The 54,640-nt window shown below is 35.4% G+C and overlaps 2 protein-coding genes and 1 pseudogene across 2 annotated transcripts; all 3 read left to right on the top strand.

Moving 5' to 3' along the window:
* The first annotated feature begins 1,986 nt into the window (after window positions 1–1,986).
* Window positions 1,987–7,649, top strand: LOC138336978 (uncharacterized; annotated as a pseudogene).
* Window positions 7,650–11,031: 3,382 nt separating this feature from the next.
* On the top strand, window positions 11,032–17,534 carry LOC138305054 (ficolin-3-like). The gene is made up of 5 exons (XM_069245459.1): window positions 11,032–11,326; window positions 12,096–12,232; window positions 14,377–14,473; window positions 14,908–15,072; window positions 15,600–17,534. Exons 1-5 carry the CDS (start codon window positions 11,032–11,034, stop codon window positions 15,857–15,859), a joined length of 954 nt encoding a protein of 317 aa, XP_069101560.1. The 3' UTR covers window positions 15,860–17,534.
* Window positions 17,535–20,904: 3,370 nt separating this feature from the next.
* On the top strand, window positions 20,905–45,412 carry LOC138336886 (uncharacterized). The gene is made up of 5 exons (XM_069286502.1): window positions 20,905–21,108; window positions 41,258–41,309; window positions 43,248–43,450; window positions 43,701–44,058; window positions 44,997–45,412. The coding sequence occupies exons 1-5, from the start codon at window positions 21,066–21,068 to the stop codon at window positions 45,004–45,006; spliced, it is 666 nt and encodes a 221-aa protein (XP_069142603.1). The 5' UTR covers window positions 20,905–21,065; the 3' UTR covers window positions 45,007–45,412.
* The last annotated feature ends 9,228 nt before the right edge of the window (window positions 45,413–54,640 follow it).

Here is a 54,640-nt window from a genome sequence, read left to right as displayed (position 1 = left end):
AATGAAATTGGGAAAGAGTCCGGGGATGGACGGTTTAACTGTAGGATTTTACAGAAAATTTTGGAGCGATGTAGGCGATTAAGTTGTAAACTCTTTAAATGAAGGCTACGCCGAGGGCGAATTTTCAAATATGCAAAAAGGGTGACGAGGATCTTTTAAAAAATTGGAGGCCAGTGACACTGCTCAATGTAGATTACAAAATAGCTGCTCAAGCTCTATCGTTCAGGTTAAAACAAGTTATCGGAAAAAAATATTAATACAGACCAAAACGGGTATATAAAAAATAGGTTGATTGGTTTCAATATTAGACAAATTCAGGATGTTATAGACTTTTCGGAACATTTTAACATTGATGCATCTGTTTTATTTTTAGACTTTACTAAGGCCTTTGACACGATTGAATGGGAGTTTATGTTCGCTTCAGTAGAAGCATTTGGCTTGGGGGAATCCTTTATAAAATTGGTAAAGTTTATGTATAATAATGTCTACGGGTATGTTTCTAATAATAACTGGATTTCAGACAGATTTAATATACATCGTGGTATTCGACAAGGTTGTCCGTTATCTTGTCTACTTTTTATCATAGCGGCCGAAATTATGGCAATTAGGATACGCTCCAACAAGAACATATGTGGTGTAACGGTAAGAAACAAACATTTAAAAATAAGTCAATAAGCAGATGACACAACTTTGTTTTTAAAATATGCTGATATAGTAACGGCCTTAGAGGAAATTGGAATGTTTGGGGAACTTTCTGGGTTAAAGATTAACAAAGACAAATCAGAGGATATTTGGCAAGGGAGAAATTTAGAAATGATGTATATGAGAATATAACCTGGAGTAAAGGGAAAGTAAAATCGTTAGGACATTTTTTTGGACAAGATAAATTTGCCTGTCAGAATCGAAACTGGGAGTTAAAATTAGAGGCTATAGAACGTGACATTAAGAATTGGAAGAAAAGAAAATCAACAATGCTAGGTAGAATTACTGTCGTAAAAGCCCTACTTTTATCTAAAATTACACATATAGCGTCGATTCAAAACATAAGTAAAGTACAGATTAGTGTATTGGAAAAGATACTTTTCACCTACATCTGGGGTGGAAAAATGGAAAAAGTTAAGAGAAAGACACTTATCGGTAGCACGAAGACGGCGGGCTACAAATGATCGATGTGGAATCTCATATATATATATATGTTAAAAGTGACATGAGTTAAAAGATTTTTTAATAATGTTGGTGGACCTCTATTCTATCTGTCTATTTTTATCAATACATTTTGTGTACGGTATAGATGGCCTTAATTTCTTATGCAATAAGAGTTAAAGTTGACCATGTATTTCAACTTTAAATCAGATTTTTATTTAGATATAATTAATGCGTGGAATTTTTTTATTTATTTATTTTTTTTTGGGGGGGGGGTGGATACAAATAAGAAAAGAAATCATTTGGGGCAGCAGACATATTAAAATCGTGAAATATTCCTTATTATTTCCAAATTGGATTAAAGATAAACTATCAACAATTGACAATGTAATCGATTATTCTGGAAAAATCTGTGAGAAGTATATTTTGAACAAGCTGACCTCGTAACAGAACTGGATGTCACAGCTTATTATGTTGAAGAAATCAATTCCAAAGTGGTGGTTACAGGAACTCCAATCTAATTCTTCTATTAATACAACAATCACGCATGACGCTTTGAAATTGCAAATAATGACTAAGAGTAGACAGTGTATTCCTCTTGAAAAACTTACCAAAAAAGTAATTTATGACTTATTCGTAAAGAATAAGAAAATTAAAGCACATACATTTAATTTTTGGAAAAATAAATTTGAATTGTCAATCGATATGCAATTAAAAACAAGTGTCAGTTTTAGTTTATCTCTTTGGATGAGAATAAATTAAAAATCTTTAGGTGGAAACTTTTCATGTGTATACTACCATGTAAAACATTAATGTACAGATGGAAAATAGAATTCAATCCTTTGTGTACTACATGCCAGGTAACGGAGGATTACGATCATTTCTTTGTTTTATGTGAACATGTAAAAAGATTCTGGAAAAAAGTCAATGAAACGTTTAAGAAAATTAAAATTGGAAGGAACTTAGCAAATATCAAATATATTATTATAAAACGGAATCGCCAGTATATGAAGATTTAAATGTCCTAGTATCGATTATAAATTTTTCTGTTGATATAACGTACTACATTAGTGAAAAAAGAACGAAGGAAATTGACATTTTTAGGGTATTAAAAACTGCATCGTACAGCGATGTAAGGAAAATTAGACATTTGCCAACCAACACATGCATAAATAACTTTTAACATGCGTGTAATGATACCTTGTAAATTAATTTCTTTGAATTATCTAATTTGCATGTACATGTTTGTAATAATATCATGCAAAGTATGGCAATTAATATTCATACTTGAAAAAGGTTTTTTTTTATTTTTATTTTTTTTTTACTTTCTATGTGTAAGTTTTGAGTGTCGTACTTTTCCCTTTTTATATGGACTGTTTGGTGGAATATTATAGGGCAATGGCACTTGATGTATACATCTACAACAAATTTAGATTGTGTGTGCATGAAATCAATTTTGTTAATTATAATTGTATGTAATGTTTTTTGTTCATGACTCGCTCAGAAATTAAATACAGTGTATTTGAAACAATGGTGAAAATAGATAATGATAAAAAAAAAACACTATTAAAAAAACTGTAACAACTTTTAACACTGCAGTCTATGTAAACTTAGTAAGTTGGTTGGTCTCTATAACGACTGTCCATAATTTATTCATAGCAATTGATGACATTGTCGTACCAACGTCGACATCGGTACCATGCGACTACATGTACCACAATCAGAGAAACGAAATGTCGAATTCTAAATGTAATCGAAATATAGAAAATTGTAATCAAATGGACCCGAATATACCTGCAATAAGAACCTAGGCCTATTCAAATCACAACACGTTTCGGTCAGTCGTTCATTTGGTTGAATTAGTTTAATGGCATATTGAAACCCATATTTACTTCCCATATTTCCCGTATTTGCGATGTTGGTCACGTGATACGACTCGGGAGGTTCCGATCTATATTGATAATGTCAATGTTGGTCACGTCATGCAACTCGGTTTTCTGATATCCTAAAGTGTGAAATATGGCGTTGACTGTGGCGGTTCTTTTAAAACGTGTGATATTTCATGCGACATTTACCACTATGTCAATAGTATATTGATGGTTTTATGGATCTGAACCATCAAACAGTATAGAAGCATTCATATTCACACATTGTATGTTTTTTGACAGTTTGTGATAGTGAAAATTACAAGGAATACAGTTTTAGGGGAAATAAGGACATGTATACAATGTACCATTCTCGAGGTGTTGTTTGTCGTTGTTGCATATTTAATAGTTTCTTTGTTAATTTAATTTAACTTATTACATCAATTAATTATGTGATTTGAAGAGAGTTTTAGTGAGTATATAGGGTTACAGATATATATCAGACTTGAGCAGTTGCAACTCTCGGCCCCATGTTAAAACATATACTTACACCATATATGTTGCCAATTTCAGTTGAACTGATTCTGATATCTCAAAACCATCAATATAACGTTGTTTATGATAAGATAAGTAATTATTAACGGTTCTGTGATGACAGATTTTTTTCATCAATTATTTTTTTACCCATATATACAATTCAAAATATGCCTTTATCAAATGTTTCCAAGAGATACACAATAATAATAACACCAACACTCACACAGACAATCATACAAGTCAAGCTTTTATTTTAAATCTAGATTCTCAAAGCCATTCAAAGTCATTTTTACCCATTTTAAGGATAAATTGAGAGGATACGGTGAGTAAGGGGTTCGGGGTGTAATAACTTGCTATATAAGTATATATGCCATGTGGTGTTCTAAATAAATGTCAGTAGAGTTTAATGTATTGTTATATTTACGAACTACAATTTATTATGTTACATCGGGATACCAGTACGCTGCACATGTAATAGTACTACATAACTATTTTCAATAATAGATAGTGCAGTACCAGACACACCTAACGGTATGTACTTTTGTATTAAACGCATCGCTACACGTATATATTTTTCTCATCCTCCGCATTGTCACAAAAACTACTTAAAGAACTTATTGATACGAAGGTGGCGACTTTTGATATAAATTTATGTAATAAATAATACGGCATAAAATCATACTTGTCTAACAAAAAACACTTTGTGCATTAAAGTAAACCATGGTGGTGTTTACCAGAAATCTGCCACAAAACCAAGGTATTAAAAAATATTGATAAGTATCCAACACAATGTAGATTTGTATTTCAGCATCAGCAATATAACGTCGACAGCTACTTTACGAGGAAGTTGTATTCAAAAGTAGAATGTCCAGGCTGGGTGTTAATTTAACGTCCTATCAATTCATTACACTTACTCACAGTGTTTTTTAGGCCGAATCTACCGCCGAACTTCGGCTGTTTCCCCTAGCTCAAAAGTAGCATATTTTCCCAAAATAAAATCGTATTTTCCCAAAATAAAATCGTATTTTCCCAATTGAGTTGTCTGTCGTTTATTGATAGCAGTTGTCTTGTCCCAGTGTTTTTTGTCTCAAAAGATGCCGTAATAAATTCAGAAAACATCGTAGAACTTCCGTGTTTACTGTTATCTGACTGCAAAGCGCGCTGATGATTGATCGTTATCGCCAATGCGTTTTACTTCCGGTATTTCGTTCAGGGTCACTCTTGAGTTTGAATCGCATTATCTGTAAACGTATTTGTCAAGCGTCTATAGGATTGTGAACGCAGGTACGAGTCAAGGGTGAAAATGTCGCATAATTCAAAATATTACAACAAACGGCTCAACAAAAAAGATGCCAGGGGTCTGACAAGGATAAATGACCTTTGGAATTTGAAAAATTCGACACAACAAACTGAATTACTAGTAGAAGAATCTCCATCTCCTGTTCAACAGGCTGACCAGTCCAGTGTTTGGAATGAGCTCAATAACGATCATGACGTGGATCCTCAGCCGATCCAATCACCCAGTAAAAAGATCAAAATAAGTCCAGTGGTCACTGTCAGTACTACAGTGTCTCTAATTGAGTACGAAATTGAAAAAATTAAAACTGATACTAGGAAAGCTGGCGTGCGACTGAAATATGAGGTGGTATATCCATGGTTGTATTTTTCGGCGGGGAGAGGTGGCTATTTTTGCAAGTTCTGTGAACTTTTTGGAGCTACAAAAACCCCTTTCATGGAGGGTGGAGTGAAAAACTTTGGAACACATCCTACACGCCTTTTGAAGGGACATGAGCAATCCAAAGGTCACAAGGAAACCATGGACCGGTATACGATGTCGCGTATCAAAAACACCAACGTGTTCAAGCAAGTGTGTGAACATGCTGCTGCGACCAATGAAGATGAGAGGATGACGACAAGGGGGGCTTTGAAGAAAATATTTGAGTGTGTGAACTTTATGTTGTTACAAAAATGGGCTGTTTCTGCCAACGCAGAAAAATTTGTCAGATTTGTGTCGAAATTGGGTGTCGCCGAACTCCAGAAATATCTCCATGATGACCAGGACTCGACCCTGAAACGCGAAGTTACTTACCTCTCCCCCACCAGCATCACCCAAATGGTGATGTGCATCAGTGATTTAGTAGAGAGGAACATTCTGTCAGAAATGAGAGGGAAGCCATATGCCCTCCTCGCGGATGAGAGCACGGACAATGCAAACCGCAGCCAATTGAGTGTGATGGTGAAATATGCTATTGGTACTGGCACTGTTACACGGTTTTTGGGTTTTATACATTTATCCAAGGGCGACGCAGCACATATATCCAGCTCTCTCGAACAGTTCCTCATGGCCAAAAATCTGGATCTGTCCCTTATGCGGTTCCTGGCTCTAGACGGATGTAACACCATGAGTGGTGTAAATACAGGTAAGAGCTTTTACTGAATTTAATCATATACATATGAAAGTAATCTAATGTATTGTAATGTCTAATTTGTTCCAATAATATATACTTGAAGAAAAATAAAGATTTGTGCTTGATGTATTGTTTAAATATTTTATTATGGTCAAATTACAATCAGATGAAATTTTAAAAATACATTGGGAAGAATTACATGATAATTGACTCGGAAAATGGTACCGTGGCCATTGCTACAAATAATTTTATTCTATCATGCATTAATTTACAATGAAATATAAATTTATTTTTGATAATTTGATTAATAAAAATTATTAAAAATTTAAATTAAAAAATAAAACAAGCCACAGTAATCAATTGATTGATCTGTTAACTTATCAATATCATCCAAGTCTTATAATATTATCTCATTTTTTTAAATGAATTTATTATTACAGGCGTCCAACGGAGAATGAGACATCTCAGCCCGTTCACTGTCTTTGTCAGTTGCCGCAACCATCGATTGGCCCTGTGTTTAGCCCATCTCATAAAACGATTCACGATCCTGCAAGATGTCGATGCAACTCTGCTCTCTCTCTGGAAACTGTTCGAGTTCTCCCCACAAAAGATGGCGGTCTTCAAGCACGTTCAGACTGTATATGGGAAGACTCCTCTTATTATTACCCGGGCGGCAACCACAAGATGGCTGTCACATCTTCAGGCATGCTCGAGATTTGTGAACAGGTAGGCTAGTTAGACTTTTCCTTTAACAATCAACACAGAGCTCAGTCAGTATTTCTGTTTGTTAATTTAACAGACATTGTCAACCACTGTGAGTGTCACTGAGTGACTAATGAGTCAAGCAATGAAAATAATCATTATCTATTTTAATTTTGAATTAGTTTTTGTTTAGATTATCATCTTGGAATCAGGATTCTAATTTATTTTTCATTTAATTTTGTACGTCGATGGTGAACTGATTGAAATCTTGAACCAAAATAACTTCCTCTCGTAAAGTAATAAACAAAACATTAGTGACGTCAGCGTTCTATATAAACAATTAATTTATTATGAATCGATGATCAATTTAATTTACATATTATAATGATAATGATCATATGTAATTTAAAATCCATTAATTTATAATTTGTTTAAATGATATATATTTGTAATATTAACTTTTATTTTAGGTACGAGTGCATACTAGACACACTGGACGGTATTTACGAGGAAAAACGAGACCCTGAAGTGATGGGAATTCGCGGCAACACGACAAACAAAATGATCGTGGCAACCATTCTGTTGCTTTGCGACATTTTGAAACCTGTGAACATGCTGTCTCTATATCTGCAAGAGTCCAACATCAGATTCACCTCACTCCCAAACCATGTAAAACTTACCACAGATCTACTGCATGGTCTTATCGAAACTTACCAAGAACATATCGACAGTGACACTCTCAACACTACTGACACAGTTTTCTAAGTGCCAAAATATCTTCGACGAGATTGATGACAGAACAGACCTGGCAAGGAGGCTACGAGTGAATCAACATGTCGACCAGACTGCATCACCGAAATCGTTTCTTCGAGAAACTGGTATGTCATACACATCAGGTTTTATAGAATCAAATAGAAAGCCTAATATTAATCAAGTTGATGATTCCATTATATCCCAGTGATTGTCTGATTTGTCAACAGTGTAGGGTCCCAGGGAATGATAATATATTAATAAATTAATTTAGAATAATATTAATGGGCTGACAGAAACTCAGCCTTGTCATGATGAACTGAGCGAAAACAATTTATAATTTAAGATCAGAATTACTCGTAAAAAATTATGTATATAATATAACTACACATAATAATAAATTTTAACTCTTAGATATTTTCATGATTTTTAGGAATACCACTCATCTACGACTTGATAGCAGAGATTGAGAATGCCTTCAGTACCGGTGCACCTGTTTTGCCTCATTTCCGCGTACTCGACCCTCTGAACCTACCAGACTTACTACACGACCTAGCAGAATATGGACATGTAAGTATGAACAAGTGCCTATAAATCTGAATCCCTCGTACAATTACCATAAGATGTGTACAAAATCATAAAAACAGATTTCAAGCAATGTGTACAACTAAATGTATGATATCATCATATTAAATGTTTTAAATATGAGAATTTTTAATTTTATATGAATTAATTTATAATAATGCAAAAGTTTAAACAAATGTTTTCAATTAATTTGTTTTAATAATTTTCAATATAACTGTTTATGATTATAGGCTTCTATCCAGGGATTGGTTAACTTCTATGGGACAGCAAAGACAGATATTTTCCAAGGCCATACCGTGCAGGAGCCAGCCATGCTTGATCAAACCCAACTTGAAACAGAGTTAAAAACGTTCAAGGTTCACCTGTTCATGTTGATGTAAGACATGATATTTCAATTTTGCCTCTTGTTAAGTTGTTGGAAGTTTAGAGACTGAGCAGTTTATTCCAGGAAAAGTATTTTTTCTTGCAAATTTACAGATTAGAGATTGTTATCAATTTGAATGGAAAAAAATCTTATCCCTGTATCTGTAATTTATTATTTCAACTTTGTTACAATTTTTAAATTATTAAAAAAATGCTGTTTTGAAGTTAAAACCGTATTATTTTGATTGTGTACAGGAATAAGAAAGGAATATAACCATAGAATATGCTGCTCAACTTGTTTTTTTTTATAAATTTTATTTAGTACAATATTCAGATATACTTGACAAGCCAGCACTTTGCATAACAAAATATCAAATTATCACTAGTAACAATTGAGAGCTGGGCTTTAGCCTAGGCTTATCACAGGTCAATACCATGGTAGTTGATAGATTCTGCAAATCACAAGATGAAGGTATATCAAAATTCTTTTAACCTGTCAAGTATATTTGATAATAAGGTTTATTGGACTGGTTAACTAACACTGTTTTCTGTTTTTCTCTTTTACAAATTAATACATGTTCAACTGTTTTTGTTTTGTTTTACTTTCCAGTTTATAATGTCATTATGGTGCCAGTTACAAGTCAAGTGTCTGTAAGTCTAAATTGTAACAATGAATCCCTAGGATTTTTACAAAATAACAACAAACTATGTGTACACCGACAGTCACACAGCCAGGATGAGGTTAGTAGAGTAGTCCATATCTGATACCTTTTGTTTTCAATTTTCCTGTTGGTAATCTACTGCCAATTGCACTAATAGACTAGTAATTTATTCAGTTATTTTATTTAAAAATAATCCTTAAGTTAAGTGTTCTAAATAAATTACAACTTAAAAAATGAATCTTTGTGTTTACCTACTAGTTTATTTCAGATTGAGATAAACTTTAGCTAGATAACTATGATATCAAACTATTAGTTAGGAAAAATAGATCACTTGGCAGTTGAGTAGTGATAAATTCAATCATTCTAATTCTCTGATTTTCTTAATAGTTATTAACACACTGACAGATTGTGCTGATGTCCATTTTTATTTTTGTCTTTGCAGGAAGAATGAGAAGTTGAAACTTCAAGACATACAACACCGCTTCATGACGGACCAAGTTTTACAACAATGTTTCCCCTCTGTCAAGCAACTATATGAGCTAGCAATGCTCATCCCACCATCCACTGCTGTTGTGGAAAGAGGTTTCTCTCTGATGAACAATATTCTGACACCAAAGAGAAACCGACTTTCACAACGGCAGCTGGAGGGTGTGATGAGGATCTGCCACACTGAAGTAAAACTTCAATCTACAGATCTGGAGAAGTTGGTTGATGACTTCAAAGGACTGAAAAAAAGAAAACGGGACATGTGAATTCTATACAAATTTACTGTCTAAAAGACGATTGAATATGTATTGTTGATAAATAACACCGATTTGATGTAAACAATAGTCTCAAACCTGAGATTTAGAGACATTTCAGACTGTGATTTTTCACAAATCTTTACGAAAACAAAATTGTCTGTAATTTTCATTTCGCAGCCATACAGTACTGTATTGTACCTTTGTAAAGTCAAAGCAAAGGCTGGTACATCATAATAAAACTGAATTGTGTGTTTTTTCTGTGATTTTGTAATGTTTCATATTTTCCCAATTTCCCCCATATGCCGATCATATTTTCCCAATCAAAAAGGCACTGGCTGTTGTTGAAAAAGAGTTAAAAAAAACACTGTACTCTTCATCACTTACATTTCGCGAGATACAAATTTCGGACGAATTTTCGAACGCAAATTAAGATGTTTCACGAGTAAATGTAAACACGTATTATATGAATGCTCATTTCTCAGCTAGGACCATTGATCACGCATCTTTGTGCTCGCTAATATATTGAAAAATACGATGACATGAAACATTATATACACAAACGTACAGTGATTATACCCGCCCTTCTATAATAAGATGTTACTATAGACGGACCCATTAATTATGATGACATCATTGGATGATCATACATTTACACATGTTTAATGGTTGTGATCGTGAAGGATTTGCTATAAAGATAATTGAATTAATGATCAAACAACATTGCAATGTTTTATACAGAGATGTGTTAAAAACACAACTTCCGAGTGTTAACGAAATGCTTCAGTTCACTGTATGCCATCTTGCTAAGCGATTGTTTCCAATGTAGTCCGCGAAATCTGCCTATATTATCATTATTAATAATATAGGCATTCACAAGTTTTGCGAACCATTATTACCGGTACTTCAAAAATTCCGACAACGTGTGTTACTTGTATTAGCACTATCTTGAAATATTTTTGTGAGAAATACACTAAAAATCAATATCGATAAATTTATTAATATTATGATATTGAATTTGCAAGGGTATTGAAATGTTTGCTCACTAGGAAAGTCAATGGGGCAATAATTTCGACGTCTACGTAGACGTATTGAAATAGAGGCATTCCATGATCAATAAAATAAACCATTAAAGGAACGAACCTTTTGTATTTCAAGGATTTTAACTATCCCATACAGTACACTAAATCATAACCAGATGTTGTGTTCACAAATTGCTGGTATATAATTTTCTAGTGATTGATACAATCTTAGTTTTAACTTAACATACGCTATCATGACGAACCTGTTCTTTTTCGTCTTCATCCTTATTCTAAAATCACCATATATAAGGATGTGCCGGGATTATTACAAACAGGACCTGGATTTACGAGGAGCACTGTTTACAGATGCAACCATACAGGAATACAGCAATGTGGTAAACTTTCCTGAGTGTTTGAATCATTGTAAGAAACATTACTGTTTGTCTTTGTCTGTGAACACGGCCACTGGACTGTGTAGGCTGTATTCTAACATATTTGATAACACAGCTGAAGTTATCTTCCAGGATGGTGCGGCTTACTACTATCAATGTAAGTTAATCTTAACTGTGATTTAATAATTTAGAAAGTCTACAGAGATTTGTCTACTATATTCTATTGTCTGATATTATGATGACAGGAGTTAGGCAACGGGTCTAGCCTATAAAAGTATATTAAAGTCACATCAATTAAATGTAAAAGATTAACATTTAATTTACTGAATATAATCACATGTACAATTAATTTGTTTAAGTAACTTCCATGGTATCGATATTTCTACCAAACCCTTATGGAAATATTTATTAGATACTAGTAAAAACAGAAACGTTTGCTACATGATTTATAACATAATATTTCAAGTTCAGATGTTAATAAAGGTCCATCCATACTCGTGTTCTGAAAATAATACCCTAAATCTTCTAATGCTTAATTTGGTGGCTCATAAGAAGTATCACCATTTCACCAACATCGATGTCTATCTTCCCATGCAAAGTCAGGATAAGATCACCCTTCCATTAGACAGGTGTTACAGTACTGTACATCATTTGCTAACAATAATGAATTATCCTGTCTTTGTCCTATATAAAAGACACCTTCAGATCAAAGAACACAATAGTCAAGCGACATATTAAGGGCATTTTTACACAGGTGCAATTATGTCGACCATTCGGAATCTGACGTAAATTTCCGTGAAACAAGATCAAGATAAAATTGAACGTCAAAATATTTGGCTGCTCTATTTCTTGAGCATGCATACCGTGTGTAGAAATGGAAATAATTTTTCTACGATAAAGTATCTTTTTCAATAAATATCCCCTAGGGTCAGACACATGCTTGGGATGGCGACAGTCATGTAGTCTACGACCAACAGACGTCTACGACATCCGAAGGGTTTCGAAACAATATGAAGTCTACAACGTCCTCTGTGATATGGACACAAATGGCGGGGGATGGACGGTGAGTTGGTCAATAATATGAATACATCGTTATAGATTTAATGTCAATGTTAATATTCAGCCTAGTTTTCATCGAGTTGAAATTATCAATGTATTCCAAAATTATAAATTGCAGGTAGATATTTAGAATTGTATCTGCTACCCTATTGCATGATTGTAAAAGACGCACTGAATGTAGGGTCTTATCTTTTCTTTCTTCCTACTAACCTTCTTATTAACGTATCCATTGACGCCATCTTATCTTTGATCTGAAGTTTAGCGTCTGGCCCATTGAGGAAATCTCTGGTTTCCTTGTCTAGATATACCATATTCTGTAAGAATGATCGTTTCTGCTCCTGCTGCCTTAGTGCTTTGTAAAAAGGGAGTGGGACGACTGGTTAACCCGTTGGCTGTATAATGTGATAGGGTGTACTTAATCGATGTTTTCAGTCGCATGCGTCAGTGAGATATCTCTTTAAAAGGCAAGAGTTCCGCCATTACAATGAGACACATCAGATACCACAACTTTAAAAACTAAACATGCATTCACAACACATTCCAAACATTGGAGGTCGTCCTTTAATGACCCCAGCTGTAAATAGGACGTAAAACAAAACACACACTTTACCAAAACACTAACTAAACCAAAACACTCACCGTCCTTAAATGACTATTGATGATTATAGGGTGATAGACCTAATAAACCTAAAAACATTCTACGATTTCAGTTGCTACAGTGAATGTCTTTCAAACGTCTACAGATAGCGTATTGAGACATACGACAAATCATGGCACGAACGACAAAGACATTTTTGATCAAGGAACTAAATTTGAGTTAGTTTATGATTTGTTTATTTCCAAAGAACTGAACATTATGGTTAGATTTCAAAAAGTTGTTTTATTCTTGATACCAACCCCTCGGGAAACCTTTTTGGCTTATAAGGCTTAAAACAACTGTAACTTGTCAACCGCCGATGATTCAAACTTAAACTATGCACAGACATTAGACGAAATTCAAAACATACCAATCTTCAGCTTGAGATAACAATATTAGAATCAGAAGATTGGATCAAAATAAATTCAAATAGTATTAAATACAGGCTAAATGATAATTTCACGATTTTTCTGGACGTTTCTGGATATTTGCAAACAAAGCTGAAATCTAATTTTGCAGCTGATATTTTTCCGGAAAACTGTGACCGCCTTCAATAACTAGCTACACGGTATATTATTTGCTGTAGATAATATCAACATAACTCATAAGTAACGGGTTTTATCAGGCTACAGCTTAGGTCAACTTGGATGGTATGAAATGATGAAAAATAAACAATGTGTCAACAAAAAATTGATGGAACATTCCATTTCTTTACACGTAATAATTAATACGGCCAAATACAATATACGCTGCTGACACCCTTCTTTGTAACCCCAAGAACGTAAGATTTGAGAATGCCGTCTCCCTTCCGTACCTCACCTCACTCTATATGTTACTCTCGTCGAGTACGAGATAAGGTGCGATAAGCGAATTTTATGTTTGTTGGGGCTACGAAGATGTGTGTAGAATACTTGATGGTGTTTCTGTAATGTTACCAATACATCATTAACATTTCAGTATTGAGGAACTCTTCTCACAAACAGAAGTATTCAAATGCATGAACCAACCACGCAATATTTCTTGAAAACGAAATAATTGCCTGCAATTAAAAGACATGTTTCATCCCTTTATTCTTAGTATCATCTAGCGATGACATGTGATATGTTAAATACTTCCATTGTATGCATATACTAATGTAAGTAAATTAAAAATAGAGTATGGTCGGATGTTGAAATATATGTTACATGACGATTATTCGTGCTAGTCAAAATTAGTGAACCCTACCCAAGTGGTCAACTCTGCATAAACACCCCCAGCTCAATGAGGACCCTTCTTGAGGATCCCATATGTTGATGTCTACACGCTTTGATGTGTGTATAAGACTACTTGGCTAAAACAAACTGCTTTATTTGTCCTTTCACTGGTCGTTATGGACAGGTTTGACTGTAAATTATTTCATCATATCTCCAGATGACAATGCTTTAATGTTAAAGAGGATCACACGGATACAAGATACAAAAATATTAGTTATAAGATTGTAAAATAATAAATTAATTGCTTATTTCCCCCAGGTTATGCAGAACCGTTTCGATGGCTCTTTATCCTTTGACAGGACAAGCAAACAATATGAAAACAACTTTGGTAATTTCAGCGGAGAATTTTGGTTGGGTGAGTCGACTTGATCTAAACAGGATTGTTTGATTGTTAAGTAATTATCAATGACGTTGTTCTATGTATAGTAATACACCAGGAATTTCAAATGTACAAATGTAACTAAAGAGATGAATCTAACAAAACATGTGGAAATGATGCAGGGTAGTAATTTTTTACTATTCAGGGTAAATTTGATAAAGCGGTTTTTAACTTAATTGATATTCGATTTATGTTCGAATTAGTTAATGTTAAAAGAACCCCCTTTTTCAAAGATATTGCCAAAATTGCCAAATAACTAAAAGTTACACGTTATGTGAAATAGATATTATTGATTGAAAATGATGACTAAAATCAAGTATACATTAGTCACAGGCAAAGCTTGATGTCAGAAAGATAGAACATCTATAATTAGTTGGAAGTGTACTTATTGATACCTATGAAATTTCCAGGACTAAATGCGGTGAAGACAATGTGCTACGATCAACCATGTGAATTACGAGTTGAGCTGGAAGACTGGCAAGGCGTCCGTAAGTTCGCGGCGTACAGCAATTTCCGTATTGGTTGGTGGGGTGAACGATTCAAACTCACAATATCGGGCTACTCTGGTACTGCAGGTGGGTTATGAACAAGTGTGAGTGATTGATACAGTATTGTATTTATATTTAGTTGTTTATGCGGAGACAATTGCCCAGTAAATGAAAGAATTGAAAACTGTATCATTACCAGACGTAAAAGATATGTTTCCGCATAATAAAGCTCAGTTTTCATTCTTTGATTTTTTGTCTTTTGCTTTGGTTGAAAATATATGTGTATAAAGTTTGCTTTATGATAGATGTATTTATATCAAAACAATATTTCAAATCTTTTAAAACTTTTAATTTAACTTTTTTTGAAAAGCTTGATATTAATACAAAATTCACTACTTTTACAAATAAAGATATAACATAAAAAATAAGTGCAAATATGCGTGAACACATCTTTAAGAAATAGAAGTGATCGTATCGTTTTGCGATGTTTTTGACATTCTTATTACCTACATTTGTACTTAAAAATATTTTTTTTTGTATCCTTTAGACCTAGTGCGATATGTGCACAAATAATAACTATTTCCAAATCTTAATTATATTATACTTTGTCGAAGGTGACGCTATGGGAGACCTGAATGGAATTAAATTCAGTACATTTGATTCAGACGAAGACATGAGTAATACTACTAACTGTGCAGAATTAGGACAGTCAGGCTGGTGGTACAGCGACTGCGGCCTGTCCAACCTCAACGGACCCTTCACCATGGACAATGGAACAGAAATGGTCAACGCGATGACCTGGTGGACGTTTCATGGGAGTAATCGTCCCCTGAAAAAGTCACGAATGTTGTTTCGTGCTAAATATACCAATTGATTATCGATAGAGTTTGATCTTTGCTAACATTCCGAGTACTTCATTTTGTTAATTTTGTATTCATTGTGAGTTATAGTGTGTATGGTATTGCTACCCATGCCCGTAAAAGTTATCTTAATTTGTACTTTAAGCTGGGGTTTGTTATAATATAAAGTATTAAACATACATGTATGCTATGAATTTAAGTATACCTTGTTAATATTGTGGGACCAATATCATATAACACAAATATCGTTAATAACATCTTTTACCCTAATAGGATCAGCCGACAAATTCTGATCAAGTAAGCCCAAACATATTAACCAAACATTGAAAATACCTTGTGTTTTGTAACACATGTATTATATTCGAACACTCAATATATATGGCATTCCCATTGAAGTTCTTAATCTTGACCTATTTCAGAAAACATATACATAAGGTTAAAAAATCATGAACATCTTCATCATCAGGTTACATGCATCACACAACATTCTTTTTCGTATGTTTTATTTTTTTTTGTAGTAAACATTTCGGACAGGATTCTTTTTACTTTTCCCCCTCAAGTTTTCTAGAATGTTCTAGACTTCTAGTAAGAGAAAAAGGAAATCGAGCCATGTGCACATCAAAACAGCATGCCTTTAGCTTAAATATCGACGACATCCTCAGAATAGATGGATTTACACCTCTTCATTAAAAGTCGCAATTAAAAATTAACGATTTTTCTTAAATCATCATCAACCAGGTGTACCCAAAAGCCTTCTGATCTATTACACTTCCTCCTCTTCGTTTACAGTCAGTCCTGACGGTGTGTTACTCAAGGGAAATAACTCGAGTAGATCAGATCGATTCCCATGTATCCAATATGATTTTAAAGCATTTCTTCCATGTCTACATAACTTTCAATTTCCAAGCAAAGAAAATCCACGACGTTATCTTTTAATTGTTTGTTTGATTTATCAACGTCCTATTACCATCCAGGGTCATGTAAAGGTCGGCCTCCCATGTATGTGGTGTGTAATGTGACATGTAAGGACGGCCTCCCGTATATGTGGTGTTAGTGTGTCGTGTAAGGACGGCCTCCCATGTATGTGGTGTGTAGTGTGTCATGTAAGGACGGCCTCCCATGTATGTGGTGTGTAGTGTGGCATGTAAGTAAGAACGGCCTCCCGTGTATGTGGTGTATAGTGTGTCATGTAAGGACGGCCTCCCATTCATGCGGTGTTAGTTTGTCATTAAGGACGGCCTCCCGTATATGTGGTGTGTAGTGTGTCATGTAAGGTCGACATTCTCTGATGTATGTGGTGTGTAGTGTGTCATGTTAGGCCGTCCTGCCATAATTGCGGTGTGTAGTGTGTCATGTAAGGACGGCCTCCCATGTATGTGGCGTGAAGTGTGTCATGTTATGATGGCCTCCCGTATAGGACGGCCTTCTATGTATATGTGGTGTAACACGCACCTCGCACAACATAAACGCAACACACCGCATACATGGGATGCCGTCCTTACATGACCATAGCTGTTAATAGGACGTTAATTAATCAAACAAACAAACAAAAAGTGTCATATAAGGACGGCCCCCATGTAGCGGTGTGTTGTGTGTATCTTATAAATGTTTGTAAAATGCATGCTGAGATGTATAAACACCAGTTAATTTGTATTTTTATACATAAATAGGCTTTATTTTATTCAACATTCCACCTATGAATTGCTTTCTGATTAAGTCATTGCAAAATAATTTAGATTTCGTACATACATTAAGTCATTGCAAAATAATTTAGATTTCGTACATACACAACAACAAGATAAGAGTTATGTCCTTTACACTGACAGAAGGTTCTATTTTGTTTGATAGGTATTTACTGATAGTCATCTGACAAGGAGATGGGAGGCTTTTCTCGTTAGTCAGCAATCTTTAACATTCGTGAAAACAACAAAAACAAATAATTTTCTTTGATTCAAATTTTTTATGTTTAAGCTGAACGTAGTTTTTCATTGGATTTTTGTTTGTATTGGAGTACCTTTTCGATACGAACTGAATAAAATCGTAAAAGTCCATTTAGACTGGGCTAACTCTTTTTAAAGTAGTTTTTGCGTCAGTATATAGATCAAAGCTGTGCAGTAATATGTGGTTAATTGATTTTAATGCGACTCAGTATGCAATATGTTCTGCCTGAAACTATTGTACATATGTATGTGAGGATCCGTTTAACAGAAATCTTCGTATAAGTTATAAGTAGTGAAATAGGACAGAGTCCTAATGGCCTAAATGATCTTTATAAACATTCATATATCTGTTTAATTATGTCTACACCATTCGCAGTGCAGAGAAGTGTGTATGGTACCCGCAAATGCAATATTCATATTCAATGAAACGATCTCTTTCAAATATACTAGTGTGTAGTAACGTACAAGTGAATACCGACAAACATTATATTTACTTTAATTATTTTTAAAGTATAATGAAGAGTATAGTATTAACGGTAGGTTAAGAACTTATGCTTCTCTACAAAATCATTGATCTCGTTTTATATTCCCCTTTCAAAAATTAGAAGTCGTTCCAGAGATTTGAATGCATGATCTCCCGAAAAAATGATCGACCCACATTCAGTGTTTTTTCTGCTTTATGTGGGTCTCCATCTCGCAACTAAAGAGTAGTGGGAGACTGTAAAAGTCGGAAAAACTCTGCAACCAAGTGTCCACTTCATAAAATGAAGATAACTTCAACAAATACTGTCATATACTACAGTAAATTATCCAAAAACGATTTTATTTAGCGCTAAATTATACTGATCAAAATTTGAAATTGAAGTGTACATATTATCAAAGGTCTGCTTCCTTAAAATAACTACTGCTTCATCTAAGTTTGTAATACCCATATTTAATATAATAAGTATAATAAGTAAAGGATATCATAGATAATCCTTAATTGAAAATATAAGTGGACTAAAAAGGAAAGAAATGCATATGTTTATAAATAGGTTTGAAAAGTGTATTATCACCATTATTTTGAATGCTATCGGCACCATATAAACAATATATTAACAGTTGCGTCTACACACGCAAATTTTATTACATGTTCACGATACACTGATATTGTTTGATGTCATTATAAAGAAAAGAAAACGCAAATCTTAGACACACGTTTAGCACATTTGTAAGCCTTCAAATATAGTACATTTTATTTGGTTTTAGTTGATTTCATTTTGCGAGTTTTTTATTGAAAAATTCTTGTAAATGCAAAACCGATCTTGTGTTAATGTACACATATTTCATGCCTTTTATAAATACATGGTGGGTAGGTAAGTGAGGTCTTAATAACGGCATTGTGTCGTTTAAGCCATAGACCACGTCATAGGATTTCAAATCTGCTTTCAGTATTAATATGAATGCCACGAATAATGAGGTTGGATACACAACCGGTAGTAGGCTGGGTCCAAAATTTAAGTTTCTCGACAACGTATACGTATTCATCACTTTTATTTCTTGTTATAAACAAAAATATGGCAATTCATGTTACATAATGAAGAACGTTGGTAAAAAAGCTTTTTAAAATGTCTTCTTTTGACTCGGCGTCTTATCAAAATGGAAAATAATTCAATAAGTTTTACCTCTTTGCGGAAGGAATACAATAACAAAGGCCAATGGGCCTTCCTGGTCACTTAATATTGATACAAATTAGTTATGTTATTTAATAGCCATCTGATGTCTTTTTTGCGAAATATGAACATACGTTTAATAGGTGTACATACAAAGTTTCATTAAGCTTGTTACTTACATTACCGTATTCACAAGGTTCAATAATTTTTGTTGCAAAGGGCAATAACTTCGTAAATGATCGTCGAATCAAGCTGATCCCAGATCCTTCCAATGTTAGTCGACACACAAAGTTTCATTAAGCTCGGTGCATATTTACTCAAATTATCATGTTCAAAAGATTCAATAATTATAATTGCAAAGGGTAATAACTCTATAAGTTACGATACACTCGGGTCAATTTTTTAAGTTGTCCGATATCTGTCCAATTTTAGTCTGAATACAAGGTTTCATGAAGATGCGGGCATATTTACTCAAGTTATCGTATTCGCAATGTTCAATAATAATTATTAGTGCAAAGGGCAATAAATCGTAAAGGATCATCGAATCAAGCTGATTTTCAATCTCGTGCGAAATCTTTCCGATGTTAGGCTACACACAAAGTTTCATTAAGCCGTTTTATATTTACTCAAGTTTTATATTTACTCAAGTTATCGCATTCGTCCGGGCAATGTTTGTCATAACTCCGGTTTAAACTTCACCAAGGAAAATGTTTAACTGTTGAGTCCATCCTATACCTGATTTTAGTAGTATTTTGATAACGAATTCGTCAAAACCTTAATGAGATTGATTCTAAATGGACTTTTCAATGTTTCAAATCAGTGCTTGTACGCTTATCATAAATGTGTTCCATATATGCACACTGCTCGGAACACAAGTTGTAAAAAAATATTTCTTGAGCTGAATAACTTTATCCCCGTTATCTTACTTCCATTAGCGTTCAAAACAAACAAACAAACTTCCTATTTGGAAATTCTGTTAACGGCCAATCCACTCAGACGATTTAATTAGAATACGACGGACGAGTCCCGCCGTCCGTCCGACGACAATTCTTGTTACCGCTATTTCCCAAAGAAAGTACTATCATATGTAGGGTGTCCATTGTTGTGCAGCATGTTGGGAACTATCATTCACAAGCATGGCCGACCGGCCGATCCCTTGATTGAAATGTTCATAGTGCAATTGTAATTTGGAAATTATGAATTTCTTATCATGATTCGTCAATGAAATATGTAAGTTTGGAAACCACTATTTGCAAACTGCAATTACATACATCAATATCATATGCATTTTACATGCGCATGAATGGAGAACCAAAGTTTGTTTACTAACGAACTTTGTTCAATGGTTAATATGTACACCTACTCAGCTTTGTTGGGTTTTTAAAGCGTGAAAGGTATTTAAAGTTATATAATGAAGTGACAGCACATGGATATGTGTATATCTAATTGAAAATAACATACAGGAATAATAATTCCCTAATATGGTATTCCACTTCCTAGTACCGTTTTCCAATCAGAACTATCAAACATAACACAAATCTTAAAACGAAAACGAGGCTATTAGAGAGAAGGCCTCTATAAGACTCGGGGAAAATTTAATAGAAACAGTGTTGATAAGAATAAGAAGGATGATTTTATCATTTTATAGGATGTCATATCTCCTTGTAGTGTGTAAGTATATGCTTATTGTTCTATTAGTATTTATGCTTAAAGATATACTTCTTTTAAAACTAATGTTTTGAAATCTGCAAAACGTCAATGTCATATTTTAACGTAGTTATGCAAGAACCATGAAAGTGCATTAGGTTTGATTATCAAAATAAATCAAATAAATAGAAAGTATTTGTATATAAAATGCAACATGATTTATTGATTGTTTTAACTTTAAATACCATAGAAAAGAGTTTAATAATAAAGAGCATTGCTACATTGTCTGAAAAACATTTTCCACCAGAACTATATATAATCATATAATCGTATTTGTTCTACGTAAAACCCGCATCGGGTGAAGCAAAATCCAGATAGCCCGAAAAAAGCTTATGGTCAGATTTCTAATTTGTCTCATGTATTGCTGGTTTCTCCTCAAACTCTACATTAAAATCATATTTAACCTAAAACTTTTATTGTTGTAAGACAAAATTCATTTTCATACGACACTCTATTTCGCTTGCAATATCATGTCATTCCAAGGTATTGCCGATTCATAATATGCATGTACAATTATAATGTAGTGCTAAGTGTAGCTGCTGAACTTGTAGCATGATTGTAAGAGGAAACTGAATCTATATATCTTATCCCATCTCTGCTTTCTAATTGACTTCTTTCTGACGTCTTCCGTGACACCGCTTCTTTTTGGTGTTCTCTGTGAGTAAGACTTTGGATTTTGTTCCCTGTCAAAGAAACCCCATAGACTATACATTGGTTGTTTTTTTACGTCTGGTTTGCCCAATGTCAGTATAATGTGACTGGGTGGGATATAATGCTTGGTTTCTTAAGCGGCATGCTTCATTGATATAGCACTGTCAAAATACTAGATTTCCACATTACAAGATGACACAACATGAATATACCACAGTATCCTAAATAACACGCACATTACACTTCCCACACACAAAACACCACCTACACGGCAGACCGTTCTTATAGGCACACCCGGAACGGCTTTTAATTTTTAAAATGGTAATGTAAAACGAGATCGATAATTTTTTTGAGTGGCAAAAGTTATTAACTTACCGATAATACTACATTGATCATCAACTTCTGAACAATTAAAGAAGCTCCACCGCTGACAAATGGTATTTTTTCATTATCAAAAACAGGAGCAGACGATTTAGTATTTTTCTTCAGTTACAAAAGTTATTTAATTTACACCATTACCACCAATGAAAAGTTTAAGCTTCTAATTTTACTTCAAGTAAAAAATATGAAAAATAATTAATTGCATCCCGAAAAAATTCCGTGGCACTATATCCTATATGGAATGAAGTACTGATTGCGCAAGCACCAAAGGCAAAAAAAATATTTTATATTATTTTTTGTGTTAATTAGACATATATATACACGATTAAACACCAATTATTGTTCAAAAGATGAATATCATTTACGCTCTGTCGGCGGTGGAGCATCTTTAAATAAAATCATTAAAATACAATTTTTCATAACATATGTCTTATGTTTCCCGCCGTCATCCTAAATACCGCGCGGTATATACGTAGTTGACTACCTCTACGCCAGACGGCAAAACAGAGAAATGACTAACTGCTGTTATCATATATTACGCAGGAAATATTGTATATGTTTGCTGTTGTAACCTCATCTTAAGCCATCGGTGTATATTTTCTGATGTTATAAATGTTTTTAAGAAACCTTAAAAATGTTTTGCTACGAAAATGTAGTGGGCCTCTAAATGACACTGGATGTTAATGGGGCGTAATTATAATAAACTTAATGTTGATAATGTAAGTAACAATCACTTCTTATGATGTATCTTTCCTCGAACATAGTTTGCAAATGTCCCATTTTATATCGATCGGTCGTCGTTTCAAAAGAAGTGGCAGTCATGCTTTTATTAGGAGACCTTATCAGTGTTGGAATTGATGAGTAAAACAGGTCGCACAAACCGATTTTTACTTCATATGATTTATAGGTATATACAAATACATAGGACGTCATTTTGGTTTTAATTTAGTTTTGGACAAATTTTAACTATTGTCGCCAGCGATCTGATTAAAATACAGATTTTTATTGTCACTACGTTTGATAAGAGGATCTGAGAAAATCCCATAAGGGGTCATGTCCAGGTGACCTTTGGAAATGGCCAATTAAATTGCTACTTGCAAAATTTTGACAGTGAATTTCTAGGGACGAAATAGTTCGAAAAATCTGTCAGACTTATTTTGGTTTAAGAAGTCATCTCGCCCAAAGAGCACAACAAAGCTAATTGTATACGTATACTGGGACGAAATATCGTTTTCAATTGATGCGAAAAGTGTAGAAATGTATCTGATATGAAGACCACGTGGTATAAAGGTCATCTGGATGTGACCTCCTATGGGATATTGTCAGATCCTTTATTTAACGGTGTGGTTATAAGGATATGTATTTTAATCAGATTGAGCTGCCAGTAATCTTCACGCTATTGTTGCGCGTTCATTATTGAAATGAAAAACGGTCTGACAGGTAGCCAGTCATTTTGTACCCAACACATTCCAACAATACTAACAATATGGCCATCGAATCCATAAACCAATGACTGATATAACAACATTTTTTAACGACCCCTGGTATTTTGCTTCATTGTCAGCTTTAACCAATTTCAAAAAATAATTGGAAATCAATTTTGTTTGTATTATAGGTATTTAAGGTTGATATAATGAAGTGACTGACAACGCTTGAAAATGTGTATATCTGATATATCTGATTGAAAATAAAAAATAACAACAACCATGCCCTAATATGGTATTACACTTCTTTGTACCATTCTACAATCAGAGCGATCAGACATAATCAAAGTCTTTAAAGGAATACGAGGTCTTAAGAGAGAGGAGGCCTAAGACTCACGAAAAAATAAATAGAAACAGTGTTGATTAGAAAAAGAAGGATGACTTTATGATTCTATAGGATGGCATTTCTCCTTTGGTGCCACGGTGGCCCATTGGTTAAGATGTCCCGACCTATTACCACTTCACCTCTGGTATGCGGGTTCGAATCCAATGTGGGACAGTTGCAAGGTACTGACCGCTGATAGGTGTTTTTTCTCAGGATTCTCTGGCTTTTTTATTTACCAACAAACCTGGCACGTCATTACATGACCCTGGCTGTTAAGGAGACGTAAAACTATTTAAATCAAATGTCATCTTTCCTAGTGGTGTGTAAGTATATGCTTAAGTTGAAAGTATTTATGCTTTACTGCTTTGTGTACCTGGCCTCGATTTCTCGTAACAAAGCTAAGTCAAAAACTGTAATGGAATAGTCTTCCATTAAATCTTTTCAATCTAGGACAGATAAGTAATTTGAATAATTATGAACTTGATTCACATAGAAAAATTCCGCCAAAAAGTATTCTTATACTGAAAACATAATTCTGTAAATTTCTTTGTATCTATGTTTGTATTAGGCGACCTTAAGCTTATTACCAGTGTTGGAATCTATGAATATAAGATAACAACCAACCAAATGATTTTATATATACTTCAGTGTTAAAGTTTATTAAAGTTTTGTAATGTTTTATTAAAACAGCTAATTAATAGTTAGCTATTGTGTTCTATAATTAAAGTCTAGGTTCTCAATATCGCACTAGATAAAAAAAAGCTTAGGTTCTTGAGCTCAAACTCCAACCAGGGTAGCCATTTTGAAATGAGGCGCATTTTGAACTTAAAAAATCCTTAAATTCTAATGTTTTTACCTATTCATTATCAAATTGATATTTTGAAACTAAATCTCAATCTGAATTTCAAAATTCATGTCATGGTTTATCTAGAAATAATTAGATGTCAAAAAACTTTTTTACTTTTGAAATTCATAATTAGCCAGCCAATCAGCGGCCGGGTTAAAATTCTGTCCTCGGCTCAACCTTCTATACACACAGGCCGTTTCGGAGGTCTTTTTTTCATTTGGCTGGTTGTTACCTACAGCTGTATACCCAACTTGAATACTTTAATTTCGAGATGTTTTAAGTTCTGCATGAACAATGTACACAATCGCCATGTTTGCGTTAATACACGTACATGTACATGTGTAGCTACACCGCATGTATGGGAGACCGTCCTTACGTGAACCTAGCTATTAATAGGACGTACATTTAATCAAAGAAAGGTAATGCACAAACCCAATAACTGACAGGTTCAAAACCTTTTATGTGTGTGACAGAGCTGTCACCTGTGACACCGGATGTTTAAGCAAAACCGGTGCTATGTTGGAGGAAAATACCCGGCAGTTTTGAAACCACAGAACCAAACAAATTCACATCAAAAGTCTTTACAAATTTTACATCTACATGTATTGCCCGACCAACACATTAACCATTAATTGATGTACCCTGAATATATCCAATCTTCAGTGTTAAATTTTATTAAAGTTTTGTAATGTTTTATTAAAACAGCGAATTAATAGTTAGCTATTGTGTCCTATAATTAAAGTCTAGGTTCTCAATATCGCACTAGATAATAAAAAAGGCTTAGGTTCTTGAGCTCAAACTCCAACCAGGGTAGCCATTTTGAAATGAGGCGCATTTTGAACTTAAAAAAATCCTTAAATTCTAATGTTTGTACCTATTCATTATTAAATTGATGTTTTGAAACTAAATCTCAATCTGAATTTCAAAATTCATGTCATGGTTATCTAGAAATAATTAGATGTCAGAAAACATTTTTACTTTTAAAATTCGTAATTAGCCAGTCAATCAGCGGCCGGGTAAAAATTCTATCCTGGGCTCAATCTTGTATACACATGGGCCATTTCGAAGGTCTTTTTTCATTTAGTTTGTTGTTCCCTTTAACAGGGCGCACTAACCAATTTTTATTCCACATGCTTTATAGATAAAAGAAGTGCATCTTACGTAGTTTGGTTTTAATTTCATTTTGGACGTATTCTTAGGTACAGCTGATAAATACTGACAATCTTTACGCCTTTGCTGGGCGTTCATTGTTGAAATGAAAACCGTCCGACAGGTAGAGCGTCCAGTTGTACCCATTGATACCAACACTAATAACCACATGGTCATCCATTACTTAGAACTTATGCCTGAAGTAGAAATCATCTGCAAATCATTTGAATGTGTTTTATTTCAACACACATACAAATGTTTTAGCTGCATTGTCAGCTTTTATGTGTATTAATTTAAAATCGTAATTTTAAAGTGAATATTCGGGCAAAGAAAACCAGTCTAAATGCGTTCATTGGCCTTCCAAAAGTTCTCACATATTAATACGACGATCAAGTTCTGCTTACGTTTCCCAGTTCTGACCATTGAAATAAAGAAAAGTTGAAAGCATTGAAAGCGAGGCTGCGTGGAAATGTAACCACGGACATAGTCAGCCGGGAGGACGTTTTAGGATTCCTATATTTTAAATTAATTTCTTCGTACGCAGACAGATTTTGACAAGAGATTTTATTTTTCTATTTCATAAGAAATTATACTGGATACATTCACACCATTTTTACCGACTTTAGGCATCCTTGCCCGACTGTTCACTTTAACGTCTCAAAAGTTGTATTATACCGTTTATACTGTACGTACTAATCATCGCTTGCTTAACATTTCAAAATCATAATGCCATTCTTAAACTGATTTGATGCTTTAACTTCCCTTTAGGCAAAAGAATGATATAAATTGGCACTCTACAACCTATTCTTCTCCCTGACCCACATAAGTCGACACCTTTTATTTGTATCATTTGCACGTTTTACAGTGCCCTGCAGGTAGGGCGTAAGAATTGTACCTGCTGCCCCTATTGCATGATCGTAAAAGGCGACTAAATTTAGGATCTTATCTTTTCTCTTCTTCCTAACTGACTTTATCCTTCCTAATGCCTCCCTTGGCACCGCCTCACTTTTTGGCCTTGAGTTGAGCGTTCGCCCCTGTGAGGAAGGCTCTGGGTTCTGTCCCCTGGCCGAGACATACCAAAGTCTATAAAAGTGGTAGTTTCTGCTCCTGCTTAGCGCTCAGCATACATGGAGTGGGACGACTGGTTCGCCCGTTGTCAGTATAATGTGACCGGGTGGTGTGTGTTGCTTGGTGTCTTCGGCGGCATGCTTCAGTGATATAGCACTATAAAAAGAGCAACAGTTCCACTATACAAGAAGACACTACATGAATATACCGCAGTCTCCCAAAACACGCACCTCTCACAACATACACGCAACACACAGCATACATGGGAGGCCGTCCTTACATGACCATAGCTGTTAATAGGACGTTAATTAATCAAACAAAAAAGTTTTACAGATCTGTTTGATGTGTCCCATAGTCAGTTAACAAATCAAAATACAAAATGTATCTTTATTATGAACTATAAATCTTATATACTTTGTTTCTTTGTCCTGCAGGTAGGGCGTTAGAATTGTACCTGCTGCCCCTATTGCATGATCGTAAAAGGCGACTAAATTTAGGATCTTATCTTTTCTCTTCTTCCTAACTGACTTTATCTTTCCTAATGCCTCCCTTGGCACCGCCTCACTTTTGGCCTTGAGTTGAGCGTTCGCCCCTGTGAGGAAGGCTCTGGGTTCTGTCCCCTGGCCGAGACACACCAAAGTCTATAAAAGTGGTAGTTTCTGCTCCTGCTTAGCGTTCAGCATACAGGGAGTGGGACGACTGGTTCGCCCGTTGTCAGTATAATGTGACCGGGTGGGGTGTGTTGCTTGGTGTCTTCGGCGGCATGCTCCAGTGATATAGCACTATAAAAAGGGCAAAAGTTCCACTATACAAGAAGACACAACATGAATATACCGCAGTCTCCCGAAACACGCACCTCTCACAACATACACGCCACACACCGCATACATGGGAGGCCGTCCTTACATGACCATAGCTGTTAATAGGACGTTAATTAATCAAACAAACAAACAAATTTTTCTGTGTGTGTGTGTTTTTTAATTTGATTTTTATATGCAATATTTAAAATTAGGAAAATTACAACCATAAGGCTTGTAAGGTAGCGGCCACCCTATAACCTGGCTTTTGGTATTTTATATGTAATGTTACTGTAATACCTAGTGAACGTTTGTGTTCAGTGCCCGTAATGCAACTTAAAGTCCCGTTATGTTTTCGTAATATATTTAATAGAAAACAACAAATTCGTCAAATGATAGAGTTGATATCCTTATGGCGATATTTCTTAATTAAAAATGTGGTAGTTAATCAAGATTGTAGCTATGATGGGATATTCCGTCGGTACGCTCTGTTGGTGCCACAGTCCACACGTACACGTATACGTAGGTAAACATCACATATGCAGGTCCAGTCGATGACTATATAAGGATATAAACAAAACTTAACGTCACTTTCTACTTATCCATAATGCATTGCGTAACTTGTCCAATCGAGTAAATAAAATATGGTCACATGTATTTACGATACGAAAAGTACGTGTTGTGTGTTAAATTATTTCTTTTAATCTCGGGTAAGTCATTAATTAATTAAAATAATAAATACTTCGAATGATAAATGTTAATATAATTACAATCGATTTCACCTTTGGAAAAGCATGTATATATACCAAAAAAATAAAATATATCAATAATGGTTACCAGCTATGTACATTGTACTTCTACTGTTGATATATCCCGTGTCTGGGTGGAGTACATTGTATATTAAGTACCTTGGTCTGTTTAACTAATTCCCCAGATTAATGCTTCAAAATTGTGTAAAGTTTATCTTGGGACTACCTAAAGCATCTCGAATACCCAATTCATTTACCCAAACTACTTTTCGTTCGTAATATCAGTGAAAACCCATTCGGAAATTGATCACTTTCGCTTTAGATGTGAACCGTGTACAATGCTTATGCAGTTTTGTCTGAGGTAAACAATTTTGTTTGTCGGGTTGATGAGCAAAAGAAAATGATTTTGTTATGCGGTGCTTTTAACTTATAGCTTACTAATGAATACAAGGGCAGATGCATGCAAGTATGATCATTATATGTGGAAACAAGCATTTATCTACACCTTTTAATACTTTGTTTGTTTGTTTGATTAATTAACGTCCTATTAACAGCTATGGTCATGTAAGGACGGCCTCCCATGTATGCGTTGTGTTTCGTGTATGTTGTGCGAGGTGCGTGTTTTGGGAGACTGCGGAATATTCGTGTTGTGTCTTCTTGTATAGTGGAACTGTTGCCCTTTTTATAGTGCTATATCACTGAAGCATGCCGCCGAAGACACCAAGCAACACACCCCACCCGGTCACATTATACTGACAACGGGCAAACCAGTCGTCCACTTTTTAATACATACAAGTTCATTGGGAACCATGGAGAATTTTCATCGAGTTGGCAGTATAATACTAGTACTATGTTGTGTATCGCAATGAAGGTTTTTAAAAGTAATTACCTAGATATAAATCGCAGTGTGACGTATACATTAACAAGTCAATGTATTAAGATATTTAACGTGTGTAAAAAGGTCATTAGTTTATAATGAACACAAATCCTGTAAAGAGTACATACATTTTCTGTCAGTCTTAATTTAAGGCATTCTCGATTCTCCGGGGGTTCCGATCACTTACGATCTCTACACAACCACATGGACGATCTCACAGTAAAACTGGAGGCAAGATAATCTTTGGGTAATAGAGATCGTAAGTGATCGAATATCCTGGAGTATCGAGGATGAAATTAAGGTGGCTACAACTTTTGCGGTAATATATCAATATCATTAGATGTAGGTCTTACTGAATAAATGACATACAATAAGTCACAGATAAATATCACATGGTCAATTCACTAGTTATTTTTATACCGGCGGTTATATAAATTAACGTGTGTTAGATGCGTTTGCACGAAATATTTGAAGTCATAGCGATTGACAAACATTTGTTGCGTGTCATAGTACAGCCACGGGGTTATCAAATACAGACTTTTTACTATTGATATACGGACGGCCTTTATGTGTACCCACTATATATTACACGTACACAATGTATAGAAGTGTCTGTTTGCTAATTCTATTGAGTCGAAAATAAAAGTCTCTACCGCATCTGTCATTAGTCACCACTATATTTAAATCTTATTGTCAATTTTTTTGTGAAATTAAAATATTGATAACCCCCTTTGTGCACCACTTGCATTAGATATCAATTTTCCAAATCAATGTGACCTACTTGGTATTACAAGCTATGAATGCATATAGATAGCGATAAATACATTAATTATAATAACGTATACAAACACAATAAACAAACAGTAAGTTGCTAGTACACAAACTGGAGTCGTCAAGAGGAATATGATCGCCAGGCAGAATCTAACTGTTCATAGTCAATGTCGTAATTGCTTGAAAATATCGTACAATGTAGCACACACAATACAAAATGCAAAGTCAGGAGCAGTACCCGGACGGTTTGATTGGCAGCTGGCGATCCGCCAATGCCTGTATCAGTTGAATCTGAAGATATAATATTTCCTGTTTTACTTTCGATATTTAGCAATTCAAACTTAGATATGTAACTTATTCGTCTTTACCCCTGAGGTTTCATATTGCACTTTTCTAATATTTGATTTTGGAGAAACACATTGGGTCTTCAGGGCTGAGTTAAAGCGATATGTGCTGAAATTTCATAACCACGAATCAAGAACCTTTGATTTGTTATTCACCAACATTATACTACACAATAATAATACTTACCATGTATTGGTTTTCAATTAACAAAATCAAATAAGATGTCAAAATCAATTCATTAATAAGCACTGTCGCCAACAATTCACGAAATTTACTTTGCTGTGTAATGAGGCCACCATGTCAAACAAACTATGATTGATTTCAAATTGCATGCATCCCCTGTTATTAAAATGCTTATACACATCATACTTGTTTGTCCACTGTTTATTTTATCAAAACCTTTCTGAAGAAATATAGCATAATAAAAAAATACATATCCAGTTATGGCAGATAAAATTTAACCTGTTTATTAACATATTTTGAACCACTTATTATGTTAACAAGTGATTGAGAATCGAATAAGTTGTCGGGAAATCGAATAGGTAATGGAATAAGGAACTAGTAACTAGGAAGTAACTTTACGGAGGTTGTAAATATACCTATTCTGGAGATGGCTATATATCATTGCGATTTTTGCACCAGACAATTTCCGTTGAAATGTGAATGTGTTTTAAATGCATTAACTGTATGTCATTATAAAAAAAAATTATTAAGTAGTTCAAATTTATTTCGTAATTATACATTAATAAATATTTTCATACAATGTTGTATCTCATAGTGACGGCGAACGTACCAGTCGTTCTGCTCTTGAGCAGTTTTCTGGAGATATTGATATAGACTCTAATACGTCTCGGACATACCTTCTTCTAGTGTGTCTGACGCTTTTGGAATTAAAAAGTGATATTGCTTTTATAGTTTTTTAATAAGTATGCGTTGCCGCTATCGCTAATCGTACCTTCGTCATACATACATGTATGTCATGGCTGAAAGCCTACAATAACACCCATGTATGTGTAACGGTTCGATTTGTCGTGTCCTTTAATATGTCACAAACCTTGAGTAACCCAGGTTCTATGGAATCACTCGCGGTTCCGTCCCTATACGTCCGTTGAGTACAAGGTCAAAGGTCACCTAAGAAACCAGCTTCGTGTACCATGAAGTAAAAGTCAAAGCAGAGGTAAACTTAACGATATATTTATTAACAATACATGGATTGCGAAGGTAAAACATATCACAATATACATATACTGATTCTCTCAACTTCCTCACGTTTCCCCATAACTTAAGTACGATACAAATATATATAACCCAAGGGACCGTAGAATATACAGATACTAATACCTACACCTTCAGTGTAAACCTACAGCTACCATCTTAGCAATACTGTAACATTTAGCACCTAATAAACCTACCCACAGTCACCGCCCGACTCCTAACGTTAGAAGGGACTAGAAAGAAATAGGAAGTGAGCCTACCAGCCAAGGGCTTCTATAGACTGACGAATTATCACGTTACACATCAATTTATATACCCCGTGTAGAATACGGCAAAAGTCTCGTGAAAAAGGTACAAATTACTCGATCCTGGCCTAATGCTATAGAAAATATCAACCAATGAAATTACGTAATCCAAATTATCGACCAATGGCTATTAAGTACAAACGGAAGGAGATACGCGTCTACATCCGGTAAAACACAAGAAAATATCAACATGACAAGCTACCGAAGAATACTATTGCAAAATATGCCGAAGTATCAATCCCACAACCAATAAATAGGCCATGAGATTTCAACTAAGGTATGCCAAGAATAACAACTGGCCCATAAATAACCCAACCAGACGTTGTAAACTATGATTCCTAACACTAAAAATCCATTCCCGCTACATTCCTCCCCCCTCAAAAAAATAAGACAAATGCTACACCAAGCATTTGGCTTGTACAATCCTAATTTCCATTCGATTCATATCCACTCACACGTAAATACTGCACATGTACCATAGACATATAGTACGCAACAATAATTAGAAAAAACATCAAAACATGAATAGCCTCCAACCTATTTTTCATGGGTCACATATTATCCCAACATGTAAAATATACATTTAATTATATTATGCTTTTAGATATGATCCATATAATATATAACATCAAATTAACTTTACTTTGCATGACCCATATTAAATAACTTTTGTACAAATAACTGAGATAATGAATGTAAAGTAATATACATAAACAAATATATATATCAGTTAGCCGCAATTACTAGCACTAAATGCTTTCGAGAAAAAAAATTATATATATATAGCTGATGGAAATTAGCAGTACATGTAGAATGCATATAATGATATAAAAAATAATAAGATTGTGATTATATGATTTTATTATCAAAGGTGGTGGAAAAAAAATCTTCCCTTCCATCCAGTATAGACGGACATAACTCCAAAACAAATAAACTATACATATGTATATACAGTGTACATGTGTAATATATACACACACACACACAAAAAACTTTCAGGCATTCAACACAAGTAGCCATTTCATCCGAGAAAAAAAAATTAATAATAACTGAATTGAATTATATACATTCAATTCCAATAATTAACACATGTAACAATTAACAAAGAATACAGTCAATGTTTCTTCATTCCACAGATATTTTCGTTTCCAGGCCCCGGAATGCTGCGCGTCACATACTTTCCGTTGAATAAATGGCGGAATACTATATTCATGTATTCACATGTACCACACATATTTTCCCCACATATAACTTAGATACACACAAGGGAAAATTATCACATAACACATCACATCCTTCGCCGACACATAGAGAAAAGATTACATCCACCCCCGCACATTATTCCGCAAATGAATCAAAGATTTCCTCCCTCCCAAGGTTGATAAGTCGGATCCGTCTGGAACCTTTTTCCAGTACCTCCCCAACCAGGCGACCATCAGGCCGGGACACAACGTGTACTTCCTCATCCCGACACTGATGAACGGCGTCCTGCAGACCAGGGATGCGGCCGCTGGTGGCCTCCCTGGCTACGCGCTCCCTTTCCCTCTGAGCCGCAAGCCTCCTGACAGAGGCGCCCGCACGCCATTCCTGCCCCTCAAGGGATTCTGGGGGAAAAGGCATTATTGCCCCTCGCGGATCCATAAAGCACCGATTGGATGACTCCGTACCGACAACATTGTCCACTGCCTGGTTGGACAGATGATGCTTACGCACCATATGCCTCCTCAGTTGGCTTCTATCCACTTGGGAGAAAGTGCACTGCAGACACTTATAACGGATAACTACTGGAAGGTGCCTCTGCTCCCAGTGGCGGTGAAGATGTCGGTATTCCTTGAAAACCAAGGGGCCACAACCCTCAACCGGACACATCATGCCACCCTCAGGCCAAGGACCCCTACGATCATCCTCCAGCGTGTCTAGCTCAACGGCTGATACTGAGACCTCCATGATGAAGCTGCTAATTATTAAAGATAAAACAAAACGTAAGTAAGATTTCAGTTTGACTGAAGGGACGTCATTTTTCAACCAAATAGAATGCTGACACATTTTGCCTTGACAAGCTAAATTACAGAGGTTGACTATTTATCTATATATCTATATAGAAATTATTCATAATATATTACAGTATCAGATTTTATCCTTACTTATATATATTTAACTCCATTAAAATTGCTTGCAATGAGCTGAACACTTGTATATTATATTATGTATATAATTACTTTACTTAACAGAATACAGCTACAGTCAGCTGAGAGGAAAGAAAGGAAATAAAGAGAAGAATTTTATTGTCGGGGACGGTGGCTGTGGGTAATGTGCTATAACTATGGCGAATACACCATGGGGGCCCTCACAATTCTACCGGTACGTGTACGAACTGGAGAACCAGGGGCTTCCAGATACTCTGCATCTTTACCAGAAACAGTACAGGGTGCTGGGATGGGTTGTTCCTTCCCCCAGACTTCCGGTATCTGCTTTCCCTGGGATTTGGGAGCCTTTTGAATTAGATATGTAACATCTGTGTATTTCCTCAGGACTTTATATGGCCCTATCCAACCCTGTCCCAACTTGCAAGAAACTGCTGGTAAATACCATCGCCACACAAAATCACCTTCTGCATAAGTCCTAGATTTTAGCCCCCTATCAAAATAATTCACCTGTCTCGCAGCCGCTACACTTAAATTCTCATGTGCCAAACCAAAGGACTTTCTCATGGACTCTTGTAACCAGGCTACATATTGACTAGGGCAATAATCTGGGTCATTTTTAGGTACCCCTACCACTAGATCTAATGGGCATGCTGTCTCCCTACCTAACATTAACATGTTTGGACTATACCCGGTACTGGAGTGACAGGTTGCCCTATAAGCCATTAACACGAATGGTAAATGATCATCCCAGTCCTGATAATTCTGATTTACAAACGATGAGAGCATCTGTATCAACGTTCTATTGAACCGTTCTACAAGGCCATCTGATTGTGGTCTGTACGGGGTAGTACGGGTCTTTTCAATACCCAGTTTCTCAGCCATACATTTAAACAATTCACTCTCAAATTCCTGTCCCCTGTCACTATGAATCTGTCTAGGTACTCCAAAACGACTGAAAAATTCAGAACAAAGTTTATCTGCAACTGTAAGGGCAGTATGATCGGGGGTAGCAAATGCTTCCACCCACTTTGTAAAATAATCACTCACTACAATGATGTACTTGTTTTTATTATTTGTTTCAGGCAGGCAGACCTCCCAGAATGTCGATAGCTATTCTATCCATTGGTCTATGCACATGAGCTATGGAGGACCTAAGAGCAGATTTACTTGGACCTGGGCCTGGTTTTCTACGTGCACACTGGTCACACTTCCTACACCACTGTTTTATTGACTCGGTAAGTCCTGGCCAGAAAAACCTTCGCTTAACAGAAGCAATAGTTTTGTCCCTACCGAGATGGCCGGAAGTGGGTCCATTATGCAGTTGGTTCATAATATCATTCCTTAAACAATAGGGTGTTAAAATTCTTTGAATTGTCTCCCCTGTCTCACTGTTTAAATCCGTAAGGTACATGACTCCATCATTACCAATGCCCAACTTCTCCCATAGTTGTACATACACTCTAACTTCATAGGGCCACAAACACATCCGAGATCTAGATGGTTTCGAGGTACATTCTTGTTTCAAAGAAATGATTTTAGCAATGTGCTCATCTAATCCTTGTAATGATTTTCTCTACTCCCCAGGACTCTACCCAATTACTAAATGGTTCTTCCGAAGAGCAGGCACTGAGAGGATTTACTCCAACAGACAAGGTGTCTTCCTGGACATGTTCCAAGCCTGTTTCGTACTCGATGGGACCCCCCGGACTACATTCTGGACAATCTACTCGTTTACATGGTCTAGTTGGAAGTCTTGACAAACCGTCTGCATTTCCATGCATTCTACCAGGACGGTGCACTATTTCAAAGTTATACATCTCTATGATACTCAACCACCTGGCCAACATTCCCTCAGCATCATTAAAGTTTTTTAACCATATCAACGAAGCATGGTCTGTACGAACAGTAAATTTCTGACCCAAAAGATAATGCTTGAAATGTCGTAAAAATGTTACTACAGCCAAAAGTTCCCTATGGGTGGTGCAATAATTTCGTTGAGCTTTGTTTAAGGTTTTACTGGCATATGCGATTACGCGCTCCTCCCCATCCTGAATTTGTGACAGAACAGCCCCTAGACCGGAATTGCTAGCATCTGTATCTAGTATAAAAGGACTATGGAGGTCTGGATAGCTGAGGATAGGTGGACTTGTAAGCAATGATTTTAGCTCATTAAATGACTTGTCACAGTCTTCAGACCATTTAAATGTTTTGTTTTTTCTAGTTAACTTCGTAAGTGGAGCTGCGATGGTAGAAAAGTTGGGAATAAATCGCCTATAGTACCCTGCCATGCCTAGAAAACTTCTTAGTTCTGACACATTGGTTGGCGGGTGCCATTCTAGCACTGACCTACTTTTGCCGGGGTCACAGCTTATTCCGTACTCTGACACCACATGGCCCAGATAAGAGACATGTGTTTGGAATAGTTCGCACTTACGGGGTTTCAATTTTAAGTGTGCCTCCCGTAAACACTGAAAAACTGTACTGAGGTTTTGTAAGGCCTGGGTAAAACTAGAACCAAAAACAATAACATCGTCCAAGTAGCATAGACACTTAGACCACACAATACCATCCTTAAAAACTAAGGCCATGACTCTTGAAAAAGTAGCTGGGGCGTTTGTCAATCCGAACGGCATAACTGTAAACTGGTACAGCCCTTTATGTGTAGCAAATGCTGTTTTAGCCTTATCTTTTCCTCCCATGCCCACTTGCCAGTACCCACTCGCTAAGTCTAGTGTTGAGAACCACTTAGCACCGTGCAACATATCTAGTGTGTCATCAATAAGCGGAAGAGGATAAGCGTCCTTTTTAGTAACAGCATTAAGTTGCCGATAATCTACACAAAAACGAACAGCCCCGCATTTCTTGGTCACCAAAACAACCGGAGCAGACCAAGGGCTATTGCTAGGTTCTATGACCCCGCTTTTCAACATTTTATCAAGCTCATCCTCAACCACTTGTTTCTGACCATAGGATATCCTACGAGCTGGTATTTTTATTGGCTCTGCCTGTCCTGTGTCTATATGGTGTTCACCTAAGTGTGTACGACCAAACTGCCCATCAGGTCCCATAAATATATCTTGATAGTCTACAAGCAGTTGTTTTATTTGTGCTTTTTCCTTGTCTTCTAACTTATCAGACACCCCTTCTAACAGTGGTTCTAAATGGCCTGGTAGGTTACTATCAACTGTCTCATCATCAGTCCTATGGACCTTTTCTACCACTTCTACCGTAGCTACCTGCGTATTTTCGATCAACTTGACAGGCTGAGACGACAGATTCAAAACCGACAAGGTAATTTGTTTTCCTTTCCTCGGTTGAACTAGTGTCTTGGCTAACAACAAACCGTTACACCCAAAATTTTTGACTGACTCCACTATACCTTCTTCTCCATCTATGTCACCATCAATATAACCAGGAAAATAACATTCTGTATTTTCAGGAATAGAGACTGTCTCACTCACCCTTATTCTGGCACAAGTATTGGCTGTAGCCACTACAGGCTGCAATTTACACCTATAATTGCCCAATCTGAGGACTTTCTCCGCAAAGCTTATCTCCCCCTTATGCTTTGTCAAGAAGTCTATGCCAATAATACCCCTAAGTCCCTCCAACTTAGCGACTACAACCTCCTGGGTAAAGACTCGGTCTCCTATCCTAAAATTACAAACACACTTTCCATACACTTTTAGATTGTTTCCTGAAGCTGTTGATAACCTCAAATTACTTCTATTCAACTCAGGCTTATTATCTGGTGATATTTGTTCGTACACTTCTATGGTAACTATAGTTACTGATGACCCTGAGTCAATAAGATACTTGGAATTGGTGTTAGCTACTGAAGCGTCAACATACAAACTAGGTTGAACTGCATTTAACATAACTACTGGCCCACTTTTATCACGATCAGAATCGGGGGCTGTACTTTTGGGCACAAGCCCAGCCCTTAGAAGTTTTCCTGACCTTGAACCACTTCCCCACTAGCCTGGCTAGTCTTTGGACATGTGTAGGACAAATGACCCTTTTCCCCACAAGCGTAGCATGTTCTTTCAGACATAGGAACCTGACCACTAGGTTTTCTATTAAAATGCCTGGGAGGGGTGGACAACTTTTTGTTAAGTTTTTGTATCTCCTGTAGTAGTAGTGCCCCTATATCTTGGTTAACAGGTTCAGTTTCTGTAGACCCTACTGCATGAACTGGGCCTAGCTCTTCTGACATTGTCCTAGGTTTTCTGAGTACTTGTTTGTTAGTAAAGGCCTCAAATTCGATAGCACTGCTTATAGCCTGGTCAATTGATTTGGGGTGGCTAAACTGTACATGTCTCTTAAGTTCATAAGTATCCAAACCTTCAATGAACTGGTTGACTATACACCTATCTTTCTCCTCCCCTGTTGATTTAGGAAATGCCAATGCAGACAGAGTTCTTAACCTATCACCAAACTCCATTAAAGACTCGCTATTCTCCCTTCTACCACTCTTAAACTCACACTGATAGGCAAACTCTCTACCTGAAGGGGAAAACCTCTCTAACAGAGCGTCTTTTAGGATGTCATAATCCCCAGCCTGACTAAGGGTAAGATCTGATAAAACTTTTAGAGCAGAACCCCTCAAACACATGATGAGTTGCTGAGCCTGCTCATACCTATTCCACTGGTTCCAAGATGCAACTCTCTCAAAATGAATGATAAAGTCTCTAAAATTAACTTTCCCATCAAAGGACTGAGGCTCCTTCTCCTTACGTTTTACATTATAACTACCACCTGTGTAATAAGAACTATTTCCTTGAACCTGCATAGGGGTTTCCTGTCTGACATACCCCTGTGATGAGTTTTCAATACCCTGCCCACTAGAATGGAATACAGGCTCCCCAAGCCCCTGTGACATGGTATTGTGTACCTGTAAATCGTTGCTATTTATCAGAGGGAATACTGTCTCACTAGGCCCCTGTGAAAACATATTTTGATCTTGCCAACTTACATTACGAGTTTGGGTATAGATATTATTTGCTGGACCCCTTAAATTTGATAACTGTACAGGCACAGGCTTAGGTACAGGCTTACGAGGCTGGTACGGGATATTGACATTGGTATGCGCCGGCCTAGGCCCCTGTGTATTTAACAAACCCTGCCTATCGTTACCCTGCACAAGTCTCTGGTCTAATGTATGTGTTGGGACATTAACATTTGAGCCTCTAATTTGGTTATTATAGCTTGAAGATACGGGCGTACTCGACAATATACCTGAAGTTTTAGTATGCCGATTCGGGGCCACGTACTGTTCACCCGGCTTTGGCAAGTTGAGATTACTAACAGGAGCTCGTCTTGTCACCGTAGACTTAGTGTTGGTGTATGGTAAACTATTTTCAGGTAACCCCTGTTCACTATAACCACTAGTGTTACCTTCAGCAAACGAAGGAAATGAGTCCTCACGAGGAGACAAACACGGAAATGTCGGAGATGTCGACTGACGTGCTACTGAGTCACCATGTGTATAAATAGAACCGATAGTCTGTAAACCACTATCTAATGTACACGTGGTATTTGTCAAACTAGAACTACTACCAAGCTGTGGCAAATACCCACTGGTATAGCTAACAACATCTCCATAGTCAGCCATGTCCGACATATTAACTACTACCGAACGACCTTCAGCCATATTGACAATTCGCCTAACAAACAGACAAGATAAGAACTTCCAATAAAATAAGATATAAATATAATAGGTACGGATTACACGAGCACCGCTCACAGCACCAATTCTGTAACGGTTCGATTTGTCGTGTCATTTAATATGTCACAAACCTTGAGTAACCCAGGTTCTATGGAATCACTCGCGGTTCCGTCCCTATACGTCCGTTGAGTACAAGGTCAAAGGTCACCTAAGAAACCAGCTTCGTGTACCATGAAGTAAAAGTCAAAGCAGAGGTAAACTTAACGATATATTTATTAACAATACATGGATTGCGAAGGTAAAACATATCACAATATACATATACTGATTCTCTCAACTTCCTCACGTTTCCCCATAACTTAAGTGCGATACAAATATATATAACCCAAGGGACCGTAGAATATACAGATACTAATACCTACACCTTCAGTGTAAACCTACAGCTACCATCTTAGCAATACTGTAACATTTAGCACCTAATAAACCTACCCACAGTCACCGCCCGACTCCTAACATTAGAAGGGACTAGAAAGAAATAGGAAGTGAGCCTACCAGCCAAGGGCTTCTATAGACTGACGAATTATCACGTTACACATCAATTTATACCCCGTGTAGAATACGGCAAAAGTCTCGTGCAAAAAGCTACGAAATACTCGATCCTGGCCTAATGCTATAGAAAATATCAACCAATGAAATTACGTAATCCAAATTATCGACCAATGGCTATTAAGTACAAACGGAAGGAGATACGCGTCTACATCCGGTAAAACACAAGAAAATATCAACATGACAAGCTACCGAAGAATACTATTGCAAAATATGCCGAAGTATCAATCCCACAACCAATATAGGCCATGAGATTTCAACTAAGGTATGCCAAGAATAACAACTGGCCCATAAATAACCCAACCAGACGTTGTAAACTATGATTCCTAACACTAAAAATCCATTCCCGCTACATATGTAAGAATGTGCAAAGTAATTTAAATACTTTGGCTCACGTCTGTATATGCTTAAACACCAAAGATCGGGATATATATATTTCATTTACTTTCTGTATGACATTTATGATTACATTTGTTCCAAATATCGTATAGACGAATACTTGTGCGGGGAGGACATTTTCGCGGGACGTTGCTCTGACCGCGAAAACTGGATCTGCGAAATATTAAGAAATGATTCAATCATGTATTCACTGAAAGTTATATTCAAAACATAATGTTATTACCCGTTTTTACTTAAAATCTCGAAAATTGTGACCAGCGTGAAAACTTGACTATACATTATGTTAACTATTTACTAACAAATATAAACGCCATTATTTTACATTACAGGTATTTCATTGCCTGTGATGGGAGCTCGCCGCAGGTCCAATATTGATGTCTCGTATGTATCCGAAACGACTTCGTAAGATAAAAACATCACGATTATTTATTTTATTGGCCCATGTTCCAATAAAATAAATAGACTAAAATATCTTCTCAATCATGTATTCTTTTTGCACAATTTACGCTTAAAGATGCTCCACCGCTGACAAATGGTAATTTTTCACTATCAAAAACAGGAGCAAATAATTTAGTATTTTTCTTCAGTTACAAAAGTTACTTACTTTACACCATTTCCACCATTGAAACGTTTGAGCTTCTAATTTTACTTAAATGTATGAAAAATAATTAATTGCATCCCGAAAAAATCCCGTGGCACTGTATCTTATATTGAATGAAGTAATGATTGCGCATGCACCAAAAGCAAAATAAATCATTTTTTGTGTGTGTATTAATTTAATTGGCATATATATACACGATAAAACACCAATGATTGTTCAAATGATCAATAACATTTATGCTCTGTCGGCGATGGAGCAACTTTAAATGGAATAAATGTATTATTAGTAATTACTGACAGGTTTTCAGAACCACCTTCCCAACTTAAATTATATTCCCCGTTAATGTATCTTTACAACGGTAAATATCTAGAGTCAGTGGTGAATTGATAATATAAACCCGTATGTAACCGTTATAACATCTGTGTATTCATCTCCAGTAAAGTAGAACACAAGTGATCACAAAGTTAAAGAAACTCCCTGTTGGGTAAACCTCCTTGACACAGACGATTGGAATCGGATTTTGCTACGTTATGAATTGTGTAAGCGTGGTAATTTGACTATGCAAACGCCTTAAATTAAATTGATTTGCACTGTGGAGTTTTTAATATCATCTAAATAAAACGATTACTAGTTTCATATCGGGAATACTCCAGATATATGCTACTTCAGACGGAACACATTTTATTTGTATGTTCATTGATAAATTGGCGAGAACTTCGAGTGGCTCAAGTGTTCCAAAACCTGTCGGAGCCAAACGATATCATTCGATATTTATCCTATAAATGTCATAAACACTAAATATGGTATATATTGAACTATGAAAATAATAGTTAAGACTGTAAATATAAGGATTAAAATATGTTTCTGAGGTTCTAACGAAGGATAAAGTTGAGTAGGATATCGATACTAATAGCATGGACCGCTTCCAAATGTCGATACCCTACTCAACTTTTTCCTTCGATATTGAACTATGAAAATAATAGTTAAGACTGTAAATATAAGGATTAAAATATGTTTCTGAGGTTCTAACGAAGGATAAAGTTGAGTAGGATATCGATACTAATAGCATGGACCGCTTCCAAATGTCGATACCCTACTCAACTTTTTCCTTCGATAGAACCACCAGATAGATACTTTAATCCTTAACTGAAACGTACATGATAGCTAGCAAATAGTCATCACATATTTAAAATAACTAGACTTGGTTATACAGTTGTCGCCAACTATACTTTAATGTATCGACTTCCATTGTTGTTCATAAACTTGATATGATTAACAACTGATTATGGGACAACCTGCATTTAGGAAACTTTAAATAGTACGTTATTGTCCGTTGATTATTCTGGTATTAAACATTTAACTTTAAACTGATTGGTTGATTATGGTAGATAAAGGAAAATATTAGTCATACTAAAGGCATTGAACCAAACTTTAGTCGAAGTTTAAACAATTTTGACCTACTTGCGAATAAAGTGTCTATTACGGTACTCTTCTTATACTTCATGGAGATAATATTTTCGTTATCACGCGGGACAATGTTATGATGGCAAAACTTGATCCCGGATATACTAATAAATGTTTGAATCATATATACCCTTAAAGCCAGATCGCGAAAATTTAAAACCGCGAAAATCGCCAAAATTGTGATCCGAGAAAATAACCGGCAGAACAGTATATCAGATTTTTATTTTCATGTATACCTCGGCCCTCTGTTGTAGATCGCCTAGCGGTGATGGTATCGATGCTGGTGGTATTGTGGGGATAGTGTTTGGTGTCCTGTTTGGAATAGCACTGCTCATCTTCCTCTTCTACTGCTGCTGCGATATATGGGAATCACTGGTAGACTGTTGTTGCAGTAAAAATAAGTCATCGGTAGAGCCTGCGCAAACAGAAGACTCGAACTCTGAGCAAGACGCACCTGGTAAGTCAGTAGAGTTGTTACAAAGACAGGATCTGCTTATGCAGCAACATTTTTGTGAAACAGGTGTAATGCAACTACAATGATTACTTAGATTTTAAACGTAAAGTTAGCAGGCAGTGGCAAGTGTCATTAAACATCATATCCATTCCAATATCATACTAATAAAGGCATTAAAATGTCGAAGGAAATTAAGTTGTCGATCTGAAGGATAATCGTTACGCTATGCAGAGTAAGTTATATATGTTTACAGGAACATCGACTCAACCAACGGTGAGACTAGTTTACATTGGAGATAATAATGTACCTGTATTATTACATGTATTATCAAATACTTTCGTTGAGCCCGCAAACACACCACAAGAGAAACCGGCACAATCTCCCATGGCGCCAACAAACTCTCCACCCGAGTATACACCTGCCTACTCATCGACACAGTCTTCCGTGGAGCCAGCAAATCCTCCACCTAAGTATACACCACCGGACACATCGGCACAGTCATCCGTGAAGCCATCGAACCCTCCATCCAAGAGCAAACCAACAAACAAATCTGCAAAACCCACACCAAAATCAGTGAACGTTCAATCTGGGTATAACAAAGGAATTAAAAGGTATCCCCATGCATATCATCCAGTAGTATTATGTATTCATTTGTTTGAGAGTATTATATAAATATTACCTGCATTAGAGTTTGACAGTGCCTTCTGTCTGTAACCCAGGTGATAGGATATCACAGTGCATTCTGTCATCCAGAGAACAACCCTTTCATCCGATGATTTAATTTGGTACGAAAAGTCTAGAAATAAAACAAGTTTTCAAGTATTTGCATATCATTGAAGCATTTTATTAATTTAACAATAACAACTCTATAATGATTAATAACAAGTAAAATAGCAAAACTCACAATAAGCATTCCGTAAGTATTTTCTTGTTCTCTTGTCTCATGCAATCATTAAAATCGTTACGTTTACGTTAAATACTATCAATTCTGGCTTCGTCTCGTCGTCTGTTTACAACATTGTCAACGTCACGAAGACGCTTGAAATCTTCCATTCACCTTATGCGATAATAAAAACCTGCATATAACATTTGACGGTAAGCGAAAAGGGATAAACAGTATAAGCTCCAGACTAAAAAAAACACAATGAAAAAGAAATTAATTTGCCAAAACTATAAAAAATACCTTCATGCCTCGCTTCGAACAAACCAAGGCGTCGAAGAAGAAACGCGTGTGCATCTTTTTCGGGCGGTTCACTTTCGGTCTATCAAAACAAACGCTATTATCCGTGGCTTGGTGGTTGCTACGAACGTGCCAATTGTCTCCTTTATATTATATTGATCTAATGCTCACTGCCGTGTGGCAGTGTGAAATGTTAAATATCTCTGAACAAATCAGAATGCGGGGTTCTGACTTGAGGTTTTATAAATTTGATTAGCAGTTTTAAACAGCTCCTGTCGATTGTAACAAAAATACATTTTGTCACTCCACTATACAATGCAAAACCTTTTCATCTCGCGTCTTAATTCTAATGCTGGTCTTCTTTTCCAGGTCGAAGTGAAATACAAGCTTTCATGAGGGCAGGACATCAATATCAATCTGCAATTCCTTTGTTTTCGTCATAATTATCAGATTACCATGTGTATCAGTTGTACCGCTATAAAGTACCATTGCCGAAGAAATCACTGATTACATCAGACTACCTACGACAAGTATTGTTACATTAAAACTTTGGGCAGAGAATTCAAATAAATTGAAATCTAACGGTTGAGGCAATGTGGTTTTTATATTTCATTTAAATAATATTACTCTTGCCTTACGACCTATCATAACAATAATGATCATCAATTACAATATGGTGCTTCCAATTAATATAGCATTATGAAAATGAAAAAATGCAAATTGATTTAATCGCTATTTTTAATATTGGACTAGACCATAAATACCACAGGGATGTGATTATTCCACTATTCAGAGGACTTCCCCTGATTGAACAATATTCATGAAAAATAAGTTATGTAAGATATGATCTGAAACATCATAAAATAATATTTTTAAATACTAGGGGGGGGTGGTTATTCGAGCGATTTTTCTGACTTTTCTGATTGGATCAATAGCATTCAGTTAAAAGTTTTCAAGTCTGGTCACCCATCATTTATTTTAAAGAAGGTCATCTCGCATTCCTGTGAATAATTATTTTTAAGATCTTCCATCTTCCTAATCTTTTAAGTGGGGGGATGCCGTCTTATGTTGAATTCCACACCAAGAATTAACCAAAATGTTCATAAAATCCCAATTTTATTACCTTCTCCAGTAAGAAACAGACTTGACATGATTTCAAAATTTCTTCAACATCTACATATATTACCCATGTTTGTTTGTTTTGTTTGATTAATTAACGTCCTATTAACAGCTATGGTCATGTAAGGACGGCCTCCCATGTATGTGGTGTGTTGCGTGTATGTTGTGCGAGGTGCGTGTATTGGGAGACTGCGGTATATTCGTGTTGTGTCTTCTTGTATAGTGGAACTGTTGCCCTTTTTATAGTGCTATATCACTGAAGCATGCCGCCGAAGACACCAATCAACACACCCCACCCGGTCACATTGTACTGACAACGGGCGAACCAGTCGTCCCACTACCTGTATGCTGAGCGCTAAACGGGAGCAGAAACTACCACTTTTACAGACTTTGGTGTGTCTCGGCCAGGGGACAGATCCCAGAGCCTTCCTCACAGGGGCGAACGCTCAACTCAAGGCCAAAAGTGAGGCGGTGCCAAGGGAGCATTAGGAAAGATAACGTCAGTTAGGAAGAAGAGGAAAGATAAAATCCTAAATTTAGTCGCCTTTTACGATCATGCAATAGGGGCAGCAGGTACAATTCTAACGCCCTACCTACAAATTAAACATTTGAAACTGATCCATCCTGAATACCCAATAAACAGCCTCCGAAACATTCACACCACTATAAAATATTGTGCCCACCAGGGGATTTCCAGAAATATATTTTTTAGTTTGATTCTGCGGTCCCTTTACATGTATCTACGACACCGATTATGCTTTAGTTAAACAAACATAATTTGTAAATCACTCAAAAGTTGAGTAATTTTATGTATCATTTCTTAACTTAGTAAAAAAATCCTTGATATCAATTACCCATAGTAAATAATTACAGAAGTTAACGTAATACATGCCACAATTTTCATACTCATGTATTTACCGGGGTATGCTCCGATGAGCGATACTTCAATCACAATATTGAGTTATTGAGTTCCCAATTACAATATGCTATGCATTATCTAGTCAAGGACGTATGCATGGTTACACAAAGAAAATTAATTATATCAAAGCCACTGACCCTGCTAGGTAAGTGCGTGACAAACACCGCGTTTTTTCTTTTATTATTAAATTCTGCAAGGTATGGAACATGGATTTGAATGGATTTGAGAATTAAGCGAAATATAAACTGTAGAAGGATTATAATTATGGAGACAAAAAGCTCACTGAAATTTCGATTAACATAGGAAAAACCTGTTTTGATGAAAGTTCAGGTAGTTGATATCACTATGACCTGTCCATTAGTATCTACTATGATGCAAAAAATAGCTTGCTGTACTGTATCTATCAATACACATTGGCGGAGCGATGTTTTCCTAGGCCAAACCCGAATGTGAGCCAGAGGAGTAAAGTAACGCACATGTATGTCTACAACTATGATCATGTCTAAAAGCATCATTTTTGATAAAAAAGAGTCGATTAGCAACTCCATGTAGCTATTTTGTTACAATTGGTTATGGATGTAGCGTACATAACAGACATGATTACTATGTAATAATATTTATAACTATTATGTATATGGTCGGTGTTGTCAATGTATCAATTAAAATTGTTGGCAATAACATGGAATTCGTCAATACTTTATGCTTTTGTCTTCATTAGGAATGTAGAAAAAATAGTTTCTGTAAATATACTTTGTGATTATGCCTTCCTCGCACTGAATTGTCTGCCTTGTTAGAAACTAAAATCAAAATACCTGTAATTACTATTACTCACATGAAGTCAAAGTACATACGCATTCGCCTTTGTCATTATTTTCCTATACAATCCATTATTTTCACATTTTCTTTTTTCTTTAAGTCGGTCTGAACTTATTTTCTACGTCATTGTTATTGAAGTAGCTCGTATTAGCTCAGATGTTGAATTATCTTTTGTTTAAGGACACAGTACCCAAATGGGATCAGTACCCAAATCGGATCACGTAATACGGATTATATGTAAAATAAACGTGCATAAAGTCATAAAAAGGCACATCCGCGATATTTAAACTAAATTTTTAAGCAGTGATGATTTTATTATGCTTTAATGAAGACTTTTAAATCGGCAAGTTGGTGTTATTTTCGTCAATCTAATACACGGTCACCGTGCGACGGTCTATTTTCTCATGTTTAACCCCATAACACTGCACAAAATGTCATCAAAACACAAAAGTATGTACCCAAAACAAGAATAGAGAAACATTTAGGGAGGTATTCGATGAACAGGGTAGTCCATACATTTATTTAGGATGCCGCTAGTAACGATTCATATTCTGCCGCCATCTTGGAACTCGATGATTTTTGCGCATGTCAAAAAGTCATTCTAAACGAACAGGTACTTGTACTGTGATTTTCCGGTTTTTTCTAAGGTGTATAAGAGTTATTTCCCTTCTATCATTGTATTGTTGTGCTCTTTTTTGTTGAGTTTTGTATGCACAAATATGTATTATGTTATGCATATCTGTGATTATTTATTTAACTTATTATAAGATGTTGCAATTATCAATTACAATGTAACATTATTGGTTTTCTCCAGCAACATAGAAAATATAAAACACAATTACAGGTATGAGAATATGAGAATAACAAATACAGAAATGAATATTACAAAATGTTAAAATTTATATCATTTGTGTTATTGGTTATGAAAACATGTGTTTTAGTAAACAAGATGTTAACAAATTACCTAAAAAATATATTATTTGAATACTGAATAGCAGAACAAACAAATTCTTGCGTGGAATATCAGAGTACATAACTTGTGTTACATCTAGACACATTTTGAATCAATCAAATAAATAAGATTGGTTTTTAATTTGTATTATTCTATATTTGTATGTTTTCATATCGCTGCACTGCCATCCAGAGTTTCTGATATTTCTTCTCTATTCTTACTATTCCATTTTATAACACAATGTATATCATTTGACAATCTGATAAAAAGTCGGGTTTTTTTTCTATTATCAAATGTATATCTCATTAACTCATCAATGAAGTTTATGAAATCAAAATACAACAAGAATTATTTATGAAAAAATTTATTTGATCTAGAGTGATATATCAATATTATATTTAATCTAGAGTGATATAACAATATTACTGTGAGACCATGCATTTCCAAGTGAATCAGCATGAATGAAATATTCATTTAATATTAGTTACAATTATTGAAGTGTCTGTTATTTTAAGATCCAAACATCAATTGAAGATTGTACACTTCCATTTCAGACATAGGGTAAGTACATCTATAATATGGATGAGACATGTTTGGTCAAGGAACGTCCCTATACAAAGTATGCCCCCTTTGATAGAATAGTGTTGTATACAAGGTCATAGTAACTCCTTGAAAAACTCCCACACAACAGCAACAGTATGTTTATCATTGAAAAAGTCCTCTTGATAATTTGGCAATGACAATATCTTCCTGAAGTTTGTAATTTATGAAAAGCCATTTCCAAGTGCCGCCTACCTTGATGACAAGTCTACAAAACCTGAAATAAAATAAAGTAATTGAGACATATGTAGCTGTAAAATATTGATAATTTCTGTATAAAGGTTTAAATCCTTAACATTTGAAAATGAAAATCCACAGCTTTACTAATAAAGTAATGTTTAATGTTATAGCTTATAGACATACCTCTACATAAAATCCTCCAGGTATCTTTTGAAGCGCCCATCAAAAGGAAGATCCCTGATGTTAATACTTTGGTTGAGAAGGCCAGAGTAAACAGTGTGGAATATTTTTGTTTCCTTCCTCACTATTCTTTTGCTACAGACTCTTAGTGTAGTCTTGTTTCAGCTAATGAAGGCACGGACTTCATTTAAGAGCTGGCAATCAGTCATTAACAGTCACCTAGCTATAGGAAAATAGCTTTAACTCTTCAAGTTTTTCATTTACAAAATATACTGTACACATGTGATCAAGAATAAACAAATATTTAGAAAAAAATACTGTCTGATCTTAGTAACCAATGCTTAGGTTTTCACAATTCTTATTCATGTAAGCTTTTGACTAAACCTACAATTAGCCAGTTGTCTCCCTTACATCAGGTTCATCCAATGCCTGTTGCTCTTGTGGACAACCTGTTATTGTAAGAAAAGTTACTCAATATTGCCTCCCATGAACAGTTCTCAGACAACAAAACAGACTTGGCTCATATACATATTATAAGCATGTTTATACTGGAGACTGTGAATAAAGTTACTTAAGACAGAATATGAATTATCCACATTTCTGTTAAATATATGTCAGAGGGTTTTGAGATCACATATTAACTTACACTGAATTATATATTATTGCCTTGTATTTCACCTTATCACTATGTTCTTAACAAGGACCACATATATTAATTGTACTTAACTTAATAAGTATAGATAAATCATAATTTGAAGACAATGAAATTTAAAATTAAAAAAAATGATAATTGACTTTTGCCTCAAGGTTGCCCAAGCACTTGTGTTCCATTTTTTTATGCATGCACACAGTGTTAAATGCAGTCATTCATTTATCAATAATAATTTAACAAAATACAAACCGACCATGTTTTGTATAATAACAAGCTGAAGACACATCTTTCAGTTCTTCAGAAGATTGGGGCCTGCAATAATGAAATAACATAGTATATACTATACATGACAGTGGTATAGTGATAATACAAACTCAAAGTTTGCCAGGTACAGTACTGGATCAGGGATCAAGCCTCTCTTGTGTAAAACATACATGCCCTACATAACGTAACTTGAAAGTGAAGGGCATGGGTGTTATTTTTTTTTAAATAGTTATGACATGGTTGCGTACATTGTGTAGATATGTCAAAAAACACCCGAGATCCATACATGTGTAGCAGGAGAGGAGAAAATGTAGTAGTCAAACAGGGATTCAAACTTGGGACTTCCGAACAATAGCCGACTAAGCAACTTGGTCACCAACTATCGATCCAGTCTTATCCTGCTACACATGTGCAGTCACACGTGCCTAATTACTGTTGATGCTTATGAGAGTTGTATAATGACTGTATAATTATGTATATCTGCAGTTTAAATATAGTTAGACGACCACATTATCAAAAGTCCCCAGTTTACTCTTGCTTGTGTGAGATTTAATCTATTGTTTTCTATTTATTTCACAAAATAATCACTTGAAGTCAGCAAGATTTACATTATAATTTTTACAAAGGGTTACCAATATGTTTTATATGTAAATATAAACAACAACAATAAATGATAGTTATTCATTTGATGCATGTTAACATTTCAAAGAAAAAAAATCTACCATAGTGCACTGTATGTATTTGTGTTGTTGATGTTACATGTTGTCAGACAATCTACAGATTGGGTTACGTGGAAGATCGACAGTAAACATAAATTGGAGACCCCGTCAGGATTCGAAAAAAAACTACGAAAATTGTGTTATACTTTGAGAGACATAGGGCGGAAATGGTAAATTTCTCAGTTAAAGCATAAACTCAGTTAATTATTGCAGCTTAACAATAATGAATATCGACCAATTATCATTTTCGCCAATCTAACAATGCGCACCTGTTCGACCTGTCAACCGGCAATTGAAACCGTCATGCGGTCGTCCGTGGTATGAATTTGAAAGGCGCCATAAAACCCTAAAAATTAACTGTGAAGCACGAAATTACTGATCAATCGTTTCATTAGTAGTAATATTTATCGTAAATATCAATGATTTAACTATAATATACCTTTTTGGGTTATTTCTCTCGCTGATCCGATTTGTGTACTCTTCTGCTGAAAAACCGGAAGTTGATCTGTCAATGTTTGTTACGTCATAATTCACGCGAGCACGCGACTATGACAGTTTGGAGCTGTCTGAACTTCGTCACGCATACTCTATTTGAAAAAACACGATATGTGAAAGGTCATTTGCAGAATTTGGTTTAGAAAGAAAAACATGTTTTGGTGATCCGATTTGGGTACTGTGACCTTATATTGAAATAACCCCGATAAATTCTGCTCCTTTGTAACGTGTGTCAGGATATAATTTATTACCTCAGATCGAAATTTCAGATTATATTTTGTATGTATTAATATAAGAAGGAAATTGTGACTCAAACGTTAACGTGTGTGAATAAACACTAAATTCACAGAACTGAGGCAAAGGACAATTAAAATGCTTCATGCAGAATAGTATTTAATATTCTATGTTCAAAATGTCATCGCAATTGTCAGAAAAATAAACAAAAAAAGACTAACTGGAATACCCCAAAGTACATGAAATATATAATAAAAAATATCACCGACGAATACTTATATCGCTTGACTCGAGTGTATTGACTGAATAGGACGGGAAACCGAAACACATCCTTGTTCCGTGGACCAATCAGAGGTCATGTATTATATATACCAGTCGAGTATAATAATCAGCTACACATTATATTACATTAAAGCTCTATTATGCGTGTTAATATCATTTTTTCGTCATCTATTTTTGTGCTGAAAATATGTTACAAATAATACAAAAAGACGCAAATTTATTTATTTAAATTTATATGCAATAAGAAAACCTTTATATATAATCTGAAAATGAAAACGTAATTTGAAAGATGCTACTTTATCATAAAGACAGCATTTAGTCTGATCTGTTGCAGACTTAAATACATTACCTTCAAATATATCATTTAAGATATTCAATTATTATGTATTCTCATACAATTCAAAAGTTTCAATTTCATGAGGGTAACATAACTGCAAATGTGATTGATACGGTACATATGCTTTAAAATGCTTGATAGAAAAATAAAGTTGACACGATTATCCCGGTTGAGCGATTCGAAAAGACTGTATAATTAGAATTATATGTTGTGAGTTCACTGATCAAATGAAATAAACTTAAAAATGAAATACAATTCTGTACCTGTGTGCAGAAGTGATCAAATGAAATAAACTTTGAAAATTTTGGATGAAACGTTTTGTACTATAAATAAAAGTCTGTACCTGTGTGCACAAGAGACCGACAATTTACTTAATGTTTTTACATGGACCATATTGTTGATTTTTTTTATTTATTTAAACAGTTGAATGTTACTTAGCTATTGTGTTTTATTACTTAAGTCAGTGTTCACACACAACACTAGATAAAAGAAATTAAGTTCTCCAGCTCAAACGCCAACCAGAGTAGCCATTTTGATATATGGTGCAATTTGCACCAAAAATGAAATTCATTATTAACAAGGCAACCAGTGGTCGTGTCTACCCAGGGGTGAATTTCTATACGCAGGGTCTTTGTTAAGGTGTGTTTTCATTTAGTTGGTGGTTCCTTATGTCGAATTGCAGTGTATATCATATGTGCATACATTAATTTTGAATGCCTTTAAAATACTCGGCCACACAAACACAAAACATTACATAATATGACGCATTCGGAAAACCTCGGCTGACTAAGGTACCCTACATACTTGAGTCAGCAGAGGTATTACGAATTATCATGATAGAGTGATCAAATATACAAAAGATTTTGTACTCAGGATTAGTTGGAGTAGACTCCCTTTGATCACAAGACTTAAAAATCTATAAGTTAAAGATCCACACCACAAACGATTATGTTGTATGAATTGAAGTGAAACATAATTTATAGTTGAATAACAAAGGGATTGTACATTAGTTATATCGACTCATTCAGTCGTTTCCTCAATGGTACAAAATTATATAATATACAAACATTATGTGACTTTTGAATTTTTTTTAAACTAGTGTCATTCTTCTATCTTTGTCTTTAAAAATATGTCTATATCTAACACGAGTTTTGTATAAGATATATGTGATGATAAAAACAATGCAAAGTAATTTGGAATGACGGGTTATATATATCTTTGGTTCAGGAGAAAAAAAATGGGACCAATAACAGGCCTGCAGAGATTTCCTTTGTAAATTACAGGATGAACGACGTTCACATCGAAAAGTCACAGAGTAAACCACAATGTACTGATATTCAATCCTTTGATGTACATCAAAGGACTAAAGTACCTGCGCATTTACCATCAAACACAGATCCTTCAAAATGTTTATAACATAGTCCAGGGGTTGATACAATGACAGTGATAGTAACCCCTGGAACATCGAGGATGAGATAGATAATCAACATGCTTTGTGTTATGCTACTGAAAAAAAGTTTTCAAACTGATGGGAAACCTAAACGAAAGTTGAATTGTGTTACAATGGAAAAGATTCCACTTGATATTAATTTTAATCTGCCTAAGCATTTATCTATACATTTTGTATCTATTTGTTTAAGGAAATAATGCACTGGTCCACATACTTGCTATTTATACTATGACAAATCATGTTCAGGTTGTAGAAAGCTATTAAGGTTTCGGTTCTCGATATGAAAATATACATACATAAATGCCACCGATATCTTTAAGGTGAGTCCAGAACAATAGTTATGGAATTTTGATGACTTCAGATACTATGGGATATAGCGGATTTACAAACGTTAGAAACCTTATAAGTTTAAAATTTAAAAAAAAACGATTATGTAAATACATTTTAGTGACCGAGTGGTAAAATATATTATAAAAAAGATGTCCCAAAATACATTTTATTACCCCAGGCATTGTATCACCTCTGAGTCCCGAATTCCATGTGAGGAAGTTGTTTAATTCTGACCTCTGGTCGATATTTTCTCACCGAGTACACCGGGATTCCTCAACCATCTAAACGTGATCCGTCCTTCAATAGCAATGGCTGTTTAGATGTCGTTATTGTGACCTCGCTTTAGAAACTGTGACGTTGCGTATGTCGGTCATTTTTTCTGATGGTATGTTTGTTTTAGGAGGGGGGGGTCAGTTTGATTTTATTTTCGTCAAAGCATGAAAAGTACAGATTAACCTATTAGAAAGCTACATTGTTTATACAA

This window comes from Argopecten irradians, chromosome 12 (assembly GCF_041381155.1).
Source record: "Argopecten irradians isolate NY chromosome 12, Ai_NY, whole genome shotgun sequence".
Classification (NCBI taxonomy): Eukaryota; Metazoa; Mollusca; class Bivalvia; order Pectinida; family Pectinidae; genus Argopecten; species Argopecten irradians.
This window is presented reverse-complemented; position numbering and strand designations above follow the sequence as displayed.

What these genes read in the sequence shown, in the direction of transcription:
- LOC138336886 (XM_069286502.1), top strand. Translation starts at nt 21,066, where the DNA reads ATGATTTTATCATTTTATAGGATGTCATATCTCCTTGTAGTGT. An exon ending in GTCATATCTCCTTGTAGTGT is followed by an intron (nt 21,109 to 41,257) that starts GTAAGTATATGC and finishes TTTACATTACAG; the next exon opens with GTATTTCATTGCCTGTGATG. An exon ending in AGGTCCAATATTGATGTCTC is followed by an intron (nt 41,310 to 43,247) that starts GTATGTATCCGA and finishes CCTCTGTTGTAG; the next exon opens with ATCGCCTAGCGGTGATGGTA.
- LOC138305054 (XM_069245459.1), top strand. Translation starts at nt 11,032, where the DNA reads ATGACGAACCTGTTCTTTTTCGTCTTCATCCTTATTCTAAAATCACCA. An exon ending in TGCGGCTTACTACTATCAAT is followed by an intron (nt 11,327 to 12,095) that starts GTAAGTTAATCT and finishes AATATCCCCTAG; the next exon opens with GGTCAGACACATGCTTGGGA. An exon ending in GGGCTACTCTGGTACTGCAG is followed by an intron (nt 15,073 to 15,599) that starts GTGGGTTATGAA and finishes ACTTTGTCGAAG; the next exon opens with GTGACGCTATGGGAGACCTG.